At 40.6% G+C, this 70,855-nt stretch overlaps 1 protein-coding gene and 2 long non-coding RNA genes across 4 annotated transcripts; 1 reads left to right on the top strand and 2 right to left on the bottom strand.

Moving 5' to 3' along the window:
• Positions 1–22,309: 22,309 nt before the first annotated feature.
• On the bottom strand, positions 22,310–25,405 carry LOC134416770 (uncharacterized). Its single transcript, XR_010027378.1, has 2 exons — positions 25,266–25,405; positions 22,310–23,498 (listed from the first exon to the last, which is right to left on the bottom strand). It is a non-coding gene; the product is annotated as an uncharacterized LOC134416770 (long non-coding RNA).
• Positions 25,406–34,823: 9,418 nt separating this feature from the next.
• Positions 34,824–35,263, bottom strand: LOC134415948 (uncharacterized). The gene is made up of 2 exons (XR_010027140.1): positions 35,153–35,263; positions 34,824–35,063 (listed from the first exon to the last, which is right to left on the bottom strand). It is a non-coding gene; the product is annotated as an uncharacterized LOC134415948 (long non-coding RNA).
• Positions 35,264–35,729: 466 nt separating this feature from the next.
• KCNK5 (potassium two pore domain channel subfamily K member 5) lies at positions 35,730–70,381 on the top strand. 2 transcript variants are annotated; one of them, XM_063152007.1, is made up of 5 exons: positions 35,730–35,946; positions 61,410–61,521; positions 62,925–63,091; positions 64,234–64,402; positions 65,210–70,381. In XM_063152007.1, exons 1-5 carry the CDS (start codon positions 35,761–35,763, stop codon positions 66,022–66,024), a joined length of 1,449 nt encoding a protein of 482 aa, XP_063008077.1. In that variant the 5' UTR covers positions 35,730–35,760; the 3' UTR covers positions 66,025–70,381. The 2 variants fall into 2 exon arrangements, with proteins under 2 accessions (XP_063008077.1, XP_063008078.1); XM_063152008.1 differs by lacking the exon at positions 35,730–35,946 and adding an exon at positions 41,148–41,258.
• Positions 70,382–70,855: the final 474 nt, after the last annotated feature.

Here is a 70,855-nt window from a genome sequence, read left to right as displayed (position 1 = left end):
ATAATGTCTGAGGTCACTTAAGTTCAGCTGAGGGGTTCAAATGAGGGTGATGCAGGTTCTTATTAGATGAAACAGTTAATTTTTCAGAAATGGTGACCTTTACCCAACTGGGTTTTGAAAAAGAATATTTGACTGTGCAGAAGGTTATTAGAGTTGGTTAATTATCTTCTAGTGCATTTGTAGAATATGATAAGCATGTGAATTTGAGACACCCCTATAAAATGGATGATTGCTTCTAAAGAAAAGTTCAGTGACTTCCTCTAAATGAGCAGTAAGGGCAAGCCAATGGCCTCAGCCATGAACAAAGTCTCTCTCTCTCACCTTTCTGTTTTCTTTTCCATCATGAAACACCTCCCATTCTGTGAGTATAATACTGGTGTCTCTCCTACTACACCTTTCCCAGAAGCTTGTTTCTATAACATAATCTACCAGATACAACCTTGTAAAGTAGTAGAAAAGTACTTGGACATTCTCTTTCTCTTAACTGTCCAGCTGAAAAGTGTCACTGTTGTTCCACTATTCCCCTCCCTCTATTTAATTTGTTTCTTTCACCAGTTGTCTGACATCTAACATTTTAGGCATCTCCCTTCCAGACATATAGCTGCACCTGATCTCATCTGAGGACACAAACCCTTCTGCTGAATGATGGGGGTAATTTATAATAGTGAGCAAACAATGGCATTGCTCTTACCCTTGAATGAAGAGACTTGGAAACTGTGCCTGATAAGGGTGCAAAAGAAAGCAGATCCTAATGTTCTGCTGAGGTTTCAAAAGTCACCTGTGAAATGGCTGTTCCTAACAAAGTCTGGACCTCTCTGCTCTACAGAACCAGACCCTCAGGAGGCAACCTGAGAGTCTTGTGGGTCAAAACTGTGGTTTACATGTGAAGACATGTAAAACTGGGACTCAAATACTGGCATTTAATCAGGATGGTCAGAAAGGAAAAGCTCAGGCAGGCACAAGAGTGAGGATTCTTATTCCCAGTAAAGCTCAAAGAATTTACTACGATATTTGTGTTCCCAGAAGCAGGTAAACAGCTGCAACATGGCAATGTCTGGGCAAATGAAAAAGCCCCACCCAAGGTGGACGTTGTTCACAATTTGCTCACAGTCATTTCTCGCTGTGCATGTGAGTAGTTCTTGTAACTTAACAACTTGTAACTTGACTATCACTTCTGTATTAGACCTTTGCTCCCATTCTATCTCCACACTTCAGTTTAAGCTCATCGCACTCCTGTAGGACGCTCTTCTTCCTTTTGCAGAGGAGAAAATAAGGCACTGAGACATCATTTGCAGATAACTTTAATGTGCAAGTTATAATAAGATGAATTAGGATTTTCCAAATCCATGATTGCTAGTGCAGCTGTTTCTTCCACAGTGACTTCTGCTTCACCTGTTGGTTAAGTGTTGTATCTTCCCTGGGTTTTTAAATCCTTCCTAGATGGCCTATATCAAAGCAGGATTGGGGGCACCTGAAATACAGTGTCTGGTTTCTGAACTGTCTCATAAGGGCCCCTCTGAAAAGGTTCAGAGGACTGTGATATTCAGTTCCTACATTGTGTGTGCCCACCTCCAGACAGGTCCCTGGTGCTAAATGGGGAGCCCCACACAACAAGCAGGAAGGGGCAGATGTTTAAACCTGATGTTGACATCAAGCATTTCAATATTCAGGGCACTAAGCCAGGCAACAGGACATGCTGAAGAAAAGTTTGTGTTTGAAGTTCTCCCTCTAGCCTCCATAAAATAGTTTAACTCATAAATTGAGGTAGGTGCTTTGGTGAGGCAGAAACCGAAACCAGCGCACGAGCATCGACATCGCAGTCATGCAGCTGAATGAGGGCAAACAAGGTGGAAGAACAGCCCATTCCAGTGGCCCTCCTCAGCCCCAGGGGCGTTGAACCCAGGGCTCCCTCTCTGCAGCATAGCCAGGTATTGGCCATTCCTGGTGGACACTCCTACTCTCCTTTGGAGGATAAGGCGTCAGGACTACTCAACAAGGATCAACAAGACAAGAGAGACACAGAATGTCACCACAGCATCTGGGGACTCAGGGAGAACCTGCATCTCCTATGCCATGGTTGGCAACACTTCGTGTTGCTGATCTATTCTATGGATACAAGAGTGAAACTTAGCTTCTCAGTCCAAGCTATGTGTCCTTAGGCAGTTTAGATGATATTTGAGTTATTTGCCTCAAGTAGTTGGGAAATTGCCTTAAATTGCACTTCATGTGGTTAAATGCTGTTATGGATTGTTGCTGTAATTCAGAAATTAATTTAGTGAGAGTTAGGAGATCTGGATTCTATTTTTTGTTTTGTCACAGATTTCCAGCATGATCTTGGCAATCAAATCACTTCAGGTCAAGTAACAGTGAACAGTGACAGTGTTTTAGGCATTGGCTAATACAAGAAATTGGAATGTATCTGCACTTAATTTGTGGAGTCCAGTATTTATCCATTCCTTATACACATCAATCACACAAGTTTACTTATTTTCTTGTATTTTGTGAACATGCTGACCAAACAGGCAAGTTTATCCTGGAGTTAAATTGAGATTATGATATTTCTGTACATCATAAGTAGTGAAATAAGGTTTGCAAAGCAGTCTGAGACTCTCATGTGCATCATATTGTGTGCAGATGCATATACTTAATGCCCTTACTTTAGTTAATAATTTTTAATCTTCTGAAGCTTCACAAAATATGTCAATATTTGATATGGATGCTACCTTAGGCAAGAAGTTTACAATGCTATGTCACTCTCTGTTTCTGAATCTGTTCCAGGAGGATGTGGGGCAACCATTACTTCAGACAAATGTTTTGATTATGGAAATGTCTTAATCTAACCTCTGTGATGAGACAGACTCATAAACAGTGACACCATTTAAGACATAGTAATGTATCAACACTATAATTAATAATTAATGTACTATTTATATTGTGGTAATGTTTACAAACACAGTTTACAAACATGGCAAGACCCAAGTCTGCTGTACAAATACACACAAACATTATTTCTGCCCGAAAGAGCTTAAAATCTAAATCATGGGGGAAGAAGCCATTTTCAGGCTCTGGAAAAAGGAAAAATATCAAACCAGTGACAATGTAAGACTCTGCAAAACAACTAATCTACACTGTAACAGGGAACTCATGGTTTCTCTGCAAGGGAAAGCTACTCTAATAACTTAACTTGAGGAGATTTTAAACAGTGTAAGAGGTCATGTAGATACTCCTATTTCAGAATATTAGTGGCTAATTTAAGTGTCGATAAAGATTTGCCTAAGTGTTTGCCTACATGGTCTATATTTTTCTCATTAGCACAATGTAATTAGCTAATGAAAAAATAGGTGTCATTTCCTCATGCAGACATCCAGAGGGAATACAGAGGTTGGCAATTATGCAGTTGGTGCAGGGAAGGAATATTGGCACACTCAGTTTTTCTCTGGAGACTTGCTAACACAGTATGCTCACTTTACTTGGATACCTCCTTTTAGGAATTCCACACTTCCATGTCTTTCCAGATGTGTTCTCTCCTTCCAGGTGCTCAGTAGCCCAGTTATTACAGTAGTACAGCCCTGCCTGGACTGTCTGACAAGAAAGCCCAAAGAAACTTCCAGCAGTTCTGTGCAGATCAAAGTTACAGTGTTTGTGCAGTTTGTCCTGTGAGCCTCACTGTATTGGATGTTCCTGCACTTCATGGCACAAATATACTTCTGTTAGAGAACTCATACAAAGAAGAAAGGGACCCCTCCCTAAACTAGAATATATACTGCCCACATTACACTTTTTTTAATAGTAGAAAAGCGTGTCTTCAGTTTACAGTGCTGAATTATTCAAGTCACACAAAGTTAACTGGAGATAAAAAACGATACATGAAGTATCTGAATGGTGATTATGTTCCTCCTCACATGGGGAAGGAGGGGGAATAAGTAAATCCCCATCACAGCTTTCTTCTTATTGGACAAGTCAGTCAAGAGCGAAGGGAATAATTGGAGCTGTAGTCTTGACCTACAGCAGTGATTTTTGCTGGTGCTCATCTGTCAAAGCTGCAATGGCAGCATCCACATTGGTTGAATCATATAGACATAAATTCACTTATCAAGTTAAATTGAGTTTTTCAGGCTGTAATTATGCTGTCACATAAAACCCTTTACTATTTAGTGGATGAAACTAGGGGAATCTTGCAGTGCATATGATTCACCCAGGTCTTTTCAAACTGACACAAACTGATGTGGCCTCAGCTCACCCTCAAATGAATATTGCAAATTCAGATGGCTCAAGAGGATGGGAAGACCAGAGCACTGGCAACTGTTGAGACAGGATATCAGAGTCCAGAGCCAAGGACAGCTCCAGCACAGCAGTAACTGCCCCAGTGCTGGCACGCCACTAAATGCTTCAGATTTCTTGTAGGTAAGCAGCCTGTACCCAAGACATGCCTGAGTGAAGGAAGGCTGCGGACAAATAAAAAAACATGTACTAGTAATAGAACTGTAGAGATTAAACTTTGCCCCAGGTGTCTGCATTTAAGACCACTGTTTTCAGGGCAGTTACCCTGGGTTGGTGTCTGTGTCACAGGGCAGGGAGCTGTGGGAGCTGTTGTTGCTTGGGGCAGTTGCTGGAGGGCATTCAGCCAAGACACATCTGGACACATGCAGACAGAGAGGGAATTATTCCTGCTCAGACTGTGTTTTCCCCAGGATTCACTCTGAGCCCTCAGCAATCTCCTCCACCATGTCACCCCACATCTCTGATATGCTCATGGTTTCTCCACTTCCTACAGTCAGGCTCCATCTCCTCCACATTCCCACCTTGACCCCTCAGCCCAGACCACTGGCCTGCCAGCCTGGATCTGTCCTGCCTTGCTCCTGCATCTGCAGTGAGATGCTGGGAATGGCTTCCTTGCTCTGCACAGTGCTTAGCAGTGTGGGATAGCTGACTTGTGGCCTCTTGCTTCACCCAGCTCTGGGCCCAGGTCCCAGGGATGTTATTTGCAAACGTGTAATTGTTCACAAGGAACCTCAGATGCACTCTAGACCAGGAGATTAAATTCCAAATGGTTGCAATTAGACTTATGGAGTGGCAGGGTTTACCAGTCTGAATGTTATTCACCTATATTGCTTGTGGACCTCAGCAAGTGTCTTGAACATTTATTCTCCACACAGAGTCATCTAAAGATGCTAAATGAGGAATCTCTGTACTGCTCCATTATTTACTGCACATGTGCCCTAGGATAAGTGAAATTAAAATATATGTTGCAGAACCAAAAGCCCAAACACAGTCTGAGGAGACAAGCATATTTATAGGTATCTATCCAAGAATGTCTTTGCCCTACTTTGGCTAGAAGAAACCCAATCTTTATGAAGTGCAAAGCGCCAAGAAATGGGAAAACAGGGAGTAGAAAATCTGGAGGTATTCTGGACAGTTCCAGATTTGTGTAAAGATTGTTTACAGTTTGAGCTTCTGATTGTGTGTTAGAAATGGCAGGGTCCTGACCAGTACTGTCTATACTGCTAAAGTACATGAAAAGCTCTGCAACCTTGCCTTGCAAGATAGAAATAATATAACATATATATCTTGTCCCCACCACCCATTGCACAGCTAGGGACCTTCAGCCAACACACTGAATTTGTGCTTCAATGGCCTTCCACAAAAAGAACTCAAACATCAAGCCTCAAGCCCTCCCTATGAGGTAACAAAATACCTTTGCCATGTGCATGACCCAGGGTCATGATTAACTAACACAGCTAACTAACTGCTACCTGTCCCTTTGGACATTATGAATGGTGAGGCTGGAGTAGAATTAACTTATTACACACCCTCATTGCCAGCTACACTGAGTATCCTATCCTGGAGTTCATCTTCCAAAGTGCATTTATACTTTTTCTGGGCTTTTAAGCCCATTTCAGACTGATAGCACAGAAAGACTGTGCTTATAACAGGGTTGAAATCAGGCATATATATTGTCTTTGTCAGTGTCTGGAAATATTTCCATGTTATGACTATGAACTTCAAACATACTTTTAGGGGAGATATTTCACAATTTAAAATCAAAAGCACCTGATGTACTCATTAATAAGAATGAGCCAGACAGTGACTATTTAGGAAACATTTTCCTCAAAGATAAACAATGATACCTGAAGGAAAGAACAGAGATAAGGAAAGCTGGAAAAATCATAAAGTACTCCATAAAGTGAAGCATCAGGAGAAAAATATGCTGTTATTTTTCCCTGTTGATTTCCTCTGCCCAGGAACTGTGTCATTAGTGTGCATGGTTCTCTGCAAGGCAGAAGGAGATAGCTCTGAGCCTGTTAAGCTGATGCTGACCTGCCTTCCTCACCTCACTGTTCCAAAGATGGGCTATTTTAGCTGCCTGAGCTCTGCTCCCTGCACAGGTGCTGTCTGTTGAGACACTGCTGAGGGAGAATTGCCTTTCAGAAAGCTCCCCCTGGCAAAGGGTAACTGAGGCATCCTTGGCCTTGAGTAAATTAGAGACACTGATTTGAACTTGCTTTGACTTCAGGTTTTGTCTTGCTTTAGGTTTGCTTGAGAGCTTGTGGCATTGTAGATAGTAGGAAAACAGGGATCAGTGGCAGTTTAGGAAATTAAAAGACTGCAGAACAGGCTTTGAAACCCGTAATCTAAATCCCAGTTAGCAATACTTCATCCAGTGTAATGTGGTAGCCAGCCTGAGTCTGGCTCCATGGAAAAACTGCCTGCTGGTTATTGCCTCCCTTGGGAGAGCTGTGCTGGGAGGCTTTCACCCTGCCCTGTCCCTGGGGGTGGTTTGGGGCCGGTTGTGGCAAAGGTTAAATGACTGCTTTTATGAGCTAGAGGGGAGAGGAATGGGGAAACAAGTGTGCAATAACTGGAAGAGAACTGAGGACAAAACTGAGAGCAATGGGGAATGTCTGTGGCCAAAGCAATGGTTATAGTTAGAAAACCTGCAGAATGAACTGAGGGGTCCAGGGTGGCCTAAAGCAGAAATCTGACTTGGAAACAGACCAGAGTGATGGTGGTGGTCACTTGCTGTGAAAACATATGGAGCAATGCTGTTCTTATGAGTAAAAACATGAAGAACAAGGCAGGAAGAGTCATGATCAGAGAAAATGTTAGGATCAAAGTGATTTCCAAAAAGCAAAAGGACAGGGAATCAGTGGCCATATACATTTTCACTCTTACCCAGTACAACTAATGAACAGAAGTACAGCTAGAGATCAAGTATTTGTGGATGGAAGTCAAGCACCTAACTGCAGACATCTTGCTTTCTTTGTCCTGGAAGCTTTGAATTAGTGAATTTGGCCTGAACAGCTCTCAGGGTAGACTTTGTGTGCAGATAAACATGTATGACACAGCAGTGCACCCACCAACCCCAACACCTGAATCTCACAACAGAGTTATGTTAGGAATGGTAATCAGTTGTGGTGTCTGTGGACAATTTTTCCATCAGGGATAACATCAGCAAAACAGATGGATTTTTACAAGAAGTACAGTGTCATTTTAGTGTCAAAAAGCCCATTCAGATAGGAAAGTAAACAAACTGTTAATATAAAAAAGCAGTTTCTATAGAATAAGACCTTCAAGCAGGAGTGAATTGCCTTCATTTTGTATTTTAATACTGGTAGGGCTTTTTCTCTCCCTCAGATCTCAGTTGACAAGGGTGGACTCATTCTGCAGGTAGTGTCCATATGGTTTCAAGTTATGGCAGAACAGATTACTAGCTATGGCAAATAGGAAGGAAAAACAGTTAAATAAAAAAGAAAAAAAGCAAGCAGCTAAATTGTGACAATCACACGGTTTTACTAGTATTGTCATGGGTTTTCCCGGGACGACCTCTGCAGTGATGTCTACAAGAGCAAAAGAATGCTCCATGTGCAGTAAGCTGGTCTTTTATTCACAGTATCTTGGTTTAAGCTAGGAAGTTTTAAATCTTTGCTTTTTTTTTTTTTTTTTTTTTTTTTCTTTTTAGACTAGACACAGTTGTGGCTCTAGAGATAGCCAGTAGGTGCGATTTTAAGAAATAACAGGAGCTGAAAAGCAACAGTGATCTCCCCAAAGGAGCCACACATTATGGACTGGGTCTGAAATTATATTAAAGTCAGTGAATTCATATAGGCAACTCTAACATCAACATTCTCAAATGTGTTCTTAAAGAAAGGACAGTGCTCAGAACACAGAATTACTGAAGGGGCAGGTAGGGAGATATGTTTGAGGTTATACCCACTTTTGTTTATCTCCACTGAAATGCTGGTTTGCATGTGTGCCTTGCATGAAGGATAAGATCAGTGTAACAAGCAAAGTCCTTGGTGCATGTAGAATTTGAGTGTCACACAAGATCAGGTATGTTCCTACCTCTTTTCAAACAGAGCTGATTGGTGTGACTGGCATAGACATTATACATGAGTATCAGGTGGTGTAAATTGGAAATGAGATAGTGGCACTGGACAGGGTGAAAAAGGTGAGTGCTACAGGATATTCTGTTGATATCTGTTGATATTGGGCTACTATGTTCAAACCCATATAATGTCAGGTCTAATCCATGCACATATTTTCTGGAAATTGACAAATATAGTAATAAAACCAGCCTTCCTTACAATGATATGTCAAATAAGCATATAGAGACCAGTGAAGCAAAAGCAGTTTATTTTTCTTTTCACAATATCTTTTTCTTTTCTGTGATACTTTCACACTCAGCCACTAAGAGGTGCCTGTTAAGAAAAGGGAATTTTTTTTTTAATGCACGGATACAACTAGGGCTCTTAATTCTTACTTAGTTACTAAGTTTCTGAAACTAGTGAAATCTCATGCCTGAAGATGTCCTGGACATTTATCACACTTGGTGTCTAGCTGGGAACCCATGAGTTTAGGCATCCATTTTAAAAAGCAGGTGAAGGTTTCCTTTGTATTTGTATCCACTTTGAATGTCTGTTGCACAGCGGGCAGGTGAAAAGGCAATGATAGTGAGGTGAAGGCACTGCCTCAGGTAGCAGTTATCTGGATATCTGGATTCTGTGCCTGGGTCTGCCAAGCCTTCTTATATTAGTTGCATCATTTTTGAGCTTCATTCTTTCCTATCTACAGAACAAGGAAAACAAATCCCAATTTACATTGGCATTGCTTGCATTGCCAGTGTTAATTCATTGCTGTCTGTAAAGGAGATCAACCCTCTGATAAAAGGTGCTAGAGGAATGCAAAATATGTCTATAATATAAATATGAAAATGGGGATACTGTCAAGGTTTGCCTTGGCTAAATCAAAGGTTCCAATACCAGCTGTAGTCCCTCTGAGAGCTGAAACTGTCTGGTCTTTGGATATGTGGCAGGATATGTGAATTCTGATGAGGGTAGGAATAATATTTAGCACTAGTGAAGATTTTCTTTAAAGGTAAAGTTTCTGTTTCTTAGTAACACAGAGTTTTACTGTCCAGCTTGTCCTGGTTGTGTGATTTGTGTTGCAAAGAATGTGCTTCATCTCTGCTCTGTATTCCTGTTGGCTTCTGTCACTGTGAGTACATCCAGGTACTCAAGGACCTGCAAGTGATCCATCACACTATCTTTTTAATATTTTATTTCTTACTATCGGGTCCCATAGGGTTCTAGTGACAGCCATTAAGTCTTTATGACATGTTATGTAAGCAACATAAAAGGAACATTTAGGATGAGATTTAGTGAAGAAAGCAAATGGGAAGAGAAAATTTCTATTCAAAATTCACTTCAAATGAGGGTCAATGTAGGACACACAGAAGTGCACAAGCCAAATAAGTAATAATAAAGGGTCTGTTTAACAGAAATAGAACATCGAACTTCTGGACAGTGGCTGGAGTCAGCTATACCTCAGACATACGTGATTCTTGGTGTACTAAACTAACCTACTAAACATATGCTGTATGGGTTTGTAAATATTAGCAAATGCTGTTCTTAACTGCCAGAATGCAAATTTAGAGGCAAAATTTCTCAAATGGTCTGGTCCCATGGGTGAAATAACTAGTAATGAGAATATGAAGAACAGTAGCTCCTTATTCAGTTGAATGCTGTCAGCAGGGGCAGGGTAAGTATTCTAAGCAAGGTCTTGGCCAGCCTTTTGAGGCCTTCTACTGCTAACCTCACCACTCAGTCCTTCATCATCACGCACCATATTTCCAGTGCATACCTCCCTTTTGGCATCAGCCACATTTTGTATTGATTCCAGACCTCAGGCAATGGAGACTACTTAAGTAGCACAAACAGAATTGCTTCTTAACTTGGTTACAACTTTTTCCACCAAAATACATTTTCCAGAAAATAACACTTTTTCACTGGCAACTCCATAACTACTTTTCTTTTTATTATTATTATTTTCCCTCTGGAGACACACTGGAACTTTGAAAGCTCTTGGCAGAACCCTGTCAAGTTGGCTGCCTGGCTAAAGGTGTGACTGCCTGATGGACTCAGAATCTGGCTGAGCTTCTTGCAGAATCAGCCAAGTCCCTTGGCTTCCCTGCTTATAGATGAGCAGGTATTTTGGCTGGCCAGTGGACTGAGTTGTTCCCATTTACTGGAAATTTGGCTGCTGGCATTTTGTCATAAGTATAATGTTATTAGCCTTGAGTTCTACACAAAGCAGAAGCTGGTGTGGTTGGAGTTTTCCTTCCTGCCACCACTAGTCAGCAGTGGTGAATATACAGCACTAAGTAATGCCATTTTATAAACTATTGCATCCAAATAGAAAGTCTTGGTATCACTTTTGATCTGAGTTTGTGTTTCAACCCCTGCCTAACACTGGTGGCAGAAGACTGCAGTGATTTCTGGTGTCGTCTAAAACACGACTTGTTTTCATTAGTCGATTAATTTTTTCCAAGAGGAACGAAGAAGATAAAAGCTGTTGTGTGCCCTCCTTTTTTCTACTCATCTTGTGATCTGCCAACATATTTCAAAAAGTCTCGTGGTTTAGATCCTTGACCTTAAGAAAGTATTAGAATTTTTTCCTCATTCCTGCTACATGTGAGTGCATGTGATGGTCTTGTCTATTTGTGTTTACGTAATGAAACATCAGTGCCCCAAAGGCACTGGTCATTCATCTACTTATGCCAGCATTCTTGGCACTGTATTGGTTTTTCCAGGCATTCTTTTTGTGCATCAGCATCAACACATGAGACAGCATGCCTTCTTAAATCTTTTTCAAGGGACCTCTTAAAAGCTTTCCTTATTTGTCTTCTCTACATATTATTTTAAATTTGAATGTAGCTAAAAGACAACCAATCTGACAAAGAATACAGACATCATGTTTTTAGAGACTAGGATCACTGTCTTTCCAATGAATTTGTATGAATATTTTTTTTAGGAGGTATAACCTTGTATATCTAAAGTCTAAAAATGTTTAATGGCAGTCAGTTTAATACACATTGTACATTCAATTTGTCTTGTCCAGCCCAGGAACGCCTTTTATATCTCATTAAAGGAACTCATATATTCATGCAGACTATTGCATACAGCACACATTCAGTGCAATTACAATTAAACCTTTGGACCATAATCCATCTTCTTGGATCCTCTGAGTTTTCCAGTGTCCCACAAAGTATATAAAACAGGCACTCCTTTCTCAAGAGTTTGAAAAGAAATTATTGGAGGTAGACAAGTTTTGAGCAAAGTGTGTTTGGATTATTTGTCCCAGTGTTTTTTTATAAATCTAGTTGGAATTCAGTAGATACCTTTGTCTAGATCCCGGTCTTTCTCTTCTTTTACCACAAAGATAAAGGAAGATGTGACAGATACTGGATTTATGTGACAGCCTGGGAGTGGGGTGCTTGGGCTGTGGGAAAGCCTGGGTTAGCACCACAACTCCCCATTACAGTATTACAAAAGAAAGACCACAGAAAAGTGGCCAGGAATGAGCCTCTACCTGTTGTGTGAGAAACTCCCTGGAAGGCTGGGGCTACAATTGTTTGTCCAAAGTGAAAGTGCACCAGCAGATAACCAGAGAGTGGCTCTTTGACCACACGTGCTGATTATGTCAATTTTCTGAAAGGTGAGCAATGGAGACAGAGAATAGGGTTGAATCTGGATAATTCATGTCCTTTGCAAGGACCACAGCACTTGAGATACTGAATAAAGGGGCAACTGTTTCCTCCAGAGCTGTCCTGAGAACTACTGCTGCTCTACATGTATATACTTACATTCTGTGAAAATACTTGAAACTAAATATTTTTTATTAGCCAGAACATGACATGTCAAATTAAATAAATTTCTAATAATTTTTTTGGGAAGAAGATTCAGATTCTGAATTTCCACTTTTTATTTGGCTTCCAAGGTACAAAAGCAATTATTTGACAGCCATCTGGTAGATGTGTCTGCTGAAATTGCTCAGAACAAATTTCACTGAAAATTTTCTGTGTTTATGTAAACATATTTTTCTGTATTTATTATAACGTCATTGCTAAGCAAATATTTTAACCATTTACCTTCCCTTTGGCTCCCCCCATTTCTGTAAGGTTTTCAAGGACAACCAAAACATCCAAATACAGCTTGTTTTTTCTGTGAGGATTTCCATGCTCAATATGTACCCTTGAAAGACTTGAGAGGAGAACAATCCATGTTTTTACGAATGTTTTCTAAAAATGTGTGTATTTTCTCATTATGTTGCACACTGAGGAGCAAGGCATGTGTTATCCCTTTCTTTTCTAAGTACAGAAAATGAGACACAGGTAGGCTGATTGTTGGCTTGACTTTACCTTGGCAAAGCACCCAGAAGAGTCAGAGGTTCTCTTATCTTTAGTGAATTGAAGGAGTTAGCAGATAAGGTACAGTAACCGATCACAGTCATGGTCACAGAACAGCAAATTAAGGAGAAAAGTCTGTAAGTTCTCTAGAAGGTGTCTAAAGCTGTCCACACTCAAATAGTTGTACATAATTATCCAGCTGAATGGGCAGCAGCTGCTGTTTGTGGGGTGGACATTTGAAGCTGAGCAGTGAAACTATTGCACCAATGCATATACCCTAATGCTTGGTCTCAGATTCCATCCTGTACGAGCAGCAGGAATGAATATGGTCACGTTAACAGGAGCACTGGCTGGGAACTGATGCAACAGCTTTATCAATCCAATAAATGCAAGAAAAGTGGGTAATTCAAGCTTCTATTGGAATGATATCTGCTTCCTCAAACCTATGGTGCTCCACCCACATTGTAAAGCTGACCATCTGTCCAATGTCCTTGTTTAAAAGACTGACCTCAGGAATTGTTTCAGATAGTTACACAGATTAGCTGAGCAGATGGCTTTAGGTAAACATCCACCCAAGTGGTTAACACGTGCTTATCACCCCAGCAGAGCCAACAGTCATGTGCCTGCATTCAGAGCATCAGAAGTCGATTCCGCTGTGGTGCAACTCCTGCCGTGCCCAAAAAAGGTACCAGCATAAACTCTGATTTAGTGAAGTATTTAAACCTGTGTTTAAATAGCACTGCAGCAATCAGACTTGAACCTTGAATTAAGAACTTTTTTCAAATAGAGGAATACAGGAGTTTTCATGAGAAATCGGACTGAACATCCAGCTGGTCCAAGCCCACTTGAGACTGTGGCCAGACGGATGGAAATCCATCTGCCCATCAAAAATGGAAATCTCCATTCTTGATTCCCACTGGCAAGCAGAGGGGTCAGGAAGAGGCAGGGAATTTCTCAGCCCCTTTTTGTCATCGTGTGTCATCTTTCTGATGCAAGCTTTGAACCTGAGAACTGTTTGTAATTAAATATGGAATGGGTTTTTGAGTAAAGTGTGCATTAGTGATGGATCACTAATTTGAGTAAAGTGGACATTGAAAGGTGCTGGGACCCAGGGAAATACATGAGGTTTGACTGATACAGTTCCTAGAATTGCAGACAAATCAGCTCAACAAGCATGTACAATTTCCGTTCATTTTGCATTGTATCAAAGCACATACATGTCTTGAAAGGCATATGCTGAAATTCTAGGTAGGGTTCCAGGCACCTTGAGCTCATTTAAATTTGGGCAGTCCTAATCTTAACTTCTCCTTTTTCTCCTTCCCAGCCTAATATTCCTTCCTTCTTCCATGTGCTATATCTAATATTTATATGTCTGCAATATGATCTGCTTTGTGAGATCACAGGATGGTTTGGCTTGGCAGGGACTTTAAAGGGCATCTAGTCCAAACCCCCTGCAATGGGCAGGGACATTTTCAGTGAGATCAGGTTGCTCAGAGCTCCAGCTCTTAAATGTTTCCAGGAATGGGGCATCTACCACATTTCCAGGCAGCCTGTTCCAATGTTTCGCCACCATCATTGTAAATAACTTCTTCTACATATCTAATCTAAATTGACCCTCCTTCAGTTTAAAGCCAAGACCCCTTTTCCTATTACAACAGGCCCTGGTAGAATGTTTGTTCCCATCTGTCTTATAGGCTCCCTTCAAGATGATCTGGTTTATAAAGGATGACTTTTTGAAGTTTTTGGTTTTTTTAATTGCCACTTGCAAGCCTGTGGACCACTTATACCCTTTCCCCCTGATAAATGGGAAGATTTAACCTTCTAAAATTCCGTTAGTGGTATGTCTAATTAATTTTCTCTTAGTGTTTGGAGCTGCACTGCATATGGGGGCACTGTATCTGCAGAGCCAGCTCTTACAGCCAGGATCAGACCGTACTTCTGGCGAGAGGCCACCAGAGCAGGAGAAGCAGCAAAGCTATTTATAATAGGCATTTTGTCCATCAGAAGAATGTCAGCAGCCAAATTACTATAACCTGCCTGAACCAGCTCAGCCCTCCTGCAAATGCAAGCCCAGATTGTATTGGGAATATTTGTTTTGCCATTTTTCAAATACATGAAGAAATCAATGGCGTATTCATGGCAGTCAGTAGAGCAAGTAGTTACTTTAGATGGACAACCCCCAAACCCTTATTTCTGGCACTAAAGGACTGCGCTTCTGGCTGGTATCAGCATTAATCCTATCTGGGTAAGCCCAGATTTGCCTGTGTCACAAATTTAAGCTGTATCAGCTGCCGTACTTTCATTTATTAGTTTCAGGAATGTGGTTTCTGCACCAGACCCATCTGGAAATTACCTCCTCAAAACAGATTGCTTGTCAATATCTCCTTAGGGCTTGTCTTCAGTGCTAAACTCTGCTTTTTCTTTTTTTTTTTTTAACCTTGGGGTAGCTGATGTACATCAACTTTCTGAAGATAAAAGGGAAGGTAAAGAATACCTGCGGCCACAAGAACAGTTGCAGTGGGACAGGAGAGAGGTGCTGGCTGTGGGTTAGAACCTTAGTACAGTAGGACTTCATAATCTTAGGTACACCTAGGAGTTGTCTACCCTGTCCTTTCATTCCTGCTGGCAGACCTGCTGGACAGGTGAGTTTGGGGATGAGACTGTGCAATGTGCACAAGAAACACTGATTTTTAAAATTTATATATTTATTTTAAATAATGATTTTGGAGGCCTGACTGTTCCATTTTGATCTATTAAAAAAATCAGTTCTCTACTTTTCACACTGTTTCACACACAGGTTAGTCTTTGTTTTCAACTACATTAAGGTCCTTCTGAACCTTCACCTTGATAATTTTATTGCATGATAGCACTTTTTTATTGACAGGGAAGTAGCTTGTTGTTGTTAATATTTTCAAGGTGGTGCACTGGAGAGGAATATTGACTGGAGAAGCATTAACCAGCTGTCCCAGAACCTGAAACAGAATCCCAAAACTTCACAGGCAGATACATAGGGCTGGTGTGGTCAGGCAGCTAAGTCCATCTGCAAGCCCTGAAACATTTGGCTACATTCCCCTAGCAAGACACAGAAAGAGGCTATTCTATGAGTTTCTTATGTAGATATTTAGATGTTTTTCTGTTCAAATCATATTCCCTCCTCATGGAAAATACTTGTCTCTTGAAAGCTAGGATTAATGCTAAACCTTTTGTTATTCACATTACAAGGCGAGGTCTGCAAATTTAGCCAAGAATATATGATGATGATAATGATACACCATCCTGTCTCAGAACTGGAAATGATGCCACCATGTTCAACGAAGGTAGAAGATTAAAGTATTTAATCTCCTTGGTTATATTAAATTATCTGATTGATGAAAGAGGCGGGGAAGGAAAATTAAGATCATGAAGCTGTCTGAAGCCATGCTAACGTTTTGCTTACTTGGTGTATTGACACTGCCAGAAGCTACATCCTCATTCCTAAGTTTTTATGAGTCCACATTTTATAGGCTAGTTTAACAGCTGGGTTTTTCAGCCTGCGTGTTTGCAGCTCTCTCCCTGACTTCAGTTTCACTTTGCATGCTCTCTTTCTCCCTTCCACACCCTGCTCCTTCCCCTCAGTTAGAGATGCAAACACCAGATAACTGACAGTTCAAGAGCTTGTGATCACCACTGGCTTTCATGATTGGAGATCATTACTAAATGAGACATGTGAAATCCTTAGGCATGGAAAAAGTGTAGCTAGCTTAGAGCTCAGGGTTCTCTGGAGAATTTATGCCTGGAGACCTGAGATGGCTTAAATGCTGAAGTTCCTGTCATTTCTGAGTGTGAAGGTGACCTCAAAGTGATCATCACTCCTAACCTGCAGCTAGGCAAGTTTAAACAGTCCTGGTCAGAAGTGTGAGTTCTCTCTTTGATCTCTCTGAACAGTTAATTGTTTATCCTCAATTAAATATTTACTTTGGACTTGTTTTCTAATCTAGGGCTTTATGCTGCACGATGCAGGTGGAGACTCTTGCCATTTTAAGACCACTGATATAATTTTCAAGAAAAGCTTTAGTGTCTTAAAAAAAGTCTGAGGTTGCTGAACGTGCAAGTAATTTCTAAAAGGAGTCTTGAACTTATAAGTCACTTTACAGAAAAGAAAACTATAATGATTAGAAAGAATGCACCCTGATATATAGGAAGTTTTGAGTAGATTTAAGGATTTAGCTTAAGTCAGTAGGCAGTTAACTAAAGCTAAATCAACATAGAAAATGCTATGTCTACTCAGATTATATCAGGTTAACCTCAGTTTCTATACAAATATAAGGCTTACTTTCCTAATACCTTTATAGCTGTGTGATTGCAACTTTACACAAGCAACTGCCCTGAGAAGCATGAACATGTCTTTCAGTGACATCATTGCTATAATGCCATACTGCACCTTAAATTAGATAATGATTTGGTGTCATGCATTTAGATGAGAATACTGATGTGGGACAAGATAATCACCCATCTCTTCTGGGTATCCTGAAGTTGTTCCCAGCAGAGTCCTCAGACTCCCATGTTCCCAGCAATGGCACTCACAAGGAAACATTTGGACCACTGGTTTTGAAACAACCTATATGGCAAGGCAGGGCTGACAGCAGAGGATCTGGGTGCCTTGGAGGATAAATGTGAGACACCAAGTCAGCTGTGTGGCACTGACACAGAACTATGGACTTGGAAGCTCAAATTCTTGGTTATTTTCCACACCTAATGGCTGGACTCAGAACAAGCTGCACATCCCCAGTGGATCCAGCCTGCATTTTATCAGGAGTGCACTGAAAACATTGTGGTGGAACATTCTGGGGTTTATGAATATTAGTTTTTTGATAAAACCCTTTTACATTGCAAGTTTCTCACTACTCTCTACTGTTCAATTTTCACAATCACCTTTTGTTATATTCACATAGTTTGTCCCAACATATTTGATTCATTTGACTCTGACAGTGTTTGGAGACTGTCCCAAAATTCATTTGCAAGGTAAAATGACAAGAAAAAATTAGAAGTTACCTTCACAAATATCCTGAGGGCCTGAGTAGATAAAATTATGTATGTTAATGACACTCTTTCCTTCAACATCACATCACCTCACAGTGATTTTATGATTAAAATATACTATTTCTCTCCTCATATTTCTTGTTTTCTTTCTGTCTTTTGGCAGTTGCTTTTCCAAAACAAGCATATGCTTTTTTTGAATTCTGTTCATTTAGCATATGGGGGAAGACACTGTAATAATAGCATAATATATTATTAATACAATAAACATTTTATACCATTTTCTATTTTATATTTGTGTGGTTACATTTAACATATTTTCTGGTAAAAAATATAGTATAATAATCATTGTACTGAAATATCAGTTGTTCTTGTTCTCTAAATAGAGAACTTCTAAAAACCATCTAGTGATTAATTTACTCACTGGGTTCTGATTCAGCATTTACCTAAATTCCTGTGCAGTGAAGCATTCAATCTTAGATTAATTTAATGTTTAAATAATTTTTTTTTCAAGAAAACACTTAAACTAAATGTACCCATTATCAAACTGAATTGTAATTCCACATTAATCAGGACAGTCCGCTGGGTTTAAAAAGAACCATGAAAGTCCTTTGGGCCATGTCTCCACCTAGAAATTGTACTGTTCCAACTATGTTCTCAATTGAGGATGAAGACATATTGACAGTGAAGTGTTTATAGGAGAGCAGATCATTACCTTAAGAGAAGCAGAACACTGTATCTGCTCTTTTCAGCTGCATTTTACCTACAGGTTTTAGCTATATAGTTAAGCTGACAAAAGTCATACCTCAGACCAAAATGCTAAACAGCCTCACTGAAAATGGCAAAGAAATGAATAACATTATCTGTCAAAGACATCATGAGTTTGTAAAGATAGAGCTGGATGGAAAAATACTTGCTGCGCCTGAAAAAGCAATCCTACTGCTTAGTTAACAAAGGGTTCCCAATTGATTAGGCTTTTTGGGGGGGTAAAGACAAATCCAGCATATCACTGCAACAAGATAAAATACATATGAGGATAGTAAAGTCTGAAGTAGGACACTAAAAGAGGTTACGGATTTATAACTTAATCTATATTGTCAATTTCTTTCATGCCTTGGTTTCTGTTTTCATTCACATGTTGCAAATGGCATGAACAGCAGACAGTAATTAAAGAAATGAGACAGGAACACGCTGCTAGGAAGCAGCACTGTAACACAGCAGCCTCACATGATAAAGCTGTATTCCTGCATCAGGTAAAAACCAGGGCATCAGCTAAAACCCAGCAAAGCACAGAGAATGCCTCTAACAGCACGTCTGCTGCAAAAGTTAGTGGACTGGATTAATATTATTTTTGAAAATTTCTTTTTTAGGGTTGAAATTTTCAAGTAACATACCCTGATGTTAAAGTGATTTACAAAGAGAAAATAATAATTTTTCTAATTCTCATGAGGCTCTGTAACTGAGAGGAATTCTCAGTGCTATATTTTTAACACTGGTTTACTTAAAGGACTCTGGATGTTTTATAGTAAATTTTTATTTCTATTTGATTACTGTAATCAGTGGCTGATTAAATAATATGAGAGAATAGGAAAGAAGGAAACATGAAGTCTTTAGCAAAGAATTTTTTCACCTTGTAAGTCTTTATGGGGCATTAGAATTGTAAATTTGCATAGTAGAAACTGAGTTTTAAGTAGGCAGAAAAGAGTCCCCATCACTTCAGATCATCAGCTTCATTCTCCTAATTTGTTAATGTCCTATACCAGTGTCTGCTTACCGGTATGACACTTTTTCTAAAATTTTTATCATTCTTAAATTTCTAGTAGTATTTTATTCCTAAAAAATAAACCAACAAGGTAGAGAATCCAGGTATTCAGAGGTATCCTTTTACTCTTTTTTTTTCCAAGAAGAAGTGCTGAAATATTTTTTTGTGTTAAGACTTAAGAAGAATATTGCAGGTTTTGGTTTGTTTGTTTGCTTTTTTTTTTCCCCTTGGCTTCCCAAAATTTCTTGGGAATCTTTGAAATTAAGACTTTAAAGGTGTTATGGAATTAAAGATAAACATATTTCATTTAATCCAAAAGCAAATCAGTATGAGGGAGATGTCCCCAGAGAATTAGTCAAGAGATTTATCAATTCCTAACAGATTAGTGTTCTTTTACCTGACAGGGAATATTCAAATATATAAGCCTATAATACTATAACATAAATCTATGCCTACAGGCATATAGGAAAGTCCCATTCATGGCTCTTAGTAGTAGCTCTGTGGTTCCTATGAGGAATTTGAAAAGTCTAAATATGCCATTACTGTCACCCAAACTTTAATCTAATACCTAAACATGAAGTATAGGATAACTTTTAAAATTACCTATCTTGGAATTCTCACCCATTTGGAAACTAAAAATCATGTTGGGAAACAGTTTTGTAAATATGTGAGTGAGAGATGTTGTATTTTTAACATATGAATATCTGGAGGATGTTTCTGTTTTCATTGGAAATTGATGAAAATTGAATTCTCTAAGGTTAGGTGAAGTACTGATCATTTCAACCCCTCAACTCTTCCCTGGACTGATCATGCAAAAATGCTTTTATTTTGTATTATCCTACAGAAACTGATAATACTGACAGAGCTGTCAGTCCTAAACCTTAAGCCACTTTATTTTTCTGCTTTCATTTGTGTAGGTCAGAACTGTGTTTGTCTTTTCTCTAAAGAAAAAAAGATATTAAAAAAGGTCAGTGCCAGAAACTGAGCACTCATACAACACTTTGCTAACAACTTGGTGCCAGTAAGTAGCCAGTGGGACTGGTGACACACTTCCTTTCTGAGCACTGACAATAAAGAATGTGAATAGCACATTGCATAACCTGAAGATTTGCATTCCAAAAAATAGAGCAAGAGTTGAAATGATCTACAAACTGAAATCCAAACACCCAGAGCACATGAAATCAGCTATTCTCAGAGGCCACTACAGGTTGAAAAAAAAGTGCAAGTCTTGCTGTCCTGCTCACTTTCTCAAAATGTGACAAGCAAAGACAGCTTTGTACGCAGCTCTGCCATCACATTCTCAATTGGTTAAGCACTGTTACAGAAGTGAACACGGGCAATATGCTCTGTGCATATTTATATATAAATATATCTCAACATACAGATTTATAATTTGATGTGATAAAATCCCATTAGGGGAAATAAATACTGTAGAAAAGTTTTCAGATTCCACTCTTAACTGTCTGTAACACACATAGGAATCCATCTGTGAATGCTAAATTGATTTAGACATGCAAATTGCATAACTGGCTGAACAGTTACCAGACTTGTGTGCTCAGGTGGGGGATTATTTTAACATCTACCTCAAATTGTGTGGATGCAGTGTAGGCATTCTGCTGAGTTTATGACTAATATCCCTCAGGGGAGACCTACGAAAGAGGGAACATAATCTGTCGAGAACACACTTAATTTGATTAGTTTGAGCTTAAACATTTAAGCAGCCTTTGAACCTGAGCCGAGATTGTTCCAGGAACCTTCTTTAGGAAAAGCACCTCACCTCTGACTGCAAGTTCAGGATCGCCATCTCTTCCTTATTAAAGGAACATATCGTACATAAAAGGATATTATACTGGATCTGGAAAATATTTTACAGGTGTGCACTAAGACTGTATTTAGGTACTTAAATACAACATACTCTACTTTCAGACAGTATTGTGTGCTTAGGACATGACCCTGATTCAGGAGATTACATATGGCAGGGCTTGTTTGGTTTTCAGTTTCATTGCATTTTGTGTTTCTGCTCACCACTGTCTTATCTAATTGTTCCTCTTGCTTTACACATCCACTGGCTGCGGGCTTCTTCTAAGAGAGTGCGGACAGTTCATCTCTATGCAAAGAAGTCCTAGTTGGTTTATTGGGTTTTCAGGGTTTTTCTAAAGCTGCTTCTCCCCAAATGTTCCTTCTTTCTGTTTTAAAGTTGTTTCTCCCCATATGCTGGACCTTGAGAGAGGAACGTACCTCTGGAAGTAACCAGCACTCTTCAAATTCTTATCTAAAGATATCCTACAGGAAACCTTGGAGCTCTTACAAAAATTTGGACTGTCTGTTATTTAATCAGATTTACAAGGACACTATTCTTTGGCTATCAAGCCCTCCTGAAGCCACTAACTGTTCTCTTCCTTCCTCCTTGCTTTTAACAATAAAGGTAAACATTGACTTAAGTTTGTTTTGTGCCATCTATCTGTAATAAAAAGGTTAACTATAAATGCTGACAAGATCTTAGCTCAGTATTAGTCCTGAAGCCCTGACATCAGCGCCCGGTTATGTCAAGTTACAGGCTCTCTAGCAACTGACAACAAACACTTAGACCCAGCCTTTACTGGGTGGGGAAACTGCAAGAGCATCTTTCTCACAGTAACCAGTCATCTGCCATCATTTCCCTGGTTTGTTAGTCAGAGACTTTAATGGGAGCACATCTCCCAACATCTTCTCAGTTACAAAGTTCCCAGTATTAATTTTCTGTCACGTGAAAAGGCCCATACATTTTCTATATGGCTGGTTCTTGGGACAAGCCAGAAATTGAAGCAACCTCGCTTGAGTAACAACACAGAGACATATCACAAAGCTATATTTTTAAGTGTATTTCAATTGTGGCATTGCAATTACATGCAGGTAAAGCACTGCACAAATATCCAATGCTTGAGAAAATTAAAAGGGATGGCCTGACAGATACAGCTCATTCTAATGTTTGAGGAGCAGCTGGGTATAGAAACTGTTCCAGGAGTGCAATAATACACTTTGGGCTTCTCTGAGGATAGACTTTATCATCCCTCTCTGAGGAAACCTGGTAAGTGGTCAAAAAGGAAGTAAATAAAAAATGTCAAAAATAACATTGCGTAGAATCATACAGTGTGTAACTTAACATTCTGTAGGTCAGATAGATTAGTGAGAATAATTATGACAGAGAATATAGTCCAGCAGGAATAGGAGGCAAAACTTTCATTCCAATCTGGATTGAATCCCTGGCGCTTTTCTTGCTGCCCTATCCCTGCCTCCTTGTGTTTACTCTTGGTTTTTAAATTTTTGTGAATTGGGGTAAATCACATGACCATATCACAGCTGCCTGTGAAAACATATTCCCACAACTGAGAGCTGTAGCTAGTGCTAAATAATACTTTAAAATTATTTGGAGACTATTAGGCAAAAGAAATATTCACCATATTCTATTATTAAATTAATTCAAAGAGCTTCTTTGAGTGCATTTTTGAGCTGAACTAATTTTTATACATTTTCACCTAGAGTGATATCTTGCACACACTGTTTGGTAATAAACAACCACAACAACAGAGGATAAGTGAGTGGACAACTGAGATGGGTCTGCTCCAAAACTCCAAGTTCTGAATGTATCTGAACTTCAGCAAGTTCAAAGAGAAGTGAATACAATGAAACTCAGCCCAATTTAGAATTTTTTTTTTCTGACTCCATGGGTTCCATTCATTTTTGGTGATACAAATTAGTTCTCACCTGGGGTATTTGCATTTATTTCTCTGACAGACAATTTAAAATTGAAGCAGGGGCTGGGAGGAACATCCTGCTAGCATAGAAAAGAGATCTGGTGGTTTAGAGACAGAACTGGTGGTTCCTCTTTTCCTTGCTGGTTGAAGGGGCACTCTTCATGCCACTGCTCCTCCTTCCTTCAGCTGGCGCCAGGAGACTTCCTCTCCTCTTCCACACTTCTGCAATTGCTGACACCCTCTGAGAGTACAGAGAGCCACAGTTTCTGTCCTTGAACAGAAGTGCTTTTCAGAACTTTGGCTGCAAAACACAGGAACCCAAAGAACTTGAATATTCTCTGACCTTCTTGCTGTAATTTTTTTTGTTGTTGTTCCTTAACATATGCCAATCCCTTGATAATTTCAATGTTTTTCTAGGGGAAAGGACACATTTGCTTCGTGAGGAAGCTACAAGGAGCTCTATACAAGAGATTCTCTTAACATAAGCTCTCTAATCAAGCATGCACAAACCAATCTTTCAGCAATAAGATACAAGACACAGCATTTTTAGGCCTTGACCTGATCTGGTAGGAAGAAACTGAAGGCTGACAGGTTACAACCATTTGGCAAGCCAAATAATACCCAAGAAATACATAGTTCACTGGATGAAATTTCTCTGTTCTAATTTGAAAAGTCAGCCTTGGTCAGTATTTCTGCAGTTATAAAGGCAATGCCATGATCCTTTGGTAATGCCAAGAGAAGTCCTGCTGAGCCTAAGGCAGTTTGAGTGAGATTCCCTCTGCTGCCACTCTCCCACTTCCAGCACCATCCTCCCGTGCCCATCCCTGCAGTAGCACCATCATCCTGCGCCCATCCCTGCCAGTAGCACCATCCTGCTGCACCCATCCCTGCAGTAGCACCATTCTCCCGTGCCCATCCCTGCCAGTATAACTATCCTGCTGTCCATCCCTGCAGTAGCACCATCCTGCTGTGCCCATCCCTGCAGTAGCACCATCCTGCTGTCCATCCCTGCAGTAGCACCATCCTCCCGTGCCCATCCCTGCCAGTAGCACCATCCTGCTGTCCATCCCTGCAGTAGCACCATCCTCCTGTGCCCATCCCTGCAGTAGCACCATCCTGCTGCCCATCCCTGCAGTAGCACCATTCTCCTGTACCCATCCCTGCAGTAGCACCATCCTCCTGCACCCATCCCTGCAGTAGCACCATCCTCCTGCACCCATCCCTGCAGTAGCACCATCCTCCTGTGCCCATCCCTGCAGTAGCACCATCCTGCTGTCCATCCCTGCAGTAGCACCATCCTCCTGTGCCCATCCCTGCAGTAGCACCATCCTGCTGTCCATCCCTGCAGTAGCACCATCCTCCTGTGCCCATCCCTGCCAGTAGCACCATCCTGCTGTTCCCATCCCTGCAAGTAGCACCATTCTCCCGTGCCCATCCCTGCCAGTAGCACTATCCTGCTGTCCATCCCTGCAGTAGCACCATCCTGCTGTCCATCCCTGCAGTAGCACCATCCTCCTGTGCCCATCCCTGCAGTAGCACCATCCTGCTGCCCATCCCTGCAGTAGCACCATCCTCCTGCACCCATCCCTGCAGTAGCACCATCCTCCTGTGCCCATCCCTGCAGTAGCACCATCCTGCTGTCCATCCCTGCAGTAGCACCATCCTCCTGCACCCATCCCTGCAGTAGCACCATCCTCCTGCACCCATCCCTGCAGTAGCACCATCCTCCTGCACCCATCCCTGCAGTAGCACCATCCTCCTGCACCCATCCCTGCAGTAGCACCATCCTCCTGTGCCCATCCCTGCAGTAGCACCATCCTGCTGTCCATCCCTGCAGTAGCACCATCCTCCTGTGCCCATCCCTGCCAGTAGCACCATCCTGCTGTTCCCATCCCTGCAAGTAGCACCATCCTGCTGTGCCCATCCCTGCCAGTAGCTAATCCCCAAGGCAGGAGCCGTTGCCAGCACTGTGGCTGTGGAGAGGAAGCTCTCCAGCCCGGGGCTGGAGCAGGTGGAGGAGAACCTGCAGGGGCCAGCATTCAAAGCACCTTTGTTAGGCAGCACTCACCTGCCAGCAGGGGCATGCCCCGTGCATCTCCTCCGTGCATGATCCGACATGCCCAGTGTCAGAGCAGGATTAGGAGAGAGATGTGGGCATGCATTCTTAAGCAATGATTCCCTCTGACCTCCTCCCCTCTCACGTGGTGCAATCACTCAAGAGTCTCGCTGTTCCAGGCTTTTGACAGTCCAGAGGTCTGCAAAGGGTTGAGCCAGACTTGTTTTGTATTGCAGCTGAAATACATCTGGGACAATGGTTAAAAGGAGACCTGTCTGTCTGCAAGAGTTGGAGGATTTTATAGGTATGGAGGGCTTCTGTCCATCTCCTATATAAATGGAATGTCTGAAAGAATAATTGGGCTGTCTCTTTTCCAATCAGAGGCTTGTTGCTTTTTACTTGTCTCATTCCAATGCACTATTTTTTAAGCAATGTATTTGGTTCAGCAAGTGCACTTGGGAGCCTTCACTCATGTCCTCACAGCCCCTGTGCTCAGCTGAGCTCTTTCACAGCACAGCAATGCCCTGTGCCTGGCACTATCTATGACACAATGCTCTATTAACCATCACTGCACGAAGCAGACACTCAAACAGGAATATTTGTGAATAGAAACTGCACCGTCCAAGCATGAACAACATATAGAGATGGATCACTCAAACAGGACAAAGTGGTGGTATAAAACCTTTCTCTTTCCCCCACATTACTTACAGCCTTTATCTTTATAGTTCAGTAGGCAGAAGGGCTTGGTGGTCCTTTCCAGAATGAGAAGAAGAAAAAAAAATACCCTCACTTTTCCAAATGTAATCTTTCATTGCCTTTAATCAAAACTTGCCTATGTGTGCAGAAGTGTAACAAAAGTTATTCCCACTTAGAGCCAACCTGACCATTAAGTAGAAGTCAGGTGTTGTAGAAACCATGTGCTGGCTCTGTACACAGGGCTGAAATTCACTTAGTATTGTGCTGTGCACAATCCTTCAGGGAGAAAGTCAGTACAAGGAACAAAGAACATTCCAATTCTAGTAAGTCTATATTGTTAGTATAGTAACAGTATTACTATTGTTATCCTATATATGTATCTGATTCCACTGTCTTCTCTGTTGGCCCAGCTAGTGTTGGTATCACAGCAGAGGCAGCTTATCCAGCTGGAAAGCAAGCTGGCTGCAGGACTAGCCACAGAGAAGATACCATGAGAAAAAACAGGATATGAGAAACTGCCAGAGCTCAATGGGAATAAGTGATGTGCCTAAAACTGCCCCCAGAAGAACAATAAATCTTTCGAGTTTGGAGGACTTTCGATTATGGAGGACTTCATAGCTCAGCTTTGAGAATGTGGCTGTTTCAGCTCTGGGCTTTGCATGTCACAGGTGGCCCATGTTGGTTTCAGTGCTTTTTACACGTGCCTAAAAGAGGATTTGTGAGTTGACATATTGTCTCCCATATGTGAGACAGTACTTAGTGTTACAGAAAGATCCATCTTTTTGTGCCATGCATTCCAGTTCATGTGTAACCGCCTACAATCACTTTTACCTACCTTACCAACACGGAATTATCATAGTTTTAAGAAATAAAAATGTACTGGGAGCTATGGCTGTGTATTAGCTGCCTTTCCGTGGAGCTGAATTTTAAAGTTGGATCAGGTGTGCCAGAATCTCTTCTTCTACTCAGTCTGTTTAAAAGCAGACATAAATGGTGTAAAGAGACTAACCAAAAAAGGCAGAGAACTGGATATGCATCTTTGAAATTAGTTCAGGAGAATATCAGAGTCATTCTTTCCATTGTTATTTGAACACACTCATTACTGCACAGTACAGTGTATTCTTTGGAAAACGAGTGCATATGGGGGAACAGATTGGACAGTGTTACAGTCTAAAGTTATTTGCTATTCACTCTGCAAGGTACAACTGAAAACATAATTCACTGCAGGGGCTGACTGAAAGGTGCATAGCGCTTGTGTGTGCATTGGCAAGCTGTCAAGGTGCTCCTGTGAGCTCTTCCCTACCCCTGCTCCCTGGTCCTGAAGTGGGTACTCAATTGTCCTGGAAAGCCTATGCTAACTGCAAAAGACACATATGAAAAGACCACAAGATTATTTGATCTGCCTCCTTAGCAGTGCTAGATCCCCTATTTTATATTATTCAAGGCCTTTTTACTTTTTCCTTTTTTTCTCTCTCCGCACCCCTGTTTGAAAATATTCAATTTTTCTATCCACAGAGGACCAAATTCAAGCTTTATGTCTAAACCACAATCAATGTAAACTATATGAGATTTCTAAGATGGAAAACTGCCAGACTCAGAGGAATTCTCCACACAGTGGGGACCATAAGGAAAGGTTCAGATTTGAATTGCATCTTAAAACTTGAGATCTCTGTTCAAAAACAGAGAACTTTGCATCAAGGTTAAATGGAGAAAAAACACTTTAGTTTAGTCATCCCAGACAGGAAAGCCAACTTTTTTCTGGAAAATAAAAATGATAGCTGGATTATGTGTGGCTGGAGTATCAGCGTGGCCCTGTTGCCCACAATAAGGCCAGCAAAGGCCTCCCATGGCAGCCAGCCTGCACAACACTTCCTCCAGGCTCCATCCCACCCTTTCTCCCAGTGGCAATAGCAGCCTCCCCACTGTGTCCTGCCAGTGAGGCACCACAGCAGCTTCTCCCACTGTTCTGTACTAATGACAGATATCAAAATCCCCTCTCTTCTTTACCTATGAACCCCAGCGATGTCCTTCTCACACTGCTCTCCTAACAGCTGGCAGATTTCCACAACATTATAATGATAATAGATATTCCAATTGTAATCTTCCCATGTTTTCCAAGCAGCCTGCCCTACAAGCAGTCCAGGTATAAACAGAGGCAAAGGAATTTAATCTCTCTAAATACAAGGCATTTGTACACTCTGATAGCTGCAAAAAAAAAAAACATACTTCCCACTGCTGAGAATAGATATTTGTTAGTCAAGGTATAATTGTGTAACTAGGGCTTTTCTCAGCATTAGAAGGAAATTGGGAGGCATGTCTTCAGTTGATACATGCAGGATTAATGATCTTGTCCAAAGTACTTGTAAAAGACTAGTGTTGAGACAAGCCCAGAACTAAATGAGGCCTCCTTTATTAAGCAAGGCTGCTGTATTTGCACTAGGCAGCACAGCAGAAGAAAGACTTCTCCAACAGCTCATTTATTTATCTGGCTTAGACATTACTTATTTGTCATGTTTTAATAGCTCTGTGTTGATTATCAGTTCCTTTAGACAAAATGGAAGTTGCATTGTCATTTGTTTATAACAGATACACACTGAAAAAACATACAACACAATTAATGTCAACTGGCAGTTCTGGCCACTTCTCTCTAGTGAAAGCAGCAGTTTCTTTAACCCAGCTATGGAAAATGATAATTTTGGTAGGGCAGAGGCAGATCTGTGATCTGTTGTAGGCCTAGTACAATAATTTCAGCAAGGCAGCCCAAGCTTGTCCATGTGGTTGTGACACAGCGGCAGCAATGCAAGATTGTAAGTTCCAGACTACTTTTAGACTTATCTTGGAAAAGGGGGAGTGAAGGGGTGGGGGAGTGTAGTTTCTGCAGGACACATTTCTGCACTCAGATATGGGATGCGGTAATCAAATCTCTCTTAGGAAAATTAAGGGCTTCAGGCTTCTTGGTATATTGCCAGGGCAACCTTTACTTGGACAAAATGCTGCTGCTCCTCCTTCCCCTGTGAAAATTTCATCACAAAAGATGATGATGCAAATTGCTTTGTAGGATCACAGACACACCTTTATTAACTCTGATTGGCACTGAATTGCAAAAGTTAGGGGATAAGAGTGGGGAGCAGTGAAGCAAGGGTAGAATATGAAGCAGGCTCCCCAGCCTGGAGTCTTTAGTGTTACAAGTACCCACAGTCAGTGAGAGTTCATGGCTGCTTAGCTGAATGAGCATTTGCAGATTGGTTCCATTATTTGCATACACTTCCTTGTTCCAAAGAAATCTTGCAAAAAAACACATGCGGGGAAAACACTGAATTTTCTGTCTTGACTGAAGCAATGCCATTTGCAGAGTTCACCCATCTGCTTATTGACTTGATCTTATAAAATAAATGAACTAGCCCATTTAGTTTTTATTTCCTCCTCCTCCCCTTTTTCGCCTCTCTTTGGCAAAAGAAATAACTAATATTCAAAGGAAATGAGTTGCTGCTAACCATTAGTTTCTATAACCCATCTTGGCAATGCAGTATTCCCTGGGCATGTTCAGCCTCAGATGGTCCTCTTGAATGAAGAAAAAGCTTGGGATGTTCACCTCAGTTTGGATGCCCTTAGAAAGCACCACAGCCTTTTATCTTGATGGCGTCAGTATTCCCTTCCTCATATTCTCTCTCTCCCAGCTGCTTCAGCGATTTTTGCAGATGCACAAGTGTAGTTATGAGTTGTGTATTCTTACACTCTGTGCCCTCCCTCAGCCCTGCTTGTTGCCAGGCCTCCTCCAAACCTCATTGTTGGCGCCATTGTGAGTCTGACCTGAGTTACCAGGACTTCCCCATGAGCTCCCAAAGGAGATCAGCAACATGGACAATTTGAGTCTGTTTCCATTCACTCACTGCTTCTTCAGTTTCCCTGGACTGTGTTCCAGTTGTGAGACAGAATGATGAACAGAGCACTGCTGAGGTGCTACACAACAGGAGGAAAACATTCAGCATCCAACTTGCTTTTCCACCTCAGTCATGGGTTATCTTGCACTTGGCTGTGACCATGCACACACACATCCCTACAAAGTCACTGAGAGCCATGAGCATGGTGCTCACCATGAGACCTGGAAGTTAGGACTTGCAGGCAGCTTCTATGCTTAGAGCAATGACAGCACTCCTCTTGTTGACCGAAGCACCAGACCAGGTGAACTTTTTTCTGATGCTCTAACCCAGTCACCTTTGTGCCAAGTTACCTCCCAAGAGTCATATCTGCAAGTCACCTAGACTTCCTTGCTACTTTTACACTGAATTTTGGCATGTGGGAGGCACCACTGGAAGGCAGTAACACTGAAATCCAAGTCCCTCCAAACTCTGTAAACACCTCTCCTGATGATGGTCTAGGAGGGTACAAAGCTTAAGTTAAAAGCCACTAACAGCTTTGCAAGCCCTTCCCTTGCAGGACAGCTGTGGGAGTTAGTGCTCAGCCTTTGCTGTTTTCTTTCCCAATACCACATGTGACGGAGGAGGGATCACAAAGAACCATGTGACAGGGTAAGGAGCTGTGGAGACTGACTATGCCAGGAGCTCTTGTCTTCTTCCAAAATCCCTTTAAACACTTAAGGCAGAGGCTCCTGCATAGAGACTGCATGGGCCATGATCCTTCTTTCATTCCAGTACACCGAGCACAAAAGCAACTCATGTCCACAGAAAACAAAAATCTTAAAAATCTGTATTCCTTCAACTGCATGGAGCCAGCTCTTTCACTTACTTACTCAATCTTTTCTTTCCCTAGATAAGACCAATCTAACCTCACAAGCTGTTGCTGCAGGGTTTGGAACTGGAGAACAGATGATAAAAATATGATCCTTTTCAATTTTTTTTGGTGTATAGCTGTCTTCATTTGTTATCCACGAGGCTCTATTCACCCAAGAGGAGAAACAAAAAAGCCTTCAACCTTCCGTCTGCTTTCCCGCTGCCAAAATTAATGTGCAGACATTTTTTCTATAAAGGGAAGAGTTAGGTGGGAACAGCTCTTCTGACATGTTGACTAACAAAACGTGAGTGCTACACACCGTGCATGGAAGGGAGCCCAGTTTGGATTTGGGAGCTGTTTAGTCACATAAAAGGCCCTTCATTGCACAACCTGGCACACAGACACACAGCTGTGCAACCCAGCTGGGAGACGGAGGAGGCTAACAGCTCCTTGAATTCCCCCCTGTAATCCAGCACTGCCACATTCAGGCAGTAACACTGGAAAAGGTATGCACTGCATGCACTGCATGACACCAGAGTGATAAATTAAACTGGTTTGGGAAACAAGTCTCAGGATGATGGGCAAACATTCATCCATATTACTATATACAAATAAAATTTAATTCCTTCTTAATGACCCAAAAATAAGACTTGACTGTGATGTTTTATTTAACAAAATAACAGATTGTTGCATATTCACTGACTGTTACCATGGTGCTCAGCTATCCTTGAGCACATTATCTAGAAGAGTAATGTCCTCCGGGTATCATGGTGGTAAAAGCCAGCCCAGGACTGACATTGTACAAGTCGGTTTTTTTTTGTAGAGCTGTATTCTGAAATGCTTGGATCACTGACATGAGTGTCAGCATGAAGGACTGCCATAAAGCTTCTGGCACTACCAGTGAGGTCATGGTGGAACAGAAAAAGAAGGCCAGAGTATTTATTTTTAAAATATTTTGAAGGAAAAATGTTTAGTGACTGCTATGGATGGCTGAGGAACAAGGCAGTCAAGGAAACAGATGCAGAAAAACAGTTGAAATACCTGGGTTTCTTCCTGATACCGAGGCTTCTTCCTTATGAAGACACTTCTCTCGAGCACTGCAGGTACCTCAGTGAAAAACAGATGATCCAAATGCATACTTTTCTTTGAACATATTACAGCCATTCCACACAGGTATTGTACTCATCACCAGTTATTCATTAAGCGGCATGACTAACATCTGTCATGTGGTGTTTGTTCACTCATTATCTGTCCATGGGTAAAGAAGTCTGCTGCAGTGGTATGCAGGTTGTTTTGGTAAAGGTTTTTATTATGATTTACTATGTGTTACTGTACATTCAGAGGATAAAATGTGCTTTTGTAAATACTTAAGCCAAAAGGTATGAACAATCCCATGGAGAATTTTTGAACTTTCCACAAATGCCTCATATAAAATTCTGCATCATCTGCAGACCACCCTTTACCCTCTCTGTGTGCACTGGACTGCATCAAAGAAGCAAAACTGCTCACAATAGTCACGACAGGGCACCCCTCAAATTAGTTAAGCCACCCATGGCTGGATGCGTAACACTTGAAGGAAACGTTGGAGGTGTCTAAATTTCAACAGTTAAAAAATAAATGAAAGATACAGAGTTGACAGGCATTGAGAACAGTCATCAACCAGCCAAAAATAGGCTTCTAAGTGAAAAATGGCAGAGGCTTGAAGAGAGGCCCATAGTTCATACCCGGTATAGCATGCAGTCTTTGCCACTACATGACAGGTTTCTTTTACCCAAATAATGTCTTTTACTTGCTCCATCTAAAACATTTTCTGACATTTATTCATTCATTCCAGGCTGCCCTAGGAAACATCTGTACAGCAAATGTGTCTTAGACATACAGCTTGGATGAAAGAGATTTCCTTTTGGACTGGACAGCCTGAAATAATGTCCTATGCAAATAATACAAATGATTGATATGTGTGGTATTGCTCACCACAGTGCTTTCTGCTGTTTCTCCCTTGATTTTTAATGAGATTTAAAAGCCTGTGAGTGAATAACCCCAGCCTTTTGATTAACTTAGCTAGCATGAAAAGCTGTGGGGCCTATGTGGCAGGTGCTGTGGGTTGACAATAGGGGTACTGTTTAATCCAAGGGAAACAAAGAAGAGAAAAGGGCCATGAATAAAAGGATATAGGATCTTTTCTGAGGTCAGGACAAGCATTTTAGATCAGGAGGTGCAAGGAAAGGCCAGCTACACAAAACATTCCTTCTTGCGACACTACTTGGCCAGCAACATGAAAGTATACCTTGTAATTTGTTCTGCAGAAGACAATGGAATCAAAGTGAAATATCTAAGTGCCTGAAGTTTTTTGGTACTCAGTGGATCACCTCTACTTGCAGGAGTAGCTGGTTATGGTCCCTCGGGGAGTAAACTATTCTTCTGGATGTTGCTCCTTACCAGGCTCACCTCTTTTAGACCCAGAGAAACACAAGGAGACAGTCTAACAAGTGTAATAGCATTTCAACACAGGGAAAAACGGTATGTGATTTACAGGCTTGTTTGTTTTTAAATATGGACTGACTCAGTTACTGGGAGTACTAATTATGCAATCAGTGATTGGGAGTTTAGAGTGGAAAGTAGAAATGTTGAATCAAAATCACAAACTTTCTGTAAAATGCCTGAAAGTGTTTTTGCCCTTGTCTGTGCTCTACAACTGCAGTGGGTTCAGGGTCATTCGTGTCATTCCTTGTGCCTTTAAGATACTGTTTCAATGTATAAATGGGCCTTTAGAGACTTAAAGACAGATGGAGAAGAGTACAGTTTCAAAATTTAATCAAATACCTTCCAGTTACGAAGCACAGATGTTCAGGGTCAGGAACACACAAGCGCAGCATTGCTGTAATGCGTCAGGCTACTGCTGCCGCTGTCGGAGTAACCTAACCACTTACAGGTGACTCAGAACAAGGTGCAAGAGCACCAAAAGGAAAATTATATCATAATTTGCCTACTGAAAGCTCTTCAATTCTTTCAGTCCCTTGCCATAAGTACTTACACACAATTTTTTAAAATCAGCGAGTGAGACAATGATAGATGCTCACATTATTCATTTGTGGCCAATGGCTTTTCAAGTTTTGCAAAGGTCTTGGGCCAAGTGATAACACCTGGGAATAATTTTCATGTGGTAATTGTGCATCTTGAAATTCTTTTCCTTTTAATTAAAAGGAAATTACAGCCTTTCAACTTCATGAAGCATCCCCCATTTTTCCCTTAATAAAAAATTAGCATAATTTATGACATTTAAAAAATGTTTATTGATGTTTTGTCTTGCTATTCCCTCTAATACATATAAATTATTTTTTTAACTACTGCAGTTTGAAAACCTTTTTTTCTTTTTAATGCTTCCTTTAAACAACTGGAAAATCCCATGCAAAAACTGATCACTTGATGTGCTTGTGGATTTTGTAGTTCCTCCAGTCCTGCTTTTAGGCTGCTAGGAATCTCTTGCAGATGTATTTTTATTGACCACTATATACATTAGTGAAAGGACTGCTTAAGGACCATGTGATTTCTTGAGGGCAATATCACATGAGTATACATTGGGCCTGATTGTTTTATATAGGTAACTCCAACCAATGCATGTTCCTCTACCTTATATGTACTCTCCTTTTTGTTTTGTTATACTCTCTTGCATATTTTCTACCTCTCTGCTTTTTCTTTCCCATTCTCATCCATTCCCCCTTTTCAACTATGTCTGCACGGGCTTATCTCAGCCTTTTAGTTTGTGTACTCCAACTGAGTACCTATACACCCCTAATCTCTTAGTGTTGATGCAGTTGGCATGAACTACTCTTCTTCTTGAGTGTTTACTTCCTGTTGTGGGGGCTGAAGGAGAAACAGAACAACTTACCCTCACAAAAATGATGTTTGTAAGTCCACACCAGAAGCACTTTGCCAGTGTGTATAACACGTCACTGTATCTCTCCCTGACCCATTTAAATTCGAACACAGAAGGGCAAGGGCTTGTGCGTGGCTGTAAGTGGCCCCAGAAGAGGGCTTCAGAAACAGGATGAGCTTCAAGAGAGCTTCAGCTTGGAAGATATTTTGAGCATCTTATGGAAAATCACTACCCGGTGTTTCCCCTCCCTCCCAAACACACAGACAGGAACATAGCGATATTTATTGAGGGTACCAAAGGCATGAAAGAAATGGAGATGCAGTTTCTGCTCCTAGTGAACTGTAATGCCCACGTGTGGACGTCTCAGGAAGGGTGAAATCTGCCGACGGACATCTTTTCTCCTCAAAGCTCCTGCTCAGCTTCCCCTCATGCTTTCACACATCCAGGAAAGCCACAGGTCTCATTTCACAGCCTCCCGGCGTCGAAAACGAGAAATTCCGCTGAACCTGCCGGCATGAGGGAACAAGTAAAATAAAACTGAGCGACGTTACCCCTTCTTACCCTGACTCTGGGGAAAAGACAGAGAGGGACGCACGGACGGCTGCGGGCGCAGGGACCAAGCGCGCTCAGGGAGAAGAGGCCGGGGCCGGGCTGCCCTCCCGGCCCCACACCGGCTCCCGGCAGGCAGGGCGGGAAAAACGGAGGTCGCGGCCCCGCTCCCCTTCCCCCAGGCGGCCCCTCGGGGGCTGGCGATGGCGATGGCCGGAGCCCACCACCTCCCTCCCGCGCCGCGGGATCGCCCGCCCCCGGCCGGGCCGCGGGCCGGGTCCCGCCGCGCCCCGGGCGGCCGCTCCCCGGCGGCAGCGCCGCATGCGCGGGCGGGGGGAAGAGAGGAAGCGGGAGAGCCCCAGATTCAAATCGCTGTTCTGGAGGGAGGAGAAAACTAGGAGAAGGAGACAGCCCGGGGGGAGTGGAGGGAGGAGGAGAGAGTGGGAGGGGAGTGTGGAAGGGGAGTGTGGAAGACTCTAAGGGAACGCAGCAGAAGCCGGGAGCGGAGGGACGGCGGACGGCCGGGGTAGGAAGAGGTGTCAGGGGAAGGACTGGGCGGCTTTGGGCACCCACGGCCGCAGCGCGGGGCACACGCCCCGGCTCGCCCACCCGCCGCACTCCGCCCGCCCGCCCTCCTTGCCCGCCGCCAGCACCATGGTGGACAGGGGCCCCTTGTTGACCTCGGCCATCATCTTCTACCTGTCCATTGGGGCGGCGATCTTCGAGGTGCTGGAGGAGCCCCACTGGCGCTCGGCTACCGACAACTACAAGCGGCAGAAGACAGAGCTGCTCAAGCAGTTCCCTTGCCTGGGCCAAGAGGGTCTGGACAGGATCCTGCAGGTAGGTACAGCGGGCGCCGCCGGGGCGGGAACCGGGGTTAGGGCCGGGGGTGCCGGAGGCAGCAGCAGCAGCAGCAGGTGCTGGCGGGCGCCCTGGAGCGGAAAACCCCGCGCCCGTGGGCGAGCGGGCTGAGGAAGCAGCCGGGACCCGGCACAGCCCGACCGTGTCAGTGCCTTCACAAAGCCCGGTGCCGAAAACCTGTCCCTGGAGCGGGAGCGTAGGGAAACCTCTTAATCGTTCCTAACTACTTAATGACAGAGCTTACTCTTTCCCTCTGAGTCCTAAAGGAGCTGGAGGTTGATTTTCAGCGGGCCGGCCCAGAGGTGCCGCCCGGAGCGTGCTCCCGCCCGCTGCTCAACCCGGCGCCCGTGAATGCGGCTCTTGTTTTAGCACCCACGGTGGCTCCTTCTGCCTCAATGGATGTTGTGTTAAGAGGAAGGGAAGGTGAAGCCAAGTGTCTCGATCCTCTTGTGTTTGGTCTGATTTTCTTCCCTTTCTCTTTTTTAATTTCTTCCCGTACTAAATGCTGGAGAAGTGCCTGGGGGTCCCGCAGGTCAGTCGGGGTAACGGGAGGAAAGGGTGCCCGGCTCGCACGGAGGGATGCTCGCAACTCCTGCGCTATTATACTCTAGGAGACTGACTTTTTCCCAAGCCATAAGGAGTTGATAATCCGGCAGATTGCTCTTCAAACCCAATTCTTAATCGATAGCGTGTATTAAATCCGAGAGCTATATAAACTTAGTTAATGCCTTCTTATGGATGTGGAATCTGTTAAAATGTCGTGGTAAGCAGTAGTGAACTATGAAACAGACTGCCCAGATGTGTGGGGCTCCAGTGGTGAGAGTGAGCCATTTGGGACTTTTATTTCAGAAATGTTTATACCGAGTAAGATTTGCTGTTCATTATGTTTGGATTTTTAATAAAATTATTTTATTTTCAAATTCACTAAAAGTCGATTAAAATGCTCAAATACAGAAGAATGGCGAAGTGGCTCATTAGTTTTCTTGGTGTAATCGATACTATGCAAGCTTGGAAGAGTAAAGATTCTTTATCCTAAAAGTTTGTGGTTAAAGTTCTCTTTCTTCGGTTGGTGGCTTCCTTCTGTCTGCTTCAGATAGCAGAGCGTTCTGATGGCAATGACCTTATTGTTCCCGTCTTAGTGCCCTGCTAAGTGTCCGTGGTATTTAGTGGAACAGGTGGATAGAGGCTTGAAACTATAAAGAGACGTTGAAAAATGAAAGACATGCTATGTGTTTGGAGTAGGTTTTTATTGTTCTGGAGTCTTAATGAAATCTTACTCTAGATTATATCCCAAACCTGTTTTAATGTCCTCAAGGAAAAAAAAGCATTGTTTGGATTGGGATGTGCCTGGCACGCTTAACTTGCTGCAGACATAATGCAAGATCTACATTCTGCCTTAATTTATTATGAAAATTATGTTGGTATGAGGGAATCATTAACGGGGTTTTATGTTTGGTTGTTTTTTCCCATTATGAGTATCACAATGAATCCTGAAGTGGCAGAAAGTTGGGAGGTTTTTGGTTTTGGGTTTTTTTTCCTTAAAATACAAGATGATAATGAAAAAGTGTGGAGGGCCTTTCCTCTCCAATGCATTAGCTCCTGCTGATAATATCATACGTGGTTTGAGGTTTCCCTCTGCACTTCTTCCAATCCTATCCTACTTTCCATGTCCAGTCTTGCTAGTCTGATGATCTCACATAGAAATTCTGTTGTCATCCTAAGTTCAGGTTTGCTCAAATGTAAATGCCTTTATTTCATAGTTATTGGTAACTGCAAACTTTACTGCCTGCTCTCTTTTAGAGTTGTAGTTTTGTGCCTGTTCGTATTCAAGTTCTATGAAAGAAGTGGTGGGAAAGAGGGGAGTGTGTCATATCTGCTAGAGGACAATTGTTGGGTGAAATCTAACCTAGCTGAAGCTAACTGATTGGGGGGGAATCATGTAAGAATCAGGATTCTGTCCTAAATAAGCTGTAAAGAATATCAGAAATAGTCTTTGTAGTTGTCCTTTCTCACCCACTCAATGCTGCTTCTGTTGGGTTCTGCCGAATATTTAAAACATTGCTTGCATCTCTTTCACAAAACCTGATCATCCTCTTCTATTATTAAACCTACAAATTTATTCTTTATTCACAACCAGAACATCTTGATTTTAAAAATGGGCTTTTAACACCTCCCCACTCATCCTCATCCCCACTGCTATCTTGTTCCTCGAGCCTCCTCTTCTAGCTTCTTCCAAGGACTCCCTAAAGTTGTGCTTGGGATTTTGCGTGGTTTAACTAATTTTTCTGCTGTTGTCTCTTTTTTAATAGGTAATTTCATCTTGAAGCCTTTTATTTCACTCTGATGTTGGTCCCCACTGATACTTTTGTGACTTTCCAGAGCCATGTTGAGCTTTGCTGTTACTTCTCTGATGTTCTATTTAAGACCCCCATTTAAAACATACTGGATAAAGTTCTTCAGCAAATATCACCAACTGTAGAATTTTAAATGGGTGTTGGTAAAATGAAAGGATGCCAAGAAATGTTCAAGTTGGACTAACAATACCAATTTTGTTTCCAGAAGCAGCCTGAAAGGTGACAAGGACTGACTTATTCAGAGACCGGTCTCTCTGCTGCCCTTGTTCCCCACCCAGGTTAGCTCGTGTGTTCCTTTGAGCCTAATGCTAGCTGTAAGTGCAATGGAAACTGTGTGGAATGGCTCCAAAGCCAGATCTGTAGCATTGATCTTGAGCACTTAAAAAGACAAATAGGTTATCAGCGCAGATTCTCAGCTCACGTACAGACCAGCATCTCTGTACCAAGAGTTTGACTGATTATGAAGTAGGCTGTTTTTGGTCAAATACTGTCTAAAGTTTATATTCTGTAATAAAAATTTCACAATGTATTACAATAGAAATACACCACAATAAATGTTTATTGAAATGTGTTTAACACACTTGCAAAAATTTACAAGCTAAGTATTGTAGGATATGCTAAAAAGAAAGCCTTTTCCCTCCATCCGGAGAAATGCCTAAAAATAAACTTGCTTAAAAGCAACTTTTAGGAGTCTCTTGTGTGAAGAATCCATTTGCTTTTGATTGTTGAAAGTACCATACTATTTATCATAACTGTAAGAGGTAAAGTACTTAAACACTTCTCAGAGTAACGTTATGTGGACCCTGATTTTAAAGGTAACTCACCCTGGGCAGTGTATAGGCTGGTTTCTGCTTGTTCATGTTCTTCTGGGTGGAGCTGATTGCTCAGATATAAATGTGGCTGAGATGCCACATTATTCACATTATTTAAGCCTCCAAAGACCCTCAACCACAACTGTGTATTGACAGAAGGAGCTGTGTAATCTCCCATCTCTATGTTCAATTATTTTGGAAAAGAAGTCTCATGACTCTTTGGAATGTGTGCAGAAATTAACATTGTTGGTATTAATGTCATTATATCATATTTATCATCATTGTGGGATCTTAAAAGTAGTGTAACAGCTTTGTCTGTTGATACAATTCTGTGGCTTGTCATTGCCACTTGTTTCAGTGGCCCTAAGTCCTGGGACTCTTTAGGAAGGGCAGCAAAGCAGGGATCCAGTGATGACACTTTTGTCTACCCTGCTGTAGGAGGGAGTTTGGAAGACTGAACCAAATACAAGGTGATTTGGTCATTTCCCTCTCCTCCAGTTCCTTACTTTTACTCTTTATTGCTCCATCCTGGTTGTGAAACATCAGCTTTAATGATAAAGGAGCTATTCATGCAAGGAGGTGCCCTCTTGACCCTCAATTTTGCCTACTCACATGAGCAAAGGTTTGCCTACCCTGGGCCACGTCTTATTTACCAGGAAATCTTCTACTTGCCCACCAGAGTCATTGAAAAATGATACCGGTCCCACTGATAAACATCAAGGCTGGTGAAAAGAAAGGGAATCATTTGCAGATGAGTGAAAATGGTTGCTTTCAAAACAGCAATAAAATGAAAAGAGAAACTGCTGCCTGTAGTTGGAGTCTTTATTTGCGAAGCGTGTAAGACTCTAAGCAGGCCTGAGATACAACTTTAGAAACCAAAATGTTTAGACTTAAAGCCCAGTGCTGTGAACAAACATTTTAGAAAACTTTTAAGGAGGGCTGCTGTAATATACATGGCACATGGTTTATGCTGAAGAAAATAACAGTAAAGTGGATTAATACTAGTTTCTCCCCTGGTTTTTAAAGTGTCTTCACTTTTTACAAGTACCTGCAGGTGCATTTCCAGGATTTTGGTTTGTGTTTGAAGATGGTGAAGCTTGCTTGAATATTCTTGGAATTTATCTCAAATTGTGAAAATTTAAGAATATTCTCTCATTCCAAACATTGCTTCCCACGTTGCTTTAATTTCAAGCTGCTACCTCAAGGTTTAAATCTATGTGCAACATTTTTGAGAGAGTCTGCAAACTAGAAAAACTAAAGTTTTCTTATAAACTTGAACTAGGTTTTCAAAGCTTTATTCAACATGTAACAGAGATGATGGCTTTTGCTTAGGCTTTATCAAGTGATTTGTTTTTCAATGTAAAGTTAATAGGGGCATCTTTTTCATAATATTTTCTCTTTTTTGTGCTCTTCAGGAGATGGATAAATGAGATTCTAGACTTACTTGGGTTTATTTGTTTGCTCTTTACCATCCTGATCCCTTCCATTGGAAATATTGAAGGTGGGGTGGATAAATAGGGGACTGAATTAATTATCTGGAATGCCAGTTGACTTGTCTCTTTCAAGGCGAAGCATTTTTCATAAGCTGAGCATCTTTCAAAGAAGGACAAGTGACTGCCAATGAAACAAAGTTGTTAACTACTTCTAATATCTTTCATATAAAAACTTGACAGTGTAAATTAAGGCTTATGCATATGAGGAAGGTATTCCTAGATTGTTCAAATTTATATCTTAATTATGCATAGTCCAAATTCAGCAGCTATGAACTGAGATGAAAATGTAGGACCACTGTTCACTAAGATGCCTCAGAGTGTGACTTAGGGTTACTGCCACTGCAACATTAGAGAAGAATTGAGGACAGGCAGTACAGAATTGCTAGGGTTGGAGAAAACCTCTGAGATCATCGAGTCCAACCTTTGACCAAACACCAACTTGTCAAGTGGACTCTGGCACTGGGTGCCATGTCCAGTTGTTTCTTGAATGCCTCCAGTGATGATGACTCCAGCACCTTCCTGGGTAGTCCATTCCAATGCTTAACAGCCCTTTCTGCAAAGAAATTCCTGCTGCTGTCCAGCTGCGTTACCCCACAGCTTTTCTCTGTGTGTTTCTACACAGGAAACCAAATGTAAGCAGGCATGCTTTTCTGTTGTGTTTTCTTTTTTTTTTTCCCTGTTTAACCATTAAATTGTTTGAACTTTCTTGGAACATAGTTAAACAAAGCTGATAGTGCATACACTGCAACTCTGCTGATGGAGCAATAGCAATCGATCAGAAGCCATAATTTTTCTGCTATGGGCTTTTCCTTTTTCCTGTTATGAACTTAATCTTTGAGTGTTCCTAGTCTGCTGTCTTTCTGTTTCTGTAGAACTGAATGTTTGTGTTACCTTGCATGTTACCTTCTGCCACTAGGTGTGTTTTTGGCAAGCTCTGCTCCAGAGACCATGGCATGCAAGTAGTTTTGCAAGTTATCAACAGCTTGTTCTATGCTTTGGTTCATACTGTATATATGGTTTTTCCAAGATATCTTCTGTAGCCAGTGAAGATACACTGTAAGGATGAGTTAGTACAGATTTCCTTCTTAAAAACAAATAGTTGTTTTTGCTGTCTATTAATAATTAAACACAGTGAATTGTTTTGCTTTTCTCTGAATGCTGTTGACTTTCAGAGCAGTTGTTTTCCTTGCTGGTAGTGCAATTAGATGCCGACATAATAATACACAACCCAGAAACAAGCTGGATTGCAAGTGAGAGTAAATAATCTGATCAGCTGGAGAGCAAAGGAGAATGCTTGTGCACTTTGGTGCTGTGGATCTGCTGATCACAGTGCTTGTGATTTGCAGAGGTTTTATTTTGTCCTGGCACTTGTTTGATTCTGTGGATTGAATGCATGGGAACATGTAGTTAAATTTCTTCCTGGAGTAGGTTGGAATAGCAGTATGTCCTTGGGCTTTGTTTAGTCCAAGCTGAGCTCATCACAAACTGAATCTGCTCTGTAGTGTCTAACAGAACGTGGTAACAGGAGGAGTGGAAGAGTTGCACTCTTCAGTTAAATTAAAATCCTGAAGCACCACCTGTGGTGCTAGTGACATCCTCAGGAGAGCCACACTTTGAGGCCGATTGAATTTTCAAAATAAGCATGTAATATGTACTCTGCATTTTTGCTAGCTCTGTCTGCTGAGGGGATGCCTTGGGCTTGAAGGAACTTTATCTTCCTTTTTTTTCTGGCTTGATTCTCTCAGGTTCCTCATCATCACTGCTGGTTCTAGTATTGGTAGATCTTTTCTTTAAAACACCAGGTTCTTGAATTGTAGGCAGGAGAGATTATTCCTAGGCATGTATTGCCCTAGTAGCTCTATTTACAGTCAAAACAGTAGGGAAGTGATTCCTTTTTTTTTTCCCCCCTGCATTGTGTTGTGTGAACTCGAGTGGATCAAATACACTCTTGGGTGCAGAATAGCTTCTGAAAAATCAAACCTCATACACAGATTTTCTTAAGAGAAAGAAATGTGAGTGATAAAATTGAAGTAGGAAACAAATAATAGGTTGTGTTTCTTTTTCTAACCATATGTGTATCTGTAGTGTTTCTTACAATAGACCTAGGTTTTTTAACCTCTGTTGCGGGGTCGATTGCTACAGATCAGCCTGTCTGTAGGACTGTATTTCTGCCTTAATGAAAAGGTAGACACAGATTGTGATTAAGCAAACTGGCAAATACTAAACTGACTTTGTTCTGTGTTGGCATCTTGGAAATACTGTGCAAGCAGTTTCCAACTGCTGAGAAACAAAACCCCTAGACCTGTATGTTTCTTTGAGACAGCAAGAGGTGCAAAAATGTTCCAGTTGGACCTATCACAGGTCTCTGTATTCTGATACTTCCTAACAACAGTGACAGTTAACATTCAGTTGGACTGCAAAGTAAGTCACAAGATTGTCAGATAATGGCAGCGAGTGAGTAATAGCTGATGGAACTTGAAAATAATTCTGCAAAGGGTTGTGAAGGTCCCGAGGTAGAAAGCAAAGCCAGCTATGATACAGTATTTTTGATGGCCTGACTAAAATATCAAATTATCAGTGATGACTTCTCTGTGTGACCTCCAAATGCACATATTGCTGCTCTTCTTTGCTACTCCCAGCCTACTCCAAATGAGAAAAAAAGCTGTGGAGAAAAGTTGCTCAAGAGTCATGTTTGGTCCCTCGCTAGAGAAACGGCAGTTTGTGAGCAGATTGGTTCTGGCCTGTAATGGAAGGCAGGCTGATGAGTCTCCTCCAGGCACCAAAGAAACAGAGGAGGTGTTTGGAGCCAAGCAGCTGAACAAAGAGAAGGGTTTAATCAAGCTCACTGTGATACCGACTTCTCCCTTAGCCTCTCTTGCATTCGTCTGGCTGGAACGCTCAACCTGCCACATGCTTGGCTCTTAGAGTGGCTGTTAACCAGCTACAGACTGTAATGCAAATATTTTAAAATCAAGTTAAATAGTTGATCTATGATAACCTGCCAGTTAAGGCTTCAGGCCTGTCTAAGTGGTGTGTACGTGACTGCAGAATGACAGAGGGCAGTCAGTGCTTGCCGTGTTGGCACAAGGGTTTTTGAAGGGCACTGGAGTTTATGCTTCACTCTTTCTTATTTTTATCAGTGCACTCTGAAAATTTTTCACCTGTGTCACTATCAATTGCCTTTTTAGAATGCCCCTTGCCTGTTTCCAAGTTTTTTCATGGCTTTTCAGGTGGAAGGCAAGGAAAGTGAGAGAGAGAAAAAAACTTTGAAGTTGCTTCTGTTTAGCAGCAAACCCAGTAGTCATCTTTATTATGTCTCTACATTATTTGTTACAGTAATACTAGATTTTCTGGTAGTGTCTTAACTGGATTGTGACTATAGGATAACAATGCTTTTTCATGAAGTTGTTACATAGTCTCTGCAAGGTCCTAAAGCTGTCAACTTGATTAATGAAATGAGAATAGATGTCTTTATTTTATATTTAGGGGAAGTAAAATATAGTTCAATGGTAAAATATAGTTCAAAGTAAAATATAGTTTGATGGTACCTTGGCTTTATTTGCATGTTTTAATAATGCTTGTTCAGCTCTGCTACAATTAGACAATTGGTTATTTGGACGGATGTTCTCACAGCTGGCTACTTCTTGTCTCCTAGTGGAGAATCACTGTCATAAAGTAGTTTCATGCTAGATATTGAGTAGGTGTTTTTAGCTGAATTCTGTGCATCTTGGAAAAACCGTCTCACTTACTTGAGACAATGCAGCTTTTCTGTGGTTTTGTTGACTTCCTTAGCGTCTTGTATGTGAGCAGCTTTTAAGCTTGAGAGTTCTCTACTTAGAAATGTATGAGTGCTTGCTCTGTCTCAGCTTCAGAGAAGGTACTCGATGCTGCTGAACAGTGGCAGATGTCAGTTGCAGGAAATCTGGCTAGGAAGGAGAAGAGTAGCAGAAGGCAACAACTGTGGTACTTCTGCCACTTGATCGCTCTTGCCTTCAATACAGTAGCAAGAAGGTGACAAAATGGTTTGGCTTGCATGCATCCTCAGGGATGGGACAGTTGAGAAGTGATGGAGCACAGAGTCTGTTAATAACCTACCACACTTCAATGTTTTACGTTACTCTTTGTCTGCAATTTGTCTTGTGTTAGCTGTTCAGGGGAAACCTGCAAATGGACGGGAAATTTTGTGAATCTGAAAGTGTGCATGGTAGTTTTAAAGTGGAAAGATTTTTCAGTTGACTAAGCTTACTTTTTCACTTAGTTAAAATCCTTTCTACAAGATACATGCAATTTCTGTTTTACTTGTGGGGTTTGACCAGGAACTAGATGTGGTACAGGACTGAAAAGATGATTGGAGAATGACTGAAGCAGTATCTGTTCTGCTTTCTGTCAGTTAGTGGTTGGAAGCTCCCTTGGTAAGAAAGCCCCTTCTGTGTACTTACTACTGTAGTGCGAAATGTATTAAAATAGCAGAAGATTGTGTTCTCTTGCATATGTTGTGTATATGGTTTTTAATGTTATTTGTGTTATTTTTAATGTTATACAATTACTGCAAATAAAAAGGGGACACAACTGTGTTTAAGAAATGTTCTAATGCGCAGCTATCTTTTAGCAGCAAACTGATGTAATTGCCAGTATAATACACTCACCCAGCTCTAGGCAAACCAAGCTATTACAGGTCTGAGAGTGTCTAGGTCAGACTGTTTCCTAGTCTGTTATCTCAGTTACTGATCACTCTTCTTTCTATATGCCAGCAGATCTCTATATTTGAAAACATTTGTTCAGAGCAGCCTCCACTCTTTCCCCAGTCCTCCTCAAAGATCAGTCTTCAGTTAATCTAGTGTTGAAGAGATTTATAGTAAGTAACATAAAAACATTTTATTTCAGGTTAAGCCCTGGATAATAACAGAAGTCTCAAAGCTAAGAGCCTTTCTGTGGCAGGTTTTTGCCCTTGTAAGATCCCTTGAGATAAACCCATCACCTTGCTAGTCATACAGAGCATCCTGTCCCTGTTGACATTGGAAGCATGCCTTGCCTTGCCTCCTCCTCCTGCTGCCTGATACAGGAATGATATAGGGATGTAGACTGATGTGGTTGAAGTTACGAAAAATTTTTGGTTGACCCTGGAAACATGGTTGTTTCTTTGGCTTAACAAGGTGGCTTAAGTGAAGGCACTACCCTAAAGAGTTAATAGCCAACAGTGTGTCTTTTTCTTGTTCCTGTTCTGTAGTTCTTAAGTCTCCCTGATTAAAAATGTTATTACAAGTAGTACTCTGCTCCGCCCAACTGATCACTTTCAGTTTTTTTATTTGATGCTGTTGGGACAAGCAAGATTTTTATTCTAGCATGTCTAAGCTCACTGAATTGTCAGACAAGTAAGTTGTTAGGATAGGTTGTTAAATAGGAAATGAGGTGTGTGGTGCTACTAGCTTGCTTCAGCAGCAGCCTCTAGCATGTGTTCAGAGAAACAGGACCTTTAAAGTTGTGTTGAAATTTGGGGATGCAATACAAAAGGGCTTGTGAAACCAAAAGTCTATGGCATTTTCCTCCTGGTGCCTAAGAAACCAAATAGGTTTTAGAGCCTTCTTAACAAGTAGCTTTCTGTAAATTTCTTAACCTGAAGCATATTTTAATGCATGGCTATAAATGGGAGCGAATATAGTATGCAGTGTTACTTTATGCTTCAGTTCACCCACTGAGTTGAGAAGTTTATTGGGCCTCTGTAAGCAAAGCTGTCAAGTTTAGATCACTTGTGTTTTGACTTGTTCTAATTAACTTATACAGTTCTTATACACTGAGAGCATGGCAGGTTGGGGGGGAGGGGGTGTTGGGAAGCTTCATTTTAAACTCAGTTTCCTCTTCTACTTCTCCTGTGTAATATCGACATTTTCTGTCCAACCCCTCTGCATCTTATAAATTCATCTCAATAAACTGTGTTTTTATTGACAATAGGACTGTTTTGGTTTCATTTAAATCTACTTAAATCAATTGCTACTGAACTGAAATGTATTATTTTGGAAACAGACTGCTCCATGGGTTACCATCTGCTTATGCAATCGGTACCAGCTCTGTTGCAAGAGTCTCATGCAAACACTGTCTGGGTCTAGCCCTGCCTAACACAGGTCACCAGCTGGTGTGAGGACTTGATTAAACTCTTGACTCTTCTGCTTCCACTTTCTTATCTCTGAAATGGGGACAACAGCATTTTCCAAAGCCCTTCTAAAGGGGAGTTGGCTACATTAGTCACCATGTATGTATTCAGATAGGAAGGAAGCCTAATCTGGTATTACAGATTATTCCCGTGTCTAAATTTCAGCTGATGCAACATAAAAGTTGTCAAAATACTTTTTATTTTTCTTTTCTCCATCCAAGGCAAAGTGTGTTATAAGCATTTTGAAACAGAAGTCTACCAAATTAAGCTATACTAATGAAACCTATGACATAGTCTGATAGATTTTATTTCTGAATGAGAGTGTTGGTAAGTCAATGAAAAGTAGGGACACTCAGCATCTGCAGAACAGCTGCAGTTCTCATGCAGCAATAACCTTTAGCTAATTTGTCTTCAGAACATGTCTATGTGGAACTTGGGAAAGTGAAAAGGAAACATTTCTATTACTGCATTAATCAAAAGAGCAAGGGAATGCTGGTAAAGCACTGAATATGCTTTTCATCAAAATAGTTTATTAAGTAGTTCATAAAGCTGGACTCTAGTCCTGAAATTAATAGGGGAAAAATATAAACTGCTAAATTCTGTAGTCATGATCTGTCAAAAAAGCCAGATGCCTCTTGAAAACAGTTGGTATTTACATCCATTGCACAGAAATCAAAAGGGGAAATAAAATTAAGCAACATTAGTTTGCTGAAGCATAGGATCTGCAAGTATCACAAATAGGGAAGCTTCAGTATTCAACTCTGCAATGACAAAATAGTTCCAGTTAACTTATTTGCTGAATTAAGAGTTTCACGTATTATTTAACTGTGCAGAAGGTCACAAAAGGAAATAACCTTGTTGATCTCTTTCCATTAATATCCCTCACATTGTTTGTCCTATGAATTATGACTTATGGGAAAATTAACTGTCCATGCTATACATCATACACAAGCAAGTCTTAAACAGTGTATGCTGTAAAAATATTGACATGCCTCCAAGAGGTTAATTTCCCTACACATTAGACCTTTTTTTTCCAAAGGAAACAGTAACACCTATTTGAACTGCATAATAGAAATAGAACACCAGTTGTTGAAATTGGTTTTTTATGGACTCATACCACCTAAATCTCAATGACTTCATGTTTCACTCTAAAATAGAAACTACTCCAAAAGTTGGGGGTTATTGCAGAATTAATGAATTTTCTCATCACAGTAATTTACCCCATGTCTTCTATTTTATACATCTGGGCCAGGAGGTCTCTAATCAAGCATGTTGTTAGCTAATTGTTATGTCAAAGCAAAATTAGCAGCAGGACAGCAGTGGTTGGTAGTGAGGGATTATTCATTCAAATGTAATCGTTCAATTTACCAAAACCCCTCAAAATTCACCATGTAGCATCTTAAAACTGCTTGGTTTCTGATCAGTGGTGTTACATTCACTTTCTCTTCAAAGCTTGTTTGCATGTTTGATTTCATGGTGTAGAAAGAGCAATAAATATTTTCAAAGGCCTGACTACTCTGATTTTCTATCAATTCACGTGGTGTCTTGGCCTCAATTTGCCTGAGAGAGGATCTGTGCTTAGGTCCAGCCCTGTTTGGACTGAACATCCTTCTGTGATTTTATTCTTGAATTTTACTGCATGAAAAATGAAGCCTCAGATTTAGGACATTCCCTTCGGTAAAGGTAGTGTGGGAAAGCAATGGGAAGTTTCCACGAGGATGGAGAAAGGCAAAACATAGAACTCATTGCAGACCACGAAATCAATAAGTATTATCTAAATCATGTCTGGGCAGACTATAACAGGTTTCCACAAACACTCCTGTACACCATGTGAGGACTTTTTAGAAAACATGTGTGTGTGTTTTGACTGAAAATGTCTTATACTGCCTATTTTTAAAACACTGTTTTGTAAAATAGATGCTTATGATGGAAAGCTGCAAAGACAAATGTAACTCTTGCATTGCTTCTTACAAAGCAAAAGAAAAAAAAAATAGAATGGTTTGTTTTGGAAGGAGCCTTAAAGATAATCCAGTTCCAACCCCCTTGCCATGGGCAGGGATACCTTTCACTGGACCATGTTGCTGAGATTCCATGTTGCTGTGTTCTGTTTCCATTGTCAGATGGAATATTTCCATGCAAAATGTGCTTAATCCAAAGAGGACAGCTCTTGTGTTATGTCTGTAGCTGTAGACGTAACAGCCATCTGTAAACCTTCAGTAGAATAGCACTTGGTACAAATAAGGAGTGCAAATTATCATTACAAAATCAGTGATCTTGACTTGTACTTCTTTTCCATGTGGCCTTAAGATGAGGCTTCACAAAGTCACAATGTCAGTAGGGTAATGCATCCACTTTGTAGAAGTGCTAGTATATTCAGTAAAGGAAATTATATGTATTTTGTATGGCTCAAACCTTACTTAAAGTCCTTCTTGTTAGAAGTCTCTCAGGAGAAAAAATTAATCAAGCTCGTGCTGCAAAAGTATTAGTCTTCTGTTTATCTGTAGTTTCTTTCCAAGTAATTTGTTTTGCTCTTCACCATTTATGTCTTGCGCACTGTGTCCGTCCTTGAGGAAGAGCTCCTGCACACCTTTAAATGGAGCCACAGAAAATGGTAGAAGAATAAACACTTCCTCCCAACATCTCTCTGAAGAACTCCTCCTCTCCTACTAAGAGGATTTAACTAAGGACAAAAATATGCTCCTCAGTGCACTATAGTAGTAATAAGGATTCCAGATCCAAAATCTTACCTCTAACACCACATTGCAGAAATATTTACATTAGCTAAACCAATCACTGTAAATCTGAACCTTGGTTTGGGCAAGGAGGTTCTTATACACTACCATGCTGAATGCTTTGATTAACAGCTACTGCCTGGTTGAGAGCCTGTTTTACTTTGCAGCTTAGTTCCATTCAGACTTATTTTTTTGTTGTTTATTCCTGTACCAAACTGGATTTTTGTTTAAATGGTTTTTGTTTGTGGTCTTGCTTTATAGTTTCTGATACAGTAAAAAGAAAGCAGTGTTATCTCCTCTCACCCTTTATTTTTGCAGTACAACTTGCTTATCTTCTTTAAATAAAATTGATGACAAAACCTATGTTGTTCTCAAGGGCAGTGAGGTCCAGTTTCAAGATACGGAAGTTTTGGAGTTCTCCTCTTACTGCAGGCTAATTAAAGGAGAATTTAAGTTTACAGCCTAGACTGAAGTAGGAAATTAAAGAAACTAGATGAGTTTCAAACTGTATTTTGCTAGTCTGTTGTGCCTATAATTGAACTAAGTCAAATGGTTTTCCCTGGTTCTCTTCTACAGGCAGGCACCTTCTGTTATTAAATGCAGAACCTTTCCTGGAACTGTTTTTCTATTAATTTTCAGATACTGCAGAAGTTGGGAAGCTAGGAGGGCTAAGTTTGATCTCCACCCATTTGTTTGTCCCACAGGAGATAATTCTCTCATCATTTCAATCAGGATTATTTGCCAAGATATTTTCCACTAACTTTAAAACTCTCTCTAAGTCTTTGTTCTCCATGCCAAGTGACACAAAAAAAAAAATGTGCACTTGCATCTTGGGAAGCATCATATCCTCAGGAAAGCTCTCTTGATTAGGTTTATTACTCAGCTGTAACTTTCCCTGCAAAACTCAAGCATATCAATGCACTTTGTGATGTTTGTGTCCACCAGGGAAGGAAAAGGTGGTGGTGCTAGTTACCAGCACTGACTGAGCAGCTAATCTTGCAGAACATTACACAATACTAAGACTGTTTCTCCAAGTAGAAGCAATCCTATGGACTTTTTGTAGATAGAGTAGAATTCATTGCAGTGATCAGCATTTACACCTATATGAATTACTAAAATGGCCAGCACATGAATGTCTGGTTTTAATTGGAGGGTAGGATGTGGTGAGTGGAGTGTGTGCAGGGGAAAGTAAGGAAAAAAATATTCAATATAGCAAATGCTGGCACTATAGAGTGCCACAAAATTTTTATCATCGAGTCTTATGTATCCCATTTGATGCTGCTCATGCTTTGTCTAATTTTGATTATCCATTCAAGCAGGGAATAGCTGCCAGGATTATTTACCTTTTCTGTTTCCAAACAATGATGTGGAATTAATTTATCTGTAAACTCACAATTTGTTTCCACTGGACTGTGTCCTGAAGTTTCCAGACTCATAAATATTATATTTAAGCCACAATTAGAGTTTTATGTGTCTTTCAGGTTCAGGCATGTAAAGAGATGGTTCTTTACATCTCCTCCAAATTCATGATTTATTGCATGGCCTCCAGATAACAAGCTAAAACCAGAGCAGAGCATATATCTTCTAAATTTGTATGTAAAATTTCCCCCCCCTTCTTGTCTCTGACTAATGAGAGCTATTTCTGGATAATAAATTGAGATTGTACTTGAAGAGCATGATTTCTGCTGTCTAATACGGGTTAATTAACAGATTGCCTTTCTAAAGGATCACTTAGTCTGATTAAATTTTAATTGAAAAACAAGAAAAACAGATGAGCACTTAAAAGACTGAAATAAGGAGTGTTTCTGCCTGTGACAAATGTGCATTCTCTACCCTCATTCATTTTACCAACTAGGAAGCAGAAGAGTAAGAGGATACAAAGAGAGGTGCTTGTGCCTGTATTGCTGTCTTCAATGAGACTGCCCTTTGCATGTTAAATCAATTTCTTCCTCTCTTCACTGGGTTGTCAGCAGTTATGGGTTAACTAAGCCAAGTGCCTGGTCTCTGTTACAAATTCATCATTTTAGCATTGTTCCCACAGACACTCTGCACTTGCAAAAACAAAAAACCCAGAAGGAAAAAATCCTGAAATACCCAGATTGAAATTTGTCACTCTGTTTCTTTTGAGACTCAGTCCACTGAAGAACTTTTTGCATTGTTTAACATGTGTATAATTGGTGCTGTGTTAAAATAGTGGTGCTAAAGATAAAGGGTGGAAAAATACTATCTATCATCAGTGCCTGGGAGAAGGTGTGGGAAAACTATTTTCCATTTGGCAGAATGGTTAGAAAGCAGGTCTGTTCTGCAAAGTCAGGACAGATTCTTAAGCTACTACTCTTAATAAAGGTAGGGAGGTGTGACAATATTATCTCTTATGTTTTATTTATAATGGCATTGTATCTAACCACAAATTCTTCTGAAAAACTTCACTCACACACATTTTTGGAAGGTCCTGGAGGCTGTATGAAATAGCAAAATGTGGTGGGTTGATACTGGCTGGATGCCAGGCACTCCCCTCCGCAACGGGACAGGAGAGAGAAAATACAGGGAAAAGTTTGTGAGTTGAGATAAGGACAGGAAGAGATCACACACCAATTACCATCACAGGCAAAACAGTTTCAACTTGGGGATATTAACTGAATTTATTACTAACAAAATCAGAGCAGGATGATGAAACGTTAAATAATTCTTAAAAAAACCTTCCCCTTGAACTCCTCCCTCCTTCACAGGCTCTACCTCCTCCCACTCAGTGGCTCAGGGAGACGGGGAACGGGGTGCTATGCTCAGCTCATCACACTGCTGGCACTGCTCAGGGAGAGGAGCTGTTCCCCTGCCCTGCCCTGGCGTCCCTCCCACAGGAGACAGCTCTCCATGAACTGCTCCAGCCCGAGTCTGTCCCATGGACAGCAGCTCTCTCTGAGCTGCTGCATGGGGGTCACTCTTCATGGGGCTCAGTCCTTCAGGCACAGCAGCTCTCTCTGAACTGCTGCATGGGGGTCACTCTTCATGGGGCTCAGTCCTTCAGGCACAGCCTGCTCCAGCATGGGTGCCCCACAGGTCCTACCAGGAAACCTGCTCCAGAGTGAGCCCTCTCCATGGGTCTGCACGTTCCTGCCAGGACCCTGCTCCAGCACAGGCCTCCCTGGGGTCACGGCCTCCTTTGGGCATCCAGCTGCTCTGCTGTGGGGCTGCTCCACAGGCTGCAGGTGGATCTCTGCATCCCCAGGGACCTCCATGGGCTGCAGGGGCACAGCTGCTCCACCATGGTCTGCACCAGGGGCTGCAGGGGAACCTCAGCTCCAGAGCCTGGAGCATCTCTGCCCCTCCTTCTGCATTGACCTTGGTGTCTGCAGAGCTGTTCCTCCCACATTCTCACTTCTCTCTGCTCTGGCTGCAGTTTCATTAGAGCAATAACATTTTTTTCCTTTTTAACTGCATTATTATAGAGATGTTGCCATCATTTCTGATAGGTCCAGCCTTGGCCAGTGGCACATCCATCTTGGAACTGGCTGGCATTGGCTCTGCTGGACATGGAGGAAGCTTCAAGCAGATTATCACAGAAGCCACCCCTGCAGCCCCCCAAGCTACCAAAGTGTGGCCACAACAACACAATGGATTCACTAACCTGTGGCAAGGATGCTGTTGTTTAAATACTCTTTGCGTTTACAGGTGATTCTGGGATTGGGTAGTGTGAATTTTAAGAACAGCTAATGTGATAGAACTTTAGATGCAGATAAGAGTTCACTGGCATATCCAGCAAACTCTTTTGCAGAGAGATTTTGGAGCTCATGTTGAGCAGTTCCAGTTTGCTTTGGGGAATGTCAGTGTTCTTCCTTGGTTCTGAGCATGTAAATAAACCTTATAGAAGCTTCCTCAGAATTACACTAAATAGTGAATATTCTCAAGTGTAAAGGTAGGTGTGTAGGATTAAGATGTCAATGTTTTCTAATCCTCTCCAAACTCAGTTGCACCCTTTGAAGGACACACACAGGGCTTCCTTACAGCGCAGTGATGCAGTTGTTTAGTCAAGCGTATTTTCTCTCTGGTAAAGACCATTTCCATGTTTCTCTGTGTTTGATAGTATCTTGTTTGGTAGTTTCTTGTCTTTGGTGTTCTTACTGGACAGCCTGTTCTGTACTGGTTTATCAGTAAATTAAAAGAGATGTTGAGCTCTAATCCACAGTTTTCTTCATAGCATGTACTTAATTACTTTCATTGGAATCTGCTTTCGAAGTCCAGTAAAGGACAAGGTATTCCACTCTGTGCTTTCTCCACCTAAATGGAAATAATAAAATATTGCAATAAAACTAGCAAGACTGCTTAAAAAGAAAGTGCCAGCCACATCTAAGTCTCAGAACAGGAGGTTTCCCACTTAAAAACAAATCAAAAATGAATTGTGGCAAAATGACTTAAATAAGAAATCAAGAACAAGACATGTAAAGAAATCTTCTGGGTATTCTGTGTTCTAAACTAACAGCCAAAAATGATGCCTAATTTGCTGTCTGTTGTATCACAAAACTATGCAGAGTGAAAACCAGGCATGTATTTACATGCATTCTTTAACTATCAGGCTCAGATGTAGGGACAGCTTTGTATGAAGTGGCATGTGCTGGAAGCTCAGTTAGGTAAGAAAAAATCTGCTTAGGTGAAGGCACAAGTTCCTGACAGACCAAAGTAAAGCATAATGAAGGGAAAGCAATAGTGAGTCTTGGTTCTGTAATTAATTTATGCATTGAGAAGCACTGTTGCATGAACAGAATGAAACACTGAGAAGTTGGCTGGGTAAATGAAGAATCAACAAGATTAGCCAAACTCTTTCTGCAGAGCAAGTTCAATCTTGTTATATAACCTTTTGGGTAAAGTATGTTATATACAATGCATTCAAACTCTATATATACCCTTCTGGTTTGTATGCTGTAAGATACTGGTGCATCATTTAAAGTCACTTGTAGCAAATTTAAATATCTTTTATAATTGTCTTATTAAAAGCACACAAATAAACAAAAACCACTGACATGTTGAAACAGTTTTAAAAAAACAGCAAAACTCCTTTCAGTTCTTCTTTTTCCCAAGACTGTGAAAAAGTGAGAAGATAATATTCTATTTGCTGTATTGATAAAAGTGTGAAAATATCATCTCATTCTGGATTAAATCTTGCTATTGTTGGAAAAAAACTCCTCCCTTGAAGTATGTTAATCCATGTTTTGCCAGGATTTTTTTCCCCCACTGGGAATTTTCAAAACTTTGTCTTTTGATAAGAGAACTATATTTTAAGACTAAACTGTTGATTGAAAAATGCAAAATATGTATGCACTTGCTATAGCACTTGCACTGCATTTATAAAGTGATTGGTTATGACAGCAAGGGGAAAACTTCTCCCCTGCTGTTTGTAGTTGATCTACATTGGAATGTAAACCTGAGGAATAACACTTGCTTTCCAGGGTTTGTTTTTATTTTTTTCTTCTATTTCAATTCATACATAAAGGAGAAGGAATGCTATATAGTCTAGTGATCTCTCTAGTTTTTTGCATAAACTTCATGTATTCTTTTGGTTATGTGTGTTATTTACATCTGTCAACATCAAGCATGAGGCTTGTAGAGTTTCTGTTCTTCTAGAAGTGAAAGTTAACATTATTCCCTCAATGATTACTTCCTATTTTTTGTTTCAGTTTCAACTTTGACCTTGTGGTAGGCAGCTACTGTCGACAACCCCATTGTCCTGTTAGAAACAAGACATTTCTGCCTTGGATTTTGTTTGTTAAAACAGACTATCTATACAAGTTCTAGGATTATCAAGAGTCTTGCAGAACCTAGTTTAACATAGGCCAGCTGGGTATTCACTCCTTTATGCTTAGCTGATCCGGAACCAAACTTGTGTAGTCAACCAGTGTCCTCTTCACTTAATGTGGAACTTATTAATTCCCACCATCCTCCTATACTGCAGGTGCTGCTGACTCATATCCTGCACCTCTTGCTTCCAGCTCAACTCTCTGCATAGGTCAGTAAAGGACAGTAAAACTTTCACAGGTTAGCAAGACACAAGGGTGTTGCCTGTCAGACTGAGACAATGTGGTTCATTTGTCTTATTTTTCTTTCTCAAAAAAGGTCGCAAACCATTCCCCACAGAAGAGAAGTAGGAAATCCAGGACTCAGCTAAAAGACTTCTTTTACATCTGGCATGGTTCTTGCCCTGACAAACATGAAATTCATACTGCAAACACAGATAATGCTGAGAGGGAAATGAGAGGTCAGCTATCCTAAGTCCTGCTGGTTTGTGTAATCCTGCAGGGACTGTCAAGTGGCAAAGGCAGCCTCAAGGGCTTGTCCACTTGGCTCCGTGTGCTGGCCCTGGTCATGTTGCCACTGTGATTCCGATGGGAACGCGAGCAGTTAGGGTAGGTCTGTCATTACACTAGAGATGGCAGTGAGAAAGGATGGCAGGAACCACAATTGTGTGCTTTTCTGGTGGCTTTGAGCTGCTCAGAAGGGGAGGATGGTTACTACCATGCTTTCCTGAGAACTCCTGCCTCCAGCAGATCACATATGAAATGTGCCGGGTGCCAAGTGGCAGAAACATGTCCAGAGAGGGTGCTGCTGTTTTGTATTCTAGGCTGAGTGAGGTTTTTGTATTCTAATCCTTAAAGATTTTTTTTTCCTTTCCAAGAAGTGATGAGCTTCCATTTCTGTGCGCTGACACGTGTATAGCAGCCGCTCTAAAGATGACATGGGAATAGCTGATCTGTCTGCTGCCTCAGTGAAATCATTTCACCGTATGGGAATTCTCTCAGCTTTCTGTAGCTCTGCCACGTTGTGTCTCTGGCTACCAAAGTAAGCAGCGTGGCACAGCAGGATTTTCTTAGCAGTACTGCATCTGTCTTCGAGGTTGGGAAGAGAGGTGAAAAAATATATAGGTTAATATGAAGTCTTTGAAGAACTCAAACAGGAATTTTTAATAAAACGTTACTTGTGTACACTAGACATGAAAAGTAATTGGGGAGAAAGAGTTTTTTATTCATTGGTAAAAACATTAGTTGCATAGTTGGCTTCACTTTCCCCTTCCTTACCCAAAACCCAAGCTGCCAAGGTATTCCAGAGAGGAAAATATTTTCTCTGATGGACAGTATCTTCCATTCAGTTGGGGCACATTGGGGGTGCAGAGTGAAAGCCAATCACCTTCAATATCTACTTTGTTTGTTGTTTTCTCTTTCTCCAGTGATTATAACTCAAAATAATAAATTATGCTGTTTAGTATTACATTAGATATATATTTGTTGTTTAACAACTAAATACAGAAACTTACACAGTAGTTGAGCTATGACAGCTGTAAGCCAGGATTAATATATTCTAGTTTGACTGTGAATTTACAACTTGATCTAGCTATAAAGTGCTTACAAAATTCAGACTGTGCCTGTGTCTGTGAAATAGCTTCTGCTACTTTTAATGTGTAAGCAGACATCAAAGTAAAGTATGCCAACAGGACAGGAAACTTCCACCCATGGCCACTGTGCTGCCTGTCTGCATAATGAGTCTGAGGATGCTGTCCTGTCAATTTAGCTGTGACCACCCACAGGCCTTTTTCCTTCAAAAGGGTTACTGGCTGAGAGGGTTTCTTTTCTCTTTATATACATGTACTCAATCCTGGGGCAATATTATCCAGGTCAGCAGAACTTTATAATATATATCTGATCTGGGAGTCTTAACATGTGACTCAGTTTTTTTTTATTATTGGAAAGATATCCATTAATAATTAAATATGTTTTTATTGCATCTAAAAATAAGATTATTATAAACAGCTGAGTGCTACTGTGACTTTATAGCTGGAGCCAGAAAACCTAAATCACTGTAAAAGCCATGTGGGACGAGTAAAAGGGTATGCAATTAGCATGGCATGGATTTTAAATGTTTATGTAGTTTTAAAGTCACTACGAATTCCTTTAGGCTTTTTGTTCGTACAGTTGCTTGTATCACTTCACCTGTCTGTTTAGCCCTGCTGCTACTGGATTTGGTTAAAAACTGAAATCTTGTTAAAGATGAACAGCAGTATACTGTTCATCTGATAGTTTAAATTTAAAATTTATTACCCTGGATAATTTTATTGTGATTGGCTAATTGTCAGTATTATACATACCAATGATTAGATAACTACTGCACTTCTCTGGTTTCTTCAAATTGTATTTAGATGTCAGTGTGAAAAAAAGATTACCGTTAAAGCTTTTTCATTTCTTGTAGGAAAGTCTCTAAAGTACTTGGTAGATTCTAAATTCATTGTTTTTCAGTGCACTAAATCTTTGCATCCATGTTGATAAAACAACTTGAGAAATAAGCAAAATTACTCCTATGTTCTCTTGGAGTCAGAAGTGAGGACAAAGCCTAGGAGTCCTCAAAGGATGCATCAGTTCTTGCTTTAATGGATTCAGCTTTCAGAAGCTGTGATTGTCCATTACATTGTAATACTCTTGGGAGTAGAATGAAAGCCATTGGGTGTAATTTCAGGCTTAATAATTCAATTACATCTCCTTTCTTGTGGAAAAACAGCATTTCAAAAGACAATTGTTCATACCACTGGGAGGACCTTAAAGCTGCCATTAGACCTGCATGTGATATCCCAGGGAATGCTTTGAATAACACGGGAGGCTTTAGCCTCTTCAAAAGAGACCTGGCTCTGAGCAGTATCTGGCTCTTCTTCCTCTATGTAATAGGGTGCCTGTGGGGCAGGATCTGTTGCTCTAGTTTACATATAGTCAGTTTATTGTCTTCTGTCTTCAGTCTGGTGTGTCTGTCTGTCTGGCCACAAATACCTCAGAAGTCCTTTTTTCTTCCTCTTGCTTATTGTCATCAGACCCAACTGTTCCTTACTAGAGTCTCTTAAGATTTTCTTGCACTCCTTAACACTTAGAATAAAATCAGTAACGGTGTGTGACCTATATGGGCCAAGACTTCTCCTTGCTATTTTTAAATGTTTTGAGAACTTTCCAGCCCTACTCTTACTCATATGGGGGGAATTCAAGTGGCAGGTGCCTAAAACACTCCTGCCTTTATCAGTATGAACTTTCTTGAGGTGAGACCTAAGGCGATGTATAAATTATAAGTTAGTTATTTTCAGCTTTTGCATTTGGGCATACTTGAAAAAGTATTTTAAAAATACGTCTTTCAAGATACTAACACTTGCACCACCTACCCTCTTCTTCCTCTTCTTCCTTGCCTTGTTTTTTACAATCCAAAGACTTTTTGGTGGAAGTTTTCTGTAGTTTAGGAAATCAAGCACAGCCAACCTGGGGCATTCTATATCCTCACATATGAAAACAAAGGCATCGCTGACATTTGAGCCTAACAGATTTGCCAAGCAAAAGAACACAAGCATGTTTGCTGTTCAGTTGTATAGTGTCCACTCACTTTTTTTTTTTTTTTTTAAGCCAGAACCTTTAATTATTTCAGTATGGGCAAAAGTTAAGCTGCTTGGAAAGCAGCTACATATTTCCCACAGCACCAAAGCTATATAAGCATGTTTTGTGACTTTGTTCCTGCAGCTGGGATGCATATAGCACATTCAGACTTATTTCAGGCATAAAGTAACTTAGAAGTCTGGACTATAGATCTTATATAATTGTGTGCTAATAGCCAATAGCTGTGTGCAAATAGGGACAGGAAGAGGGTGTCAGCTGTGTCTGGAGAATTATCTCTGGTTCACCATACCAAAGGTTCATATAACTTGTGGAGCTGGCCATCTCCCCCAGAATGTTAGCTGCCTGGCTGCAAAGGGCAGCTGTGTGCCACTCAGTCCAGCAGCTCCTTCCCCTCAGATCTGGGACCTCTTCAGACCTCCAGACCTCAAATCCTGGCAGGTCTTGACATACTTGTATGTACTGGGAAGCTGAGCTCGTGAGGTCAGGCCAAGGTGGATTAATGCATGAGATAATGGGAGTGGATAGTTCACTGGGTCTCTTGGAGATCGCTTGCTTTGTGAGGAAACAACAACTAAAAAATATCCAAGTCTGATTATGGAATGGAGAATGACTGGAAAACTGGCTCTTAGTGTAACATTTAGGCAATGGAAGAAGTCAGGGCATCTTTTCAAGAATAATAGATAACAGATTGTGTTTTTGAGGTGATTTGGGTGTCCTTTGGGACTTTCAGGAAGTTCCTCCACAGACCATGGCAGAAATGAGTGATTGTACTTTGATTGGTTTCTTCTCAGATGAGCTCTTGTGATACTTTTTTTTTTTTTTTTGGAAGAGGGTTTGTGTGTTTTACTTGCCTGCTCTCAAAACATTGTGTGTTTTACTTGCCTGCCCTCAACCTGCCTGTGTTAGGGCTGCTTCTCATTTGTACACCACTTTCTCATGATAAATGAGTGCCTTGGTGAGAACTCTGTCCCTTTTCTATCCAGAGCCTGTAGGCTGTGGAAAGACACTGCATCCAGTTTTACACACACTTTGACTTTACCAGGAGAAAAAAAATTGAGTTCTTTACCTTCATTCACTTTCAATGCTTCTCCTTTTATCTTCTGGAACAGCCTGGAACAACACATAACAGTGTGTTGAAAGTGCATTTTTAATTAAATCATGTGCATCTTGTATATGTACAATACATTCACTTTGAGGGCATTTTTATTACAGTAGGAGGGTGGTAATATGTAATAAGTCTCAAGAATAATTAAAACTTGTGTTAACTTGTGTATGTTTGTATGTAGTGATTGAACTTCGTGTTCTCTGCTGGGTCCAAGATCAGATCTTAATCAAGTAGAAAGGAAGGAAAGGGTGATGGGGGAAGGAAGAGTTGGTTGTTACCTTTAAAAGTTCTTGCCAGTTTAATATAAACATCACCTGTCATGTTTATTTCTAAAAATTTTTTTTTAAAGTATATTGCTTCCAGTTTTTTAAATATTTAGCTGCAGATAGTTTTTTATGTTCAACACTTGCTGAGGGAGAAATGCATACAGTGGGTAACATTATAAATCAACATTTGGAAATATCTTCACCTTTCCTGTCTGTTGATGTTGCCTCAGAGTTTTGTTCGGTGTTTACACTGAAGGGAAAAAAGCAGAGTAACGTGGTAAGGTTTTAACCTGCATCATGATGCTACAGGGCAAACATTTAAATAACTTGAGATTTCCCAGAGGGAATGTGGTATATCTGTTTGGTTTTTTCCTTTTACTTTGGGGAGGTAGAAATGCACTCCAGAATCAACGAGATGCAAGGCTTTGGTCTGAAAATTGCAATTTCTGCACAAAATAAGAATTACTGCTTTGCATTTATCATGGCATACCAGATTCCAGCGTGGGAGAAGAAAAGGGCCTGATTCAAGGACAATGATTGGAATCCTGTTGCATGAAATGCTTTGAAAAAAATGTTAATTTCTCTGTCTTTGAAAAGTACAGTTTTAAGTGTTTGCTTTTAGATGGTTTCACTTCGTTAGAGACAGCAGGTGAATTAACATGAATCACACGAGCTTTGCCAAGGATTCTATGACATTCATACCCAAGTCAAGCTGAGGCATGTAACAGTGTTTTGAAATGGATAGTAGTTCTGATGACGTCCCTAATATTAAACCAAATTCAAGATCTGCACTGGAGGTTAAATGCTAGTTCAGTTTGCAGGAGTGTTATTTGCTCTCTGGAAGACATCTATTTGTTTTAAACTTGTAAGTCAAGTAAAAGTTTATCTGATTGAAACTCCCTATTGAAATGTCAGAGCACCTGAATTAATTTTTCTTATGTGAAGAAAGTTTTTAGTATTTCATAAAATTATTGTTATTGAATATACTAGGCTAGGGCAGCCTTCACAAAAAATTCAAGAGATTATTTTGAAAGTATGAGCTAAGGGGGAAAACCTGAGAGGGACAGACACATTTTTTTTTTAGGCTGCCAGGATTTTACAAGATTGCTTGTTACTTTTTCCTTACAGATTGTGTCAGATGCTGCTGGACAGGGGGTTGCCATCACTGGGAACAATACTTTTAACAACTGGAATTGGCCTAATGCTGTGATCTTTGCTGCTACTGTGATCACGACAATCGGTAAATATTTACTATGTCAACCTTTCTATCTGTAGTTCTCTGTAGGCTCTACTGTTTTTGTAGTCTCCCATTTCTGTGTCAAGGTAGCCACCGAATAGAGTCCCCTGGCTGGAGCTGCCTAAAGTGTGTGCTCACCTGCAGATTCATGGAGGAAAAAACCAAGGGCTTTGGCACCCTCTCCATGTGTGTACAGAAGAGGGAAGTGTGCCTTTCCAATAAGTAATGGACTAAAGGTGCTGTTGGGGTTGGCTGGTGTCATTCCAGTTCCATTGATTTATGCACTTAAATTTCCAAATCATAAAATTCCAAAACAAAAGCATAACAAAAGCATTCCATTAAATGAATACCTAAAGCAAGTGCATATGAGGTTTTTGGATTGCTGTCTTGTTACACACATGCGTTCTCTTGAGCTACTACTAAATTATCAGTGTTCCTGGCTTGCAGAACTAACTATATTTTTTATCCACCTCTTAAAAAAAGGTGAAGCAGAGCAACTGTTGCTTTTTAAATATCACTACTGATTTGTCCTTATAAAGATCCTCTGCACTGGAAGACGTCTTTCTCCTGTGATATACAAGTTTTCAGAACTCAACATCATTTTCCTTCTGCTTTTGCAGAAAAATCTTTGCTACATGGTGCTGTTACACACTTGTTGCACAATTTAAAAAAAAGGGAATGCAAAATAACTAGAGAAGACCAAATGTAGAAGTCTTACTGTGAAACCGTATGCGGTACTGTGGTTTTCTTTATTATTTAAAATTCACAATACCCAGCTTATATTATAACTTATGAAAAATGTTGAAGTCAATAACACTCCTAAATAAGAAGACTCTATCAGAAGTTCAGAATATAGGCTGCTGATTTTAGAGCCTGAATCTGCAATGCTCTCTTGGGTTCTATGACCAGCAAAGAACCAAATTAATTTGAAATATCTTGTACTTACTTGCCTTGCACTTAACTCACAAGCTCTTACCCTGCAAAGGTACCGCATCACAAGTTAAATGTGTATAGTGTATCTTTCACCGGGACCTAGCTTCAGGATGAATTTTGAGTTTCACTCTGTAAAATTAAATCAGTCAAGTTTTAACAATGCTGCTTAAGACTGGGACATCACATCAGAAGTTTTGAGATGAGCTTTATTTTCTATTTACCCATCTTGTCCAGAAAAAGAGTCACAAAATCTAGGGAACACAAAGTACAGTAATGGAATATGTGTTTGTTAGATTTGGAATGCATCCAGTTTCAGAAGATGGGCAGCTGAAGTAAAGTAATTCCCTTTTAGATGGTGAAGTAAGGAGTGCCCAACACAGTAGGAGCCCACACAGTGTTGTTTTGTGCACAGCTAGAATTGCCTTGGATTCTCTTCAGCCAGAACAGACGGAGGATATGCTTATCTCTTCCAGGTTACGGAAATGTTTCCCCAAAGACACATGCTGGGCGTCTCTTCTGCATTTTTTATGGGCTTTTTGGAGTCCCTCTCTGCTTGACGTGGATCAGTGCTCTGGGGAAATTCTTTGGAGGACGTGCCAAGAGGCTGGGCCAGTTTCTGACGAAAAGAGGAGTCAGCCTGGTAAGCCCTTACTTGTTTACCCTTGAACTGTGTAGTTTTGATGCATGAATTAAGCTAGCATTTCATAACTTGCCTGCTTATCTCGTAGTAAATGAACACTTGCACAAATTTTCTCAAATGGTGTGCTTTGAAAGAACTAAAAGAGGGATGGTATCTGATGTGTTAGTTCTGCAAGAAGTTTAGCAAAATGAGATCTCACAAAAACCTTTGGTACTACTTCTTATGTTAAAGACCTTTAGAACAAATGTACATGAGGCTTCATTTCACAGACATTTCATTCAAGCTCCTCAGGCACAGGAATGATAATATGCTGTCCTGCTTGGCTCCCACCTGCCTGCATGCTAGCACAAATATTTCCTGCTGTGCAGTGAACCTACTGCAAAACAATATTTTGTTCTGTTACTGGCTTTTGCTTTTTTGTTTGTGGCATTTTGTTGGCTTTTTGGTGATGGTTTGTTTGGGTTTCTTTCTCCTCCCTTCCCCACTCTAAGTGAATCCTCAGTTCTAACTCTGCACAGAAATGGGAGGCAGTGCAGGGTTGGAGTGCCTGGAGGGCACTGGGACTGCTTTAGGTCCTGCTTTCAGAATCAGAGCAAGAAATTTCTTGGGTTTGCACCTGAGAAGAGTGCAGAAAATAATGCACCTGAAAGTATAGGGTTTGCACCTGAAAATACAGAAAATAATAGTGAAATATGTGTGTATGTGGAGGTTTGTACAGAGGTTGGCATGAGGGACAAAGAGAAAGAAACAGAAATGGGAGAGAAACAACTTAAAATGCTTCTGATCTTCTGTCTTCAAATGAGAGGAAAATTAGAGGTACTGATGGCTTTTTAGACTAGAGTGCTATGTCCATATCCCGTTCCAATTTATAAAATATTTGGGACTCCTTAAACTCTTCCAAGAGCATGAAACAAAACTATGAGCAAATAATCCTTTTTGAGCAAGCAGTTGCAAGAATAGGGAGTTCTGCATAAAGGAAAAAAAAAAGTGTGTTTACTTCAGTCACTTATAGGGACTTTTAATTATGGTAGCTAAATTGTTAGCACAAAACTGAAATATCTGGTACTGTCAGATGATTCTTGGTGCCATGGGTAGGAAAAAAAAATTGAAATCGTTCCCTGACTTTTGCATTTTCTTTGCAGAGGAAAGCCCAAATTACATGCACGGCTATATTCATTGTTTGGGGTGTCTTGGTCCATCTGGTTATTCCTCCCTTTGTCTTCATGGTGACTGAAGGATGGAATTACATTGAAGGCCTCTATTTCTCATTCATCACTATCACCACCATAGGATTTGGAGATTTTGTTGCTGGTCAGTAATTGTATTTTATGTATTATTTTATTACATGCACAGTGTCGCAATTCTACTTCCAAACTCTTAATTTGAAAATATGTTTTCTAAGTTTTTAGAGCACATTTTGCAGCATAGAATATTCTGTTAAGGCTGGCTACTGATCCAGTGGATTAGATCTGGCTCTTCAGTGTTGGTGTAGACACCTAAGGCCTTTATTGAGTTATTTTTGCAGCCAAGTTCTAGAGTCCATAAGTCTGTCTGGTACCCCAGGTCTGTATTTCAGGCAAGGAGCTACCCTGCCCACCATGTTAGTTGTGCACCTTTAAATGGGATCTAAGCAGGATGTGTAGGCATTGAGCCTACACCTGCCTAGAACTAGTCAATGGGGAATGCTGAGCATATTCCTCTCTCCTCATAAACCTCTTCTTTCTCTAAAAGCCACTGCTTCATTCAGCACTTTGGTCCTCATACCTTGAACTCTGAATCTTTTTCTCAAGGAAGGTACCTATATGTGCATGCTTCAGTGGCAGGAAGAAGACTGGTAATTTTTAAGCAGGAAAATTTTCACTTTTATATCTTACAAGGAGAGGATAAATATACTTCATTTTTATTTGGTTAGTCCAGTGGTCAGAATACATGTAGCCGACAAGTGGCAGATGTGGGATCAACTTTTTCTTTCATTTCCCTACTTGCTACCTCTCTGAGTGATGTTCAAATAACAAGGCTCTTTTAGTGAGGAAGAGAGCAGTTCTCAGGGTAACAACTTCAAGGTTTATCAGCTGTGACTCTTCTTACAGTAATGTTTTTGTTTTTAATTTCCTGTAGGTGTAAATCCAGATGCAAACTATCATGCGCTTTACAGATACTTTGTGGAGTTATGGATCTATCTGGGACTAGCTTGGCTCTCACTCTTTGTTAACTGGAAGGTCAGTATGTTTGTGGAAGTCCACAAAGCAATCAAGAAACGGAGGAAAAAAAGAAAAGAGTCATTTGAGAACCACCCTCGGCCTAAAAAACCCCTTCAAATGGGTACCTCAAAGGATGTCAACATTTTCAGCTTTCTTTCAAAGAAGGAAGAGACCTACAATGACCTTATAAAGCAAATTGGGAAGAAGGCCCTGAAGACAAGCAATGACAAAATGATTATAGTGGAAAATGCCAAACAAATGAACGCCAGTATAGATGTTCAGGTGACTTACACAAAAACAGAGTCATTTGAGTATGATGAGGCTTCCCTGGACATTCAGAATGGTCACGTACTGAGACCCCTCCATGACAAAAATATTGCAGACAGCCCTCTAGAAGGAACCATGTTTGTGAACCAGCTGGACAGGATTAGTGAAGAAGAAGGTGAAGTGTGGGATTCCAGAGACTATCGGCCCTTAATATTTGAGAATGCCAATATAACATTTGTAAATGAAGATGATGATGAAGAGGAAGATATCTCAGATGATGAGGAAACGTCAAAATCCTCTATGGATGATAATCTTGCAGAGGAATCTGAAACTGCAAAAAAATTAGTAAAATTCCCATCCTCTGATGAATCTACCTTTACCAATAATGAGCTAGAACTTTCTGTGCCTTATGAACAGCTGATGAATGAATATAATACAGTAAGCAATGTGAAGGCTGCCACGTGAAGCATGCTGGACAATGTTTTTCTGAAAGGGGTCAGTGCATATTGAACATAGAGCAAGGAGAAAAGTGAGTTTGCAGCTTCTCCTGTCTCTTTGAAAACAAAAGCAAGTCCCAGACTACGAAACTCCAGTTTCCTTTTCCCACCTTAAGTTGGCTTCTGAGCCTGTCAGCTTTGCTTTTCTGAAAGACTTGTAAAATAACAGTTGAATTTGGAGTCCCACTCCTTTAGATTTTATGGTTCTTGAACAAAATAGAAAAGACTAGTTAATACACTGGATCTGCTCTGAGTTCATGCATTTCATTGAGGAAATAGTTTGGGATTGTAACTATACTGTTGCAAGACTGTTTTGGGCATCAAACATGTTCGGTTACTCCATTAGCCTTTCACCTCTGAAAACCTGGATTTGAATCCAGCATTTATCACAAATGAAATCAAGGGGGTTGCTCTTTGTTAAGTTGTTACTGCCAAAAATATGGCGCTGTACTTAAAGAGAAACTTTGGATGGAATGCCAGGGCACACAGATCTGAGCTGAGCTGTGCTGGTAGACTGAGAAGGAAGCTCTGAAACATCTCCGTAGAATATGTCAGTGCTTGTCAAATTATAGTGAATTCTAATTTCATAAATAAAATACTAAAATTAAGAGTTCCAAAGGAATGGATCGAGAAGGAGCCCTCTAACAAGGAAAGATCTGGCATGAAGCTCGCCAGTTGGGCTGCTGAGGTACACATCAGCCCCAGAACTGTCAAAGAGTAAAGTGACTGGAAGACTTACTGATCAAAGCATGTATGGGCACAAGCAGGATGCAATGAACTTTTTTAGTGTTGAAAGTGTCCTTCCACTGTCCATTTCCTAAAGGAAATACTTGAATGAACCTCATACAGTATCTGTGTACAGGTGAAGTTTTATTGACACTGTTCTTCTTAGGAAAAAATCACCTTGGGAAGCACAGATATTCTCCAAATGCCCTAATGCCTGTCAGAGGGGACCTGTAGCACTGCTGCTGATCTGGGCAGTGTGTTAGTCAGTATTGTTGTTTGATGTTCCTCCCTGCCTTGGTACTTCAGACATGACTTGAATGGGAGATGATTTTTGAAACAGTTGATTACACTTCATATATTGTTTTGTTTTGTTTTTAGAGTTTGACCTATGTGCGTATACAATGGTTATTCTATCTCACTCGATAGAAGTTTGGGCAATATCAAACCTTGGGCAAACTGAGATGTAATCAAATGACTTCGGGCCATAAGGCACTTTTTTTTTAGAAGGAACTTCGGCTCTAAGCTTCTGAAAGTATTATTTTGTGACTTGGAGATGGGCTACTCACTAGAAGGAAGCATGTCTGTTCATAGCATGTATGCCCAAATTGTTTTGGCTACAAAGAAATTTTACCATGGTTTTCTTTTTCTTTCTTTTTCTATGTCTGTGCATTAACCCTGACAACTCTTTCACATGAGGCTCTTGATTATATGCTGGCAAGAGGTATTGGCTTCAGATTTATCCAATACACTTGGAACAGAAGATAGCCAAGACCTTTAAACCTTAACATGTCAGGTTCTGCTGATCTGTTTGGTTTTAGAGTATTTAAGCCATTCTGGTATGTCCGAAAGTTTCCAAAGTTCATTGAACAATTAAAAGTTGTCCCAGTCTCATTTTCAGTGTAATTCTGGCAGACTCACCAGCTCTGTAAGAAGTCCTTTTGGAACCCAGCAATGCTAATCATAAATTACTGGCTATTTCTGATAACTACAAATATTGGCTGCAACTTCAGTTGCTGGCCTGTCCCATGCAAGAAGGAAGATATATGGGAAGCTAGCACTCTGCTTGGATAGCCTTTAGATGGGAAGTTTTGAAGTTATCTACTGTGAAACAAGGGACTGTCTTTACTATTCTGTTTTCTTTCCTAGAATTTTCCACACATATGACATTTTTTCAAATAGAATGTGAACACAATGACCAAATTGTGGCCAACTTGTGTCCACCTGTCATGCGAAAAAACCGTGGAGTTAACATCATTTGATTTGTATTTAATCTGCAATTTATGGTAGTATTGTTGAAGAGAGATTCTCATTTGTAATCAAATTTTATTATATTTATGCTATTTGGAGCAGGGGTGGCTGGATGAATTTCACTTGTATCTGACAGGAAAGAAGGAGAGGCCGTATCAAGATGATTCTTATTTACTTCTAGTAAGATACCTTGATCTCCACTCTTCTAAAATTACTCCAAGCCCTTCAAGTTTTTGTGTCTGAAGGGCTGTGGTTGACAGCTGTACTCAATAACTGTAAGAAATGTTAGGTAGGATTATGTGCATATGCGCAGGATGCTTGTGTAGTCAGTTTAGCCTTCTCTTTTTTTTTAAATATTTTTTGTTTAAAAAAGTCCACACTAACTTAAAATAAAATGAGAAAGCACTCCATATAGTTTTTGTTGTCCTCCAACTTGTCTTCCATTATTGATGCAAAGATCAAAGTTTTAGTAACAGTTAGAGAGCTACAGGACAACGAGGAGAGAAAAGACTTTCAGCAAGTGCTTTAAATGGAAAAGCATAGTCCAATCTTCATTTAAAAAACAAGAAAAAAAGAAAAAATTCTCTTGAATACTGAAATAATACAACCCAGACACTTGGCTGGGCTGCTTTGATTGGGAGGGGATGTTGCACACTGGAACCCAGACTCTGTTCTGTGTAGCAAAGTGCACTTGTATGCCAGAGCTGAGAATAGATGGGATCTGTTTCATATTATCAAGCTAGATGTGGCTCTCTGGCCTTTCCCAGTGTAGTCAGCATAGACTATAAGTCTGCATAATAAGTATCATGGGATTTAAAGTAATAGTTTAAATTTATTAAAACAAAGTACAATATTCCCAGTTTTTCGGGGAAACATGATCACACCTCACAAAACTGTTCTCAAGATATCCCACCATGTGCCTTAATGTAATCTTAACACTGGGAAAAAATTCCTCTTTACACAGGGGCCAACAGAATTGGTCTCGTTAAGCCCTACATGTTTCAGAGTTTTGGAGGGGTTTAGCTGGTGCATAGCTTTCATAATGGCTCTCTCCAAAAAGCTGAACCATTCCCAGGGTTTTTAAAATTATGGTGCCATCTCAGAAGTGCCGAAGAGCTAAACAGGACAGCTTTTTGCCTGCCTGTCTTCCACGTCTTGAGAAAAGAAGCTGCCTGGGGGATCTAAACTAATATCTTTCTGCCTTCGGATTTACATGTAATTACTTAGAGGGGTGTCCAGGCTGGATTTTGTTCTATTCAGTTCCAAAAGTGTCTCTGCATGAATTCCCCAGTGCTACCTGGTTATGTCTTGTAATTTCAATTATTTGGTCAATCTGGAAACATTTTCTTTCGATACCTGTTGATTTCATTTGGCTAGCTAATAATGTTAGCAGTTTTCTTAAAGCTGTGGAGTTGGTTTTATAGGTGAGACAGATCTCTTCCTGGAAAGAGAGGAAAGGGGGATATTTAAGGAAGGAAAAAAGCTTAAAAGCATGTATAAGGAAGGGATGGAATAGCAGTGAAAACTCTTCTTTCTAGCTGTTGCCTACAAGTAGATTTTATTTCCAGTCACATCATGTGAAGGATGGATTCACTTATTAATTTTGCCAAGATGAGCCAGTACTTTCAATTTTACTCTTTTTTCAAAAATTAAATCCTGAAATGTGACCATGGAAGTCTGTTCCTACAAAAGGCCTTTTAAGTGCTGTAAGACTACATGACCCCATTCTTCATGACATCGTTGTGATGCTTCTTGGGTTTGTACTGTGTTACTGAAGCCTGTTTCTACCAGAAGGGCATCACTTTCAGATACCTGTCTCACATCAGGCAGCCTCACACATCTGATGATACGCTGGTACGAAGTCACTGAGGAAATACAAAATCAGAGTGTTTAATTTTTCTGAACTAATGATTCGTGAATCTGTTGCTGGCAATGGATATCACAAAGCACACAGAATGAAAACCAGACTGATAACAGATCCATGGTAACACAGCTGTATGTGTGAAGATTTTATTTTTCCTCCAGTTGATCTGGGAGAGTGTGCAGAGACAGACGAGGAGAGCAAAAAGCAATATGTCTGTTGACTAAACAAAAGAACTTTGTAGACATGTCATTTTTGTGCCTCGTAGGATTCATTCCATTTGTGATGGATTTAACTTTTAAAAATTTGCTTGTCTTTCAATATGGCTTTTGACATTTGTGCAGTTCTGACTCTTATCACTCCATAATATGCCTGTCTGTCTGTTCTTTGTTGCTGATTGTCACTGGAATCACACTGTATGTAAATATTTGCTAAGTCTTTGTAAAATGTAATTTATTTTAATATTTTGCAATAAAAAATTTACAATTTATCCTCTCTGTCATGAGAAGAATGGCAATCAGTATTTCTTTTTACAACTACCTACACTTGTAATGCACCTTACAGATGAGACTTGGTCCTGGCCCAAAGGTAAAGAGCCAAAAAAGCAAGCTGTTTATGCAAGCAGATGCCTTAACTTGTACAGGGTATTGATGACTTCAGTTCAACGGCATCTGGTCTTCAATTAGATACAGCATAGCAAAGTATTATTCAATGTGGATTTTGGACAGCTGTTGAAAAATAAACTGAAGTTTATTTTAAGGGCTGTGTTTTATCAGTGGGCTGCTTTTACAGAAGATGCACAGAGATGGGAAATGTTAGAATTAATCAGTACTGTGATAAAATAAAATGGACATTTATGACTGGTATCTGAATCTCATGCCAGAGCTATTAAAATATCTGAGTAGCTGTTTATGAATTTTTGCAGTATTTCTAGTAGCAGTGCTCACCATTTTTCAGGCTAGAA

Source organism: Melospiza melodia, chromosome 3 (assembly GCF_035770615.1).
Source record: "Melospiza melodia melodia isolate bMelMel2 chromosome 3, bMelMel2.pri, whole genome shotgun sequence".
Classification (NCBI taxonomy): domain Eukaryota; kingdom Metazoa; phylum Chordata; class Aves; order Passeriformes; family Passerellidae; genus Melospiza; species Melospiza melodia.
This window is presented reverse-complemented; position numbering and strand designations above follow the sequence as displayed.

What these genes read in the sequence shown, in the direction of transcription:
- KCNK5 (XM_063152007.1), top strand. Translation starts at nt 35,761, where the DNA reads ATGGTGGACAGGGGCCCCTTGTTGACCTCGGCCATCATCTTCTACCTG. An exon ending in CGAAAAGAGGAGTCAGCCTG is followed by an intron (nt 63,092 to 64,233) that starts GTAAGCCCTTAC and finishes TTTTCTTTGCAG; the next exon opens with AGGAAAGCCCAAATTACATG. An exon ending in ATTTGGAGATTTTGTTGCTG is followed by an intron (nt 64,403 to 65,209) that starts GTCAGTAATTGT and finishes AATTTCCTGTAG; the next exon opens with GTGTAAATCCAGATGCAAAC.